The 71,081-nt window shown below is 33.8% G+C and overlaps 6 protein-coding genes, 1 long non-coding RNA gene and 3 pseudogenes across 14 annotated transcripts in view; 4 read left to right on the forward strand and 6 right to left on the reverse strand.

Moving 5' to 3' along the window:
* The first annotated feature begins 7,791 nt into the window (after positions 1–7,791).
* On the forward strand, positions 7,792–10,081 carry LOC148203429 (uncharacterized). Of its 3 annotated transcripts, none has more exons than XM_088106196.1 (5): positions 7,792–7,938; positions 8,976–9,146; positions 9,231–9,340; positions 9,596–9,738; positions 9,841–10,081. In XM_088106196.1, exons 2-5 carry the CDS (start codon positions 9,002–9,004, stop codon positions 9,881–9,883), a joined length of 441 nt encoding a protein of 146 aa, XP_087962322.1. In that variant the 5' UTR covers positions 7,792–7,938; positions 8,976–9,001; the 3' UTR covers positions 9,884–10,081. The 3 variants fall into 3 exon arrangements, with proteins under 3 accessions (XP_087962322.1, XP_087962324.1, XP_087962323.1); XM_088106198.1 differs by having other exon boundaries at positions 7,819–7,938; positions 8,991–9,146; XM_088106197.1 differs by lacking the exon at positions 7,792–7,938 and adding an exon at positions 8,299–8,317.
* A 2,680-nt stretch (positions 10,082–12,761) lies between these two features.
* Positions 12,762–15,510, reverse strand: LOC124820600 (galactoside 2-alpha-L-fucosyltransferase-like). The gene is made up of 2 exons (XM_047292339.2): positions 15,173–15,510; positions 12,762–14,348 (listed from the first exon to the last, which is right to left on the reverse strand). Exons 1-2 carry the CDS (start codon positions 15,390–15,392, stop codon positions 12,904–12,906), a joined length of 1,665 nt encoding a protein of 554 aa, XP_047148295.2. The 5' UTR covers positions 15,393–15,510; the 3' UTR covers positions 12,762–12,903.
* A 3,285-nt stretch (positions 15,511–18,795) lies between these two features.
* On the reverse strand, positions 18,796–20,492 carry LOC124820613 (putative pentatricopeptide repeat-containing protein At1g74400 pseudogene; annotated as a pseudogene).
* Positions 20,493–23,893: 3,401 nt separating this feature from the next.
* On the reverse strand, positions 23,894–24,829 carry LOC124820640 (uncharacterized). Its single transcript, XM_088107602.1, has 2 exons — positions 24,151–24,829; positions 23,894–24,075 (listed from the first exon to the last, which is right to left on the reverse strand). The coding sequence occupies exons 1-2, from the start codon at positions 24,827–24,829 to the stop codon at positions 23,894–23,896; spliced, it is 861 nt and encodes a 286-aa protein (XP_087963728.1).
* A 2,701-nt stretch (positions 24,830–27,530) lies between these two features.
* LOC148203430 (uncharacterized) lies at positions 27,531–29,957 on the reverse strand (annotated as a pseudogene).
* LOC124821005 (two-component response regulator-like APRR1) lies at positions 29,888–34,759 on the forward strand. The gene is made up of 6 exons (XM_088106165.1): positions 29,888–30,503; positions 30,885–31,046; positions 31,149–31,282; positions 32,112–32,279; positions 33,008–33,104; positions 33,392–34,759. Exons 1-6 carry the CDS (start codon positions 30,335–30,337, stop codon positions 34,342–34,344), a joined length of 1,683 nt encoding a protein of 560 aa, XP_087962291.1. The 5' UTR covers positions 29,888–30,334; the 3' UTR covers positions 34,345–34,759.
* Positions 34,760–35,569: 810 nt separating this feature from the next.
* On the reverse strand, positions 35,570–41,701 carry LOC148203431 (vesicle transport v-SNARE 11-like). 5 transcript variants are annotated; one of them, XM_088106167.1, is made up of 10 exons: positions 41,555–41,701; positions 40,099–41,313; positions 39,388–39,421; positions 39,104–39,313; positions 38,506–38,755; positions 38,136–38,248; positions 36,876–36,934; positions 36,617–36,805; positions 36,024–36,194; positions 35,570–35,836 (listed from the first exon to the last, which is right to left on the reverse strand). In XM_088106167.1, the coding sequence occupies exons 4-10, from the start codon at positions 39,138–39,140 to the stop codon at positions 35,684–35,686; spliced, it is 972 nt and encodes a 323-aa protein (XP_087962293.1). In that variant the 5' UTR covers positions 39,141–39,313; positions 39,388–39,421; positions 40,099–41,313; positions 41,555–41,701; the 3' UTR covers positions 35,570–35,683. The 5 variants fall into 5 exon arrangements, with proteins under 5 accessions (XP_087962293.1, XP_087962292.1, XP_087962295.1 ...); XM_088106166.1 differs by having other exon boundaries at positions 40,099–41,319; XM_088106169.1 differs by lacking the exon at positions 38,506–38,755 and having other exon boundaries at positions 40,099–41,319.
* A 4,728-nt stretch (positions 41,702–46,429) lies between these two features.
* On the forward strand, positions 46,430–58,900 carry LOC148203432 (uncharacterized). Its single transcript, XR_015784123.1, has 3 exons — positions 46,430–46,865; positions 48,054–48,446; positions 58,656–58,900. It is a non-coding gene; the product is annotated as an uncharacterized LOC148203432 (long non-coding RNA).
* LOC148203433 (uncharacterized) lies at positions 55,180–56,308 on the forward strand. The gene is made up of 2 exons (XM_088106880.1): positions 55,180–55,568; positions 55,978–56,308. Exons 1-2 carry the CDS (start codon positions 55,211–55,213, stop codon positions 56,145–56,147), a joined length of 528 nt encoding a protein of 175 aa, XP_087963006.1. The 5' UTR covers positions 55,180–55,210; the 3' UTR covers positions 56,148–56,308.
* A 2,630-nt stretch (positions 58,901–61,530) lies between the features above and the next one.
* LOC124829090 (putative phospholipid-transporting ATPase 9) overlaps positions 61,531–71,081 on the reverse strand; it is a 12,066-nt pseudogene continuing 2,515 nt past the window's right edge. The window contains exons 2-11 of the transcript XR_015784131.1: positions 70,171–71,081; positions 65,605–65,715; positions 65,239–65,515; positions 65,064–65,152; positions 64,888–64,996; positions 63,680–63,892; positions 63,438–63,563; positions 63,238–63,336; positions 62,940–63,130; positions 61,531–62,379 (exon numbers count right to left, since the gene is read on the reverse strand). The exon at positions 70,171–71,081 is cut by the window's right edge and continues 453 nt beyond it. The product of XR_015784131.1 is annotated as a putative phospholipid-transporting ATPase 9 (transcript). The remainder of the gene's footprint in view (positions 62,380–62,939; positions 63,131–63,237; positions 63,337–63,437; positions 63,564–63,679; positions 63,893–64,887; positions 64,997–65,063; positions 65,153–65,238; positions 65,516–65,604; positions 65,716–70,170) is intronic.

Here is a 71,081-nt window from a genome sequence, read left to right on the forward strand (position 1 = left end):
CACTCAAAATTTGAAGAGAACAAATCTCAATCCCAACCATTCACTTTATAATAACTAGTAGAAATATGAGTATCCGTTTTATTGTTATAATAATAAAATATAATTTTTATCATAATTAGTAAAAGATATAATATAAAATAAATGTTTTTTATCATTTTATTTTATATAATTACTTAAATTTTAAATAATTATACAATTTAAAAAATTAAATAATTGATAAACAATTACCAAAAGGAAAATTTGATACAAAATTTTGAGTACATCAAAACAGAATCTTAATAATATATTAGTTTGGCTTTATATTTCTTTTTATCCTTAAATGAACGCGTTTGTTAAAATTTTAATTTTATGATATTCTTTTAAATCTTCTACATGATTTGTAATATCCTTTTCAATATAAAGAAAGATTTATGAACATATTAGAAAAAATTATCTATAAATATATTAAAATTGGAATCACAAAATATATGATATATATATATATATATATATATATATATATATATATATATATATATATACAATTTTATTAAATCTTTAACTTTAGAATTAATCAATCTCTCCCATAAAAAAATTATTGACTAATCCAAACTTATTGTATTTGATTTGTGTTTTCTATAGCCATAGATATTAGTTTGGTGTTATTTTCTATAAGAAAACTGCATCTGTAGGTTTCCTGTCAATTTTAAAATATTATGATGTTTATTTGCCAATTTCTTTTCCAACCAAATACGCATGAAAAACTTAAAAAAATCTTCAATTTCTTTTTAATTTTGCAGATAAAATGAAATAAATAAATAAATAAATAATGAGCAAAACTACAGTAAATTTGGCAAAAATTTATGTAAAATATATTTTTTAAAAATTGGTAATAATGTTTTGCAAATTAATATTCATAGCAATAGGTATTTTCTTGTAAAAATTTTCTAAGAAGAATTGGCAGGAAATATGCAATTCTAAGTAGTGCTTGCTTAGTAACTTGCAGTAGCTGTCATTATGTTAGACCAGAGCTCTCTACCCATGTACTTGTTGATGTGTCAATCCTTTGGTAAGCAAATATGCAGTATTTATTTCTGACATAACAAAGTAAAGAGAAACAATACCATAAATAATTAAGGTTGTAATAGGTCTCACTCTCATGCTTTTTTTTTATTAAATTTTTTGCTAGACACTATAGATATACAAACTTGATTATTGAAAATAATATAGAAAGTTTTTAAGAAATTTTGTCTCAATAATACCAATATCTAGAGCAATAATCTCTTGTCCCATTATAGATTGTGAAATAATAAATTGTTTAGTATATTTTCATGATATCACACCTCTACCTAAAATAAAAACATAACCAATAATTGATTTTAGGTCATCGAAATTAGAAATTCAATTTGCATCAGTATAACATTCAATAACAATAGAAAGTTTGGCATAATGAATTCCGTAATTAATGGTTCCTTTCAAATACTTAAACACCCTAATGTAGTCCAATGAAAATGATCAGGACTATGTATATATTTTCCTAATCTACCAATTACATATGCCATATTAAGTCTAAATAAATTTGTCAAATGTAATAAGGAATCAATAATTTGAGAATAAATGCCTTCACCTAAAATTTTCTTTAATTTAATAGATCGGTTAAACCGATGTCACATCAAAATAATTGAATTTTTTCAACAACTTTCCTGCATTAACGAGATTTTTTTAAAATAATGTTATAATCTTTCTTTATAAGCTTAACACCTAAAATAGTACATTTACATAACCAAAGTATTTCACATCCTTTATAATATCTCTATTGCTACAAAATATTATTGTCATCTATATATAGACATAAAATAGCATAAACACCACCATTATATTCTTTTACATATACACATTTATCACTATTATTAATATGAAAACCATATGAAAGAATAATTTGATCAAATTTTCCATGTCATTACTTAAGTGTTTGTTTTAAATCATATATAAAGACTTAATAAGTTTACATACTTTATTTTCTTTCTCTGGTTCAATAAAGCCCTTAAGTTGTTTCATATATATTTTTTCTTCTAAATCACCGTTTAAAAAAATAGTTTTAATGTCCTTTTGATGAATTTGTAAATTAAAAATACAAGCAAGAACAATCAAAACTCTAATGATAGTGACTTTTGAAACAGGTGAATATGTATCAAAGAAATCTATACATTTTACTTGTTAACAACCATTAACAAAAAGTTTTACCTTAAATTCATCTATAGACCCATGAGTCATTAATTTTTACCTAAAAATCCATTTAGATCCAATACTTTTACAACCAAGAGAAATATATGTTAAAAACAAAATTTTATTTTAAGAGAATTCATTTCATTATTAATAGCTTCTTTAAAAAAAAAAGAGCATTAATATATCTCATTGCTTCCCCATAAGTTTTAAGATCATCCTTTTAAGCCGAAAAGAATAAAAGTCAAGACTTAAATCTTTAACCTTTCTTTTTCTTTCACTCCTCCTAGGTTCATTTTGAATATTTTTATTAGCATTTTCACTTGAAGAAAAAACATAACTAGAAGCAACAAAAATAACATTATCACCAAAAGACAAACAAATATTAGAGGTATCACAAACAATTTAGTCAATTTATATTTTAAAGGAAAAATATTTCCAATGAAAATAACATATCTATATTACATAAGAGTATTGTTTGAAATTTCATTCACTTGAATAACTAAGAATTTATAAGTAGTTTTATGCAAAAAGAGTAACTAATAAAAACACATATGTTCCTACTTTTCTATTGAGAATATGAAAAACATAATATAAAGATTCACCCCACATATTTTTAAACAAACCAGAACTTCTAAACATAATCATCACAAAAGTTCTATTTTTCCTTTCAGTTACACCAGTAAATTGAGGACTGTATGAAGGTGAAGTTTCACAAAAATTACTCATTTCTAAAGACATATATTCACCCCCTTTATCGAAATGGAAAATCTTAATTTTTCTTTCTAATTTGTTTTCTACCTTAGACTTATATATTTTGATTTTTTTTCAAAAAAAAAATCACGATTGTGATTTACTAAATACACATAAAAATATTTAAATAAATTACCAATAAAAGTAATAAAATATCTTCATCGCCTGTTAAAACATCATTACTATCACATACATCACTATCTATAAATTAGTTTTTTTTCATACATGAGTAGAAAGACTTTCTTGGTTACTTTGATTGAACACATGTTTCACATTTTTCTTCAAATCAATAGAAGATTTAGAAATAACATCAGGAGACATCAATATTCTAATATAATTTAAATTTATATCCCCTAGTCTAACATGCTACATATCACAACTTTCAACATTTGTAATAATAAAAGAAGAGGTACCAGAAATTTTATTAGAAGAAAAAGACATAAGACTTAACTTAAATCATTACAAATATATCATTTACCTACAAAAACTCTATGTTTAGTAATAATAACTATATTGGACTAAAAACAACTTTGTAACCTTGTTATATTCCAGGTCTTTGTTAATAAGGACTATCGCCTCGGGTCCCAAGCTGACCGAAGCAGTAGAGCAATTTTATACTCCAGGTCTTTATTAACCGATGTCGTATCATCTGCACAGATGTCCGGATGTGTCAGATGCTCAGAAGTGGCAACACCTATTGCTTCGGGTCCCCAGTTGACCGAGGTAGTAGAGCAGAATTCAAATTGTTAGCATCGATTCGCTGTGATCCGAGTCATAAAAGTTCACCTTATTTACAATTTTGCCACCGTATTTTAATAGGTTTCGGTTTCACTAAAACCGAGACCTATTGATCGATTTTAAATCCAGTTTTTTTACTAGTGTAAGCAAATCATAACCTTTCATGTATTGTTTTGTTTATCATTTATATAATATTGTGTTAATATACTATAATAATAGACGAGTAAGAAAGCAATAAGATGCATTTATATATTATATATGAATATTTTATTAGATCTTTTATAGACATCTTCAATTAACTTTATTATTATTTATGAGAATAATTCTCACATAAAACATTTGTATCATATCACAAAGAATTAGAACTTATGAAGGAGTTAATGCTACCTAGAATACATTCTTATAAAAGGTGATAAGCTATACGAAGAAGAAAATTTTGTAGCTTGATTGCCTACATGACCTTATGGACTTTGTGAGAAACATATTCAAATATTTTCACTTATTGATGTTGGATTCTCGTAAAGAATGTTTGTTTGAATAAAATATAAACATATCTTTATTAGCTTTCATGTTTCGGTTAAATTGGTCTCAGGGCGGGTCGTCCTTCATTGCTCTGCTCTCTTTTGATCTTCAATCCTCTCCGAGAATGCAATCCACTTTGATGAGTTGTTGACCTGCAAAAGACACTCCGACGCTTAAGTCAGATATGTTTCATAAAGAGGTCTATATTTTATTGGGTATAATACCTATTTTGGTCCTAATTTTAGTTGGAAATATTCGAAATGGTCCCAATTTTTTTTACTGTTTAATGTTGTCCTAAAGAATGTAATTTGTGTTCAATTTGGTCCTTTTTGCAAACGCCGTTTAAATCATTAATGGCCAGATGTCCAGATGTGCAATTACAGAGTGAAATGTCATGTATTGGCTTACGTGGAGTCCTTTATGGCATTGTGAGTTGGATTTATTCTTTTTTAAATTCTATTTCTTTTACGTGGAGTCCTTTGCTGCTCTTCTTCCTTGGTGTTGCGCGATCAGAGACGAAGAAAGAGTTTTTTTGTTGCAGATCTGTGCTTGTGATTGTAGGATTTCTGATGCAAAAGAGGTGTAAGGGAAAGCTTGCTTATGTGCATCAAGAAGAAACGAAGATAGGATTTTGCCCCTTTTATTTGCGGTGGCTCATGGCGGCGCGATGGTGCTTGCAAGAATTGCCGCTTCAATCTGATTTCTGGGAATGATTTGTTGGGGGTGAATGGAGACAGTGCACGCGAGTGGAGGAGACTGATAGAGAACACACGATTCTATTTAACGTTTTTGCGTTATAGGTTTGTGCGTCAATGGAGGATTCGCGGTGGTTGTTGGGTTTGTTGTTTTTCCGATTGTAGGTTCGGTGATTTTGGATGGAGAAGATGAAATTGCTATCTGGTGGAGGATCTCGCGGCTGACGGTAAGGTTGATGGTGGTGGAGAATGGCGGCCTGATAAGGGTTTCATGGTGGAGATGGAAGTCGAGGAAGACGCTGAAGATGATGATGGAGGACTCGCGACTTTGGCGTTGCTGGTGAGGATGATGGGTGGTGGTCCGTTGCTGGGGTTTGGTGGTCGTCTAGTGACGACACAGTTTCATGGTGGCGGCACAACGTGGCTGACAGCGGCATTGGCTAGGTTAGGGAACTAGGGTTTCTGTGGAGAAGATGATGATGTGTCAAGGGGGGTGACATCTGGACATCTGGTCGTTAACGATTTAAACGACGTTTGCAAAAAGGACCAAATTGAACACAAATTACATTCTTTAGAACAACATTAAACAGCAAAAAAAAAAAATTGGGACCATTTCAAACATTCCCAACCAAAATTGGACCAAAATAGGTATCATACCTATTTTATTGTAATAAATTCAGATGTCTTTACCTGGACATTAACCCTATATTTACAGGGCATATGGCAATCAAGCTCATTAATTCATATTGGATATGACAATAATGTCGTATATTCATATTTGATATGACAATCAAACCATTAATATTTAATAATATACCTCCTAACTGCCCATAAATACCGTATATTTCCCACTGATATGGTCAACAAATGTATTAATTGGTCATTAACGACATTCATCTTACCCGGTTCAGAATCATTGAATTATCGGTCGGTATAGATGGTCCTCTTATAGGACGGTCAACTACCCTAAATATTACAAAATGTTTTTACACTAAAATACAGAACATAAATGTGTTTCATTTGATAAATGAAAGCTTTCTAAAACTACAAATTTCCTAAGACACAGTAACATCCTGTCATCTTTGCTTCATCTAATAAGCATAATGGTATCTTATGATAAGTGAAGTCTTCGATCAGACGATAAGAAGATGATATTAAACTAACATACAATCATGTGAAGATTAATTTAGTAAAATTTTAGTTAAGGTTCTTACACTATCTAATATCGTGACTATCTGATAAGTTCAAAAGTGTTTAGTAATACAAAATTATTTGTCTATTCTAAATTTCTCAATTAAAAAAAAAGAGAGATTAAGTAATCCTTTTGAAAAGTTTGAGATTGAGCAATGTAAAAGTATATGTTTGTGCGATCCAAAATGCATTTCCAGATTCAAAATCACATTTTAGATTACATATTCTGAAATATATGTTTACTTTTCCGACACATTATAAATTATACACTCCATAATCACTCTAGTAAACATATTTTGTAATGTGTAATCCAAAACATTTTTCCAAGTCTGGTAACATATCACGGATTACAATCTAGAACGTACTAAAAAAACACAGCCAAATTCATTCCATCCTGAGACACCACACACAATCCCAACAACATAATGAAAAAATAACTACATCTACATTTATTCAGTTGATGAAGAAGGTGATGTAGGATGGAGCAAACCTTCAAACACTTCAATAGGAAGAATTGTGAAGCAATAATGAACTCAGTCTGTAAAAGTGAATGTGAGTGAAGGTGAAGGAAGAGTTAACCTTTTCATATTTTATTAAAAATATATTAGGTATCTCATTTTATGCAAGTGTAAGAATAAAAAAAAGGAATAAAGGTAAAAATGACCTTGGTTGTAGGAAGTAGTCCATGTGGGTTTTTAGGTCACTTCTTCCAACACTCTTTTTTTTTCTTAATTTTGTTTTTTATTTAAAATTTAATAAATATTAAACTTAAATAAAAATTATAATATTATTTATTATATTTTGATATTTTAATAATTAATAAAATATGATTTATATTTTTAAAATAACTCTATTAAGAAAATTAAAAAATAATAACTAAAATAAGAATAAAAATGAAAATAAAAATAATACTTAAAATCATATTTAATATATTTAAATATATTAAATTATATTAAAATATTAAATTAAATTTAGTAATTATTAAAATTTAAAAAAAACAAAATTTTGAAAAATTTGTTAATGGGATATAGATCCGATAAGTTATCAATCAGATATCCATCCGATAAAGAATGGTTTTTAAAATTTTATTTTATATATAAATTTTAATAATTATTTAATTTAATTTAATATTTTAATATAATTTAATATATTTAAATATTTTATTTAATATCATTTTATTTTTTATTTGATAAATAATTGTTTTAAAATTTTGTTTTTTATTTAAATTTTAATAATTATTTAATTTAATTTAATATTTTAATATAATTTAATATATTTAAATATATTAAGTATTTTATTTAATATAATTTTATTTTTATTGTTATTATTTTTATTTTAATTATTTTATTTTTATATTTTTAATATAACTACTATTATAACATAAATCATATTTTAATAATTATTAAAATATAAAATTATATTAAATAATATTTGAGTTTTAAATTTAGTTATTATTAAGATGATGTAGAATCTTTTTAACAAAAAAAGAAAACAAAAATATATTTATTAAAGTTAAAAATAAAATTTTCTGTAAAGTTATAGGTTTAGTATAATGATGAGATGTCAGGAAGTTAAAATTAGAATTTTTTGAGGTGCAGATGAGATGTTAGAGGTGTAGAATGAAACACTCATTTGATTTTAGTGGTGGAAGAAAAAGAAGTGGGGGTGAAGGAAGAAGCGGCCTAGTTTTTAACTTTGGGTCTGGCCCAATTCGTTCAATTGAATGCTTAAAAACGAAAAAAGCGAAACGGAAAGAGATTCTTATTTCTCCAGTACCAGTGTGGTGACTCGTTACTATCCTTCATCGCTCTTCATAACTTCTCAGTCTCCGACTCGGGTATTTTTCTATTTCATTTGTTCTTTTAGCTGAAAAGGTCCCAGATATTTATATACTTGTTTGTTCCAATTCTCTACTTTCTCTTTGTTTGTGCATATGTTTTCTATTGCTTATGCTGTGCGCTTCGACACATCTGTGCTGTAACACTTTCACGAAACCCGACATCAATCTCCATTTCCATATTGCCCTTGATTTAATCACATGGCTTATGCTCATGGTTTGGTTCGGATTGTGTTTTTGTATGTATTAATTGTTTCATACATCTCAATCCCTTATGTTTTCTTTTTAACTTTAATTGTGTCTTTCTTTTTCCTTTTACCAGAAGTCTCGAGAGCCTTTAGCGAACCTCTGTTGAACGATTTTAACTGGAATTAAGAAGGTCTGAAGTATAGAGTTAGATAGATTGATTGCCTCTGTTCGTTATTTTGATAGATATAGAAGCATAGATTCATTTTTGTTAAGCCTGTTGTTAGGAGCAATGGGTTTGTCTTGGGCTTTTGAATTGATTTCTGTACGTTAGAAAAAAGGATGAAAATTTGTGGATATGAGCTCATTTTATTGGGTTTAGTTATGGCCTTCATGGACAGACGAAGGTCAATTCCAGTGATTTTATTCAGAATACCCCACCCGTGCATTTCTGTCAGACAGATTGGAGTTGTTTCCTAGGAGTTCAATGTTGGATGGAGTAGATAAATTCTCTTTTTTATTTTTTTCTTTTTCTTTTTACTTGGGAGATTGAGGGCGGTTGCTTGTTTTTTGGCCACCCATTCTTCTCCTTTTGTATCGTTTCATCTTTTGTGGATGGTTTAAATTTTCTATGCTCTCCTCTTGATATTTTCATTACTTTTATCTCCAACAGGGAAATCCATTAAGGATATGGTACATTCTGTATTTTTGTTGAAGTTGCTATGCATTATTGCATTTTATTTGCTCTTGCATTATCGTTGTGTGAATCTGTTAATAGTCAGTGTCCCTTTGTTATTTGACTCTTACTGGTTTACATTTGCAATCTTCAAATGTTTGGTCTGCTTATACAGTGGAAATTATTTAAGTTGTGATAAACATGGGAAAAGACTCTAAGCCAAAGGAGTCAGGAGGGAAGGGGAAGGGGAAGCAGGCTGCAAGTGGAAGTGATGAGAATGCTTCTAAGGGAAAAGGAAAAGGTGGGAAAGGTGGAGATGGGCTCGGTACTTGCACTTACGTAAAAGGTAAACAAAATTCCAAGATACAATTGTATGCATCATTAGTTCTTTTCAACAATGATTTATTTTTTGGCTTTTTATTTCGTTCAGCTAGGCATATTTTATGTGAGAAACAAGGTAAGATCAATGAAGCCTACAAGAAGCTGCAAGATGGTTGGCTCGGCAACGGAGATAAGGTCCCGCCAGCTGAGTTTGCAAAGGTATTTTTCTTTTGGAGGTCATACAATGAATTTTATTTTTGTTTCATTTTTCAAATCCTTATTTTGGTTTTCTGTTCATAAGGGAGCTTAGTTAAATACAGAATATTTTTCTTCCCCCGCAATCTGTTCTAAGTAATGTGAAGTTTGATGAATGTCTGTACATTGAAAAGTATAAATACGAATATGTTCATTTGCAATTTAGTCTAGAGCAAATATTTTGGTCAATTATTATAAAAAATATTTCGCTTACCACAGATAGCTCAAGAGTATTCTGAATGTCCTTCGGGAAAGAAGGGTGGAGACCTTGGATGGTTTCCCCGAGGAAAGATGGCCGGGCCATTTCAGGACGTTGCCTTCGGCACACCTGTTGGCGCAACTAGTGCTCCTTTCAAATCAACGTATTCTCTTGCCCTTAACTTTAATTATTCTGATTATCAACTGTGCTCCTTCACTTCATCATTTAGGAAGACTTGCTAATGTTTACTTGGATGATGTTGCAGGCATGGCTACCATATTATCTTAAGTGAAGGAAGAAAGAACTGATCCCTGATTAAGAACGAAGCTGAACAAGGACATCAGAGTACTTAATTTTCTGATATAATTATCTGCTTTCTCTCCTTTTGTGATTGTGGTTGAGAATAGAAACCGACAGTTTCTAGTATGTGTATTGATTTTGCTTTCTAATACTTTGATAATTCAGAGAATATATGTGAATGTGGATGGCTTTACCTCTTTTTGTGACGTATTACTGCTTTAATACCAATCATGTAGACCCCCAATTTCATCTTCGAGAAAGCTTTATATGACCGCTATTAGGATATCACTGTTAACCATATATGTCTGCATTTAAAACATACCATTCACAAACATTGTCAGCATACTGCAATAGGTATGTGACTTTTACAATCAAATCCAACTTATCATCCATGAATTCAATCAAATGTATGATATACATCACTATATATGCATAGCCTGTGATATACATTAATATTTAAACCATTTAGTGTTTATATAGTCTGATAAAAAATATATTTTATGCAAGAGACGCCAATTGCTGAGCAAATTCAATTAAAAAATTATTCTAATTGCTTTCTGGTTGAGGTTTGCTTGGTAAATGTAATTCTATTGTGTAACTTCATCTAATTTACTGTAACATTCATCTGATTCATTGGGTGAATTTGAATTTGCTTAGCAAATTTAGGCCTAGAATTGGCCTTAACTTTGGAGTTGAAATTCATTAACTAAGTCCCAATTTTCTCAGTGAATTGTAAAACCAGTAGTTTTACATCTACAGAATCAATTTTAAGACCAGTGAGAATCATTCTCTCCATTCCAACCAATTCATGATATTTAAATACACTCATATCACACACATTTCACGTTCCAACAAGCATTTCAATCCAAAATGATCTTTAAAACTCAATATTCTATTCAATTAGATTGCATCGTCATTCCAAACCTAAGTCAATTCAATACAACTAAATCTAATTTGTCGTACCAAGTTTCAAACCTCAAATTAAAGTAGTTTTCCACTGTAACATGCACCATGTCTCCGGAAATCCCAAAATGACCATCCAATATTCCAATGATCCTTAATTGTCATAATATTTCATAAATTTCAGAGGCAGAAACGTAGGCGCCCATTTTAATTTCTATTAAACATAAATCAATATGCCATATTTGATCAAAGAATAACTTCTTACTTGGAAATTATTCGTATTCCAAGTATTTGAAAGAGTTGAAAATTCTTTAAAATTCAAAAAACTCCGGAGCAACAGAATCAAACAATATAATATATTAGTTAAGAGTTAAACTACTTGAGAGAGTAATTTTTTCATTCAATCGAACAAATAATGAACTCTTATATAAATAAGAATTGACAGATTTTCTTTTAGAAAAATCATTATTCCAAAAATACGATTTTGGAAAAAAATAAGAAATAAGGGAAAGGGCGGATTACGACTCACGAGTCTTATAAAAGTTGATAATTAGTTAAATGGAACAAAAACACGATAATCTTACCCATGAAGATATCAAGAGATCGAAGAGGATATAGAAATAACCACACTGAAAAAAAAAATAATTACATCAAAAGATAAAGATATCGAAGGAAAAATTAAGAAATGAATAGCTACAAATAAAATCGAAAAAAGGGAACTGAAATAAAGCTAGAATGAAGTGAACATTAAAGAATGATTGACAAAGCAAGAAATGCATTCAAAAAAGGCGTTCGTTAGATAAAATTGAAAAATAGATTACTCGAAACCGAAAGAGAAGTGGATACAGTAACTACCGTAAAACATGGACGTAGTATAACTGACACAACATGATGTTTTTAAACAGTTATTATAAATTATGTAATTTTTCATTTATTTTACATAAAATAGGAAAAATATAAATCAGTTGTTCATATTTAAAAAATGAGGTGACAAATTATACATATATTATGAGATTGTCGTGAAGAGAATAATGGCTAATTTAGTAATAATGTTTGTTTTATCATTGTTAATTTGTTTTCCTGTATTTACATTTTTAGCGCTTGACATTTTCAGTTTCTCAAATACTTTCACATTAATCTATCTTCATTTTCTTTAATTTTCTTTACTACATTTTGTTTCTATTCTCGTCATTCTATTTTTATCTTAAAAAAAAATACGATTATTGAAAAGAAATACATTGTAATTGGTATTCACATAAAAGTAACTTAGTGAATTAACTTTATTTGTGAAATTGATCTACAATGTAAATTGTTTATATCAATTTTGTGTTAATTTTAGAATTCTGAATTAAAACACTCTAATTTATATTAAAAAATAATTATTTAGAAGTCTTATGGACAGAATTTACATTAAGTTAATTTAGTTCACTTAAAAAAAAGTTAAATAAATATCAAATCAAAAGTTAAATATGAAAACAAAGGTTTTTTTAAATTTAATCACAGTTTATATGTCAAGAAAAAATAATTAACTTCATAGTTAATCTGATATATGTTGAGTTTGTGTCTAAGTCCGACTTTTTAAAACCGTGATTGAGAATATGATTAGTTTTTACCACTTAAGGTGATTCCATTGATATTTTAACAATTTTTTTAACCATTTTTTATAATGAATTATGTGTTTTATTAGTTCGTATATTTAAAACAGATCGATCACGGTCAAAAAGTTATAAAAAAATTGTTAAAAGAACATTTTTCGATTCTAATGCCATTAGATGTAAAGAAATATAATTAAAAGAAGAAAATTTGTTAAAAATAGGCAGTTACATTCTCGAAGAAAAACCAGTCATGGAGGAAGTTACTATTTCAAACCTAAATCAGTACTACTCTACGCAAGTGCATCCAAATATACACAAGTCACATGTTACCTGTTATCCTAGTCATTCCAATAGATGCTAATAGATTATACACTCAACCGAAACATAGTAATGACGAAGAAAATTTTCTATTTCATGATTTCTATAGGAAACAATAAAAAATTCAAACCAATAACCAATTCTATAGTACAACAAAATTTGCAAAACTTATGAGCTATGACAGTCATGAAGGCATTCATGACCGTAGCAACTTATTTCGAACTAAAGCTGTCTACAAGCTTAAGACCCCAGCTCATATCCTCACAGTGCCGTACATGTGGAACAAGTGCACCAGTATCAGTTCCTCTCTTAGCCTTACAATCATAGAAGGGAGGAGCATGGAAGCATGGCTCCATTGACATGGCACGTTGACAAGCAGGATCAGGGGCTGTTCCATTCTCTGGCTTGTACAGTATCCATGGTTTCAAACCTCCAAGCCCCTGTGCCACATAGCCGAAAGTAGACCACGAGCTCGTGACCAACGCGTCGGTCAAGCTCAATAAGTACATTTCTGCCCAAGCTTTTTGGTTGTGCCTCTTCTTCTCTGTTTGTTGATAACCTTCATGGCTTGGCTGGTAAATGCCAATAATTTCTCCTGTCGCAGTAGGATGTTCCCAATACATGTCTCTCACTTTCTCAAAATAACCAGAGCTCAACGATGTCATCAGTACAGCTTTTGACTTCGGCTTTCCTGATGAGTTAACAAAATCACCCTTTCGATTAACATCAGGCAAAAGATTCTCCTTCAAGGTGCAAGCTAAGATCTGATCCAACACATGTTGAAATGGACCAGTTCCAGTTTCAAACACTCTTATCTGGATGCCTAATTTTTCATCAGCATTAGCTAAATAAGCTTGATAGTATCTACTAACAAGTCCCCAAACTTTGTTGGAGGGGTGGAAAAGATATCGACCCAAGAAATGAAAAATTGTTTCCTTGTTCGGAAAAAGATCATTCAGTTGCTGCTCAAACGACGGCATCAAGAATAGAGATGGGATAAAGTAATTATCTGTTCTCACCGCTAACCATGGTATTTTCTGAAGAAAAGTTTGGTCTTCATCACAGAAGAAAAGTTTGTCTTGATCATCATAGTCATGTGCTAGATGAAGATAGACAAAAGAGGGCACCACGGGTTTTGTAGTTGCTTTATTTTTCACCATTTTCCCGTAACATTGATCAGACTTCTGATCAAATTTGGAAAAGTGACTGTTGAGAGGGAAATCAGGAGGGAGAAACCAGGAAACATGTGGAAACGGTTCACAAAAAAGATCTACCATATCAACTCCAGGATCAACCAATAGAACACGATTCGTGAGGAGGGCGTATAGAAATGCAGAAGCTAAGGTCAATATCCTATTCCCTAGCCCACTATATGAAATCCATACCACATATTTACAAGCAGGGGAATCACTTACATGACCAGACCTGAGATCTTTCACCGTTTTATTATAGGATTCAGTGTAAGGTCCACATTCCTTGTGAAGAGCTTCATATTTTCTCAATCTAGAAATAAGGTAAGGTGAAGGATTTCCTGATAGTCCTTTCCCATACGAGGCAGAATGGTACCTGCTGAAGCAAGATCTTTCATCGAAACCACCTGCTAAAAGGCCACCAAGTAGTTTGTCTTTTTGCAACTCAACAGAATCAGATAAGTCACCTACAAGCCAAAGAAGCATTGTTAAACCACAATATTCATCCATGCACATAAGAAGAAAATCAAATATTTAAAACATCTGGAAATGGGAAAATCAGGTCACTACAATAATAGCAACATCAGAAGTCATATTCATCTAGGTTAAATCAGGTACATGAATCACAAAGTGCTTTTGAACTCATCTAAAACCTAAGTTCTCAGGGAAAATCAGTTTATTCATTTACAAAACTACAAAAACACACACGGAAAACATCAAGTTCTCTCTCGGATTGAATTCATGTCTGCTTCCTTCAAATTTTGAGTTTGATTCTGACTCAATCGAATAAGTTTTCTCGTGTAACCCCCACTTATGTATATTACTTTGATTTTGATTATATCATTAGTCAATATAAGATCAGCAATACTACTTCATGTCAATGTCAAAAACGAAACATCAATAGAACGAAATTCGCAAGACTAAATATTTAAAGATATGGATCAGACTTATATGTCATCTCAAATTTTTTAGTTTGTACCTAACTCAATTCCAAAAGTTAAGTCACAAGTCGACATTCACATACAGTATTGTAGCCTTGTCAACAGTCACGGTGGGATCTCCAATTATTATTAGCTTTTGCACCGCATACATTTGAAGAAGCAAAAATGTAAGCAAAAATGTAGAGAAAACCAGAAAAGACTTAGGTTGTGATTCATCAGAAACAAATCCAACACAGCAGACACATTACACAAAACAAAAACAACCCACATAATTGAACAAGATCTAAAGTCTATCAAGTTGAAATAGAAATGAAGACCAAATCATAAACTAAAGAAGAAGAGGAAGAAACCTTGTTGAGTTTGTTTGAGTTGGAGCAGAGCTTTTATTGTTGGAGATGATTCCATGGGAGGGTGTGGGAAAAGGAAGGTGAGGGAGAAAACGAATAGAGAAAAAAAGAGAGAGAACGCCATGAGACGCGTGAGAGGGAATTTCCTGGTGGAGCGCGTGGCGGAATCGGAATCTGGGAGGCTTTCTTCGTCGTGACTGATGTTGCGCCAGTGCCTCTTCATGTGCACTGTGGGTTGAATTCGACCTCAGTTATGAGCTGCTTCTTCCCAAACACTGTCCTGTGTTAGTTACTCTTACATCACTTTGGAGTTGGAGATCTCTTTCATAACCATAACACCACTCATCATGCCACAACTCAAGTTTTGACTAAACCAGTTTTACTCTTATTTTACAAAACTTAATTATTTATTTAGAGAAAAATTACATTGTAAATTTATGGAGGAGACACTACTCAAACATTATGGTAAGTTAATTTTATATATTTTTAAAATGAAACATGCTTACTATTATGAGATATATAGTAAAATATTGAATTACTTTTACTGAATATGTGGTTGTTTGTCTTCTTCAAATACATGTACTGAATAATATGTCTCTTTTTCTGTTCATTTATTTATTTATTTATTATTTGTCCAATGGTAGAAATATTAAGGTTGGAAAATTTTACTTATAGCAAAAATATTATAAAGGTTAGTTAAATAATATATATATATATATATATATATATATATATATATATATATATATATATATATATATATTCTATTTTACTCCACTTTATAACTATAGTTAAATAAAAAATTTATATAATCATAATTATAATAAATGTTGTTATTTTTTTTTCTAATTTATTACTTTTTATGATAAATTTTTTCTTATACTTAATGAAACACATACGAAGAATGTTTACATTTTTTTATAACAATTAAAAATAAAATTATTGTTATTATCATAAAATTAAAATAATTCTTGTAATTTTATTGCAATTAGTTTTTCTTTATTTTGTAAGTAGTTTTATAATTAAAAAAATATTAAGTTAAAGAAATGGTCAAATAAAAAAAATTAAAAATAAGATTGATAAAATATTTATTTAAATTTAAAAAAAATATTAGTTTAAAGAGTAAAATTAAAAAAAAATATATGAAAAAAATATTCATTATATAAGTATAGATTTTGACCATTTTGTTTTGTTTTTAAAAAGAATAACGGATGGATTTTAGTATTTTGTCCATAATTAACAAAAACATGTTTGACACTGTCAACTCATGATAACAACATGGATTGATGTGTTAATAACATGTTACTAAAAAAATAAAATGTACAGCGTTGTAAAAAGATCAATACAGATGTGCAACATTGTAAATATATAAGGACAAAATCTACATTATAAAAATATGAAGGGAAATGTGCTTGAGAAAATATGAGGAAAAAAATACAAATAGGAATAAAAGTTGATGAAAGTGTTGATATTTAATGTATTTGAATCTTATACTTAATATTTTTAATTTTAGAAATATCAGTAAGTTTTAACTTTTATGAACTATAAATATTCATTCTTATATTAGAAGATATTAAGAGTTGGATTGTTCATATCCACTCAACTATCTTTTATTTTCTTACATATTATAATTTTTTATTGTTTATCTCTTTCATCTGCGAAAGATTTTATATATTTCAATAATAATTACAATTTGTCATAGATATTGATATTAATGTTATTGATATAAGATTGGAAAAAATTCAAAATAATTTACAGTACAAGAATGCATAAAATTTTAAATGATTCTTAAAGTATCAATAAATGCATTTAATTTAACATAGGTGTTTGGTAATTGTTTTGTATTGATGGGAAACCATTAAGTATTTAAGGTATATATCTCTATTTTTGCATCATATATCGATTTGGGTGCACAGCCTGACTGGTTGGGTGCAGGGCGTGTGCCCGGAAGGCAGGGTTTGATACCTGTTTACTGCTTTAAGTTGATGCCTTTTTTCAATTTGATGGTGGTGGTGGGAATGATGGTGGAATTTAGGTTATGGATATTTGGTGAATATTAAGTTATTCAAATATATAATTTGGTAATCTATCCCATAATATTTCCTAAAATCTCAAAATCCTATGTATGTGTATATTAGCAAGTGTATATTAGCAAGTGATCAATGTATCTTTTGAATTAAAGTTAACTAGTTATTGGATTCTATGATTTTTATTTTACAATAATTTATTGGTTTAGAAGAATTATACTATAATAATTAAATCATATATTAACAATAATCTATTAGTATATTAGAAAGCAATGAAAATTACAAAACAATAAAATTATTGATAAAATGGACATGTTCCTCTATGATGACCTTCATTGTGACAATAAAACATTTTTTCGATTCATCCAAAATTGGTCGATTCATTTTGTTATGGATTTGAATAGTAGTTGGTCTTTCAGATGCCTCACTCCACATTTTAAGGCATGATATGAAATTCATACTAGTATAACCGGATTAATAATCTTCATTTATTAGTGGATAAAATTGGACTTGATAAACCTTATTTACGATGTCGAAGCTATAAACAATATTGATAAATTTCATTAACAATACATGAGAATATGCACAAACAACTATGATGTGACTACAAGAAAATAAATTTGTTTGAAAGTGGTTACAATCACACCACCATTCTTTTAATTTGACACTACGAAATTGGTGGGGGTTTGATATCTCTTACACCTCAAGTTTTGAATTTTCTCTGTCGTGGACATGACAAAATGTCATTATTGTTGATTTTTTTTAAGAAAAGAAGTAATGTCTTACGGATATTGATGAGTAATAAGAAAGTTTGGGAAGAGATTTCAATACAGTAAATAATGAGACTGCCAAAGTCACATTGAGATGAAGTTATAAAAGTAGTAGTTGATTGATCATCTAAATATGTCCATTTTATTTCTTTTAAACATAGATCAATCCAAAATTGTCTCCACGCTATTTTGTTCTTTCTAAATTGTAGCCCACCTAAGGGAGGTAGCGTATAATAAGCTACAATTTCCAGAAGCATCCAACGTTCATCCTGTATTCCAAGTATTATAGTCCAAGAAATCTCATCAAGGTATATTAGTAGAAATCACAATGCTCCCTGAGATAGAGGTTTAAGATATAAATCCAGTTGTTCCAAAGGCAATTCTAGCATCCAGAGAGAGTAAGCATGATAGCAAGTAGTCATGAATGGCTTATCCTTTGGACTACTCAAACAGTCGGAGAGGCTACTTGGAAAGAAGCAAAGAGAATCAAGGAGAAGTTTCTTACCTTTCTCTTGAGGACAAGGCAAAATTTATATGGGGTGAGATTGATAGGAACCCAATTCCAAAAGATCCCAAACCCCTTGTATACCCGTATGCCAATGATTAGTCAGATTCATTATTACAAAACAAAACAACCCATAGGTAAGGTGGGGGTGAGTCAGTTAAAGGAAAAAAAAAACTCTATTATTTTCCTTTATTCGATCAATCAATCATACATACCGATAGCATTCGGTATAAAAAACACTCATGGATCGCGGGGCAATATCATTGGCAAAACTCATTCGTGAATTCTTGACTCTCATTTTTATCCCTATACTAAACTTCACTGTTGAATCTTGAATTGGCTATACTTGTCATATATAAGTTATTACCACTTCTACTGTTCGAATGTGTAGTTTGTCTCTAGCCTGTTTTTACCTACAATAACAATGGTTGAACTGGGAGCAGAAAAGAAAAGAAACTAAACAACTTTGCGGGATTAGCTTGTACATAAGTAAGCTACCTCTCATTGGTGCTTAATAGGATAGAACGAACTTGGCAATCAACCATAAGCTTCAATGGAACATCATCGCTTATCTGTCATAAAGGATGATCGCCATCAACGATCAGAAATTCACCAACCCCACTTTCCACCTCAATTGAGCTACTACCAGGAGCTCTTGAGTGTTTTATCTGATTCCTCACAAGTATCTTGTTGTTCCACAAGCCTTTATTTGCATAAATATTAGACATAGCAACGCTGTCACCTACAGAGCCAGGATCCAACTTGAGTAGTTTGTGCCTAACTTCGACAGCTAACTCTAATTCACCGTGAACACAGCAAGCTCCCAACAAGGTTCGCCAGACAATCACACTTGGTGGAATTGTCATCTCCATAATGAAGTCATGGGCATCTCTCAGATGCCCACCTCTGCATAAGAGATCCACCATACAGCCAAAGTGAGCCTCTTTAGGCTCTATACCATAAACTTCACTCATGCTTCTGAAATGCCACTTTCCTTCCTCAACCAACCCTGCATGGCTGCAAGCCATTAAAACTCCAATGAACGTTACGTCATTTGGGGTCATGACACAATCTCCCTTGTCTCTACCTGAGCTCATTTCTGAAAAAAGTTGAAGAGCGTCACTTGCTTGCCCATGGACTGCATGCCCCACGATCATGGAAGTCCAAGTTGTGACATCTTTCTTTTTCATGCCATCAAACACCTTCCTAGCCGTCACAACATCCCCACATTTCGCATACATGTTTATAAGAGCATTATCCAAACACAAATCTCTGTTCAGCCCTGTTTTACACCTGACCAAGGCATGAATCCATTCACCCATTTCCAGTGCCCCGGTCTCAGCACAGGCAGAGAGGGCAACGGTCACAGTGACTTCATCAGGTTCCACATTGTTCCTTTGCATCTCTTTGAACAGTTGCAAAGCTGTCCCAGGCTTGTGGTTGTCAACATAGGCGGATATCAAAGAGGTCCAGCATATGGTATTCTTAGAGGGTATTTGAACGAACACTTGGTGTGCATCACGTAGGTTGCCACTCTGGGCGTAGACTTTTAAAAGGGATGTCTGGAGTTGAACTATGGCTTGGTACCCAAGTTTTACGATGAGGGTATGCAGTTGTTTTCCTTGGGTGGAGGAGTGTTTATTGTTGCAGGCTTTGAGGGCATAAAGCAGAGAAAAGCTGTCAATGGCGTTGAAAGTTGGTCTTTTTCTTAACAAGGATCTGAAGAGGAGAAGCACTTTGGTGTGCCTATTGCATTCAAGGTGATTCCTAAGGGTTTGGTTGGGTTTTGGTGGTTTGAGGCCAATGGGGAACTCAGCTTTGTGATTGCACGTGGACATGGAAACATGAACCAACCGGTTCGCACAGCTTCCAAGCAAAGAGTTGAACCATTTTAAGTGTGTCATGAATATCACACGTTCAGTTCTGCGATGTTATGCACTTATGTATACAACTCACTACCCTTACAACACTCATTTGATCTCAATGAACTTGCTTAAATTGGTTTTTTAAACAAAGTGGGTTAATTTCTTTTTTTCAAAATTATGGATATGGTTATGGGAATTAAAGTTTTGAAGTGAAATGGTCGTTGTGACGATTTTATTAAAATTGAATTCAAACTTTTATTGATGAATTTAGTATTATTGAAACAGAGAAGTAGATACAGAAAGAGAGCAAACAACAAAAGTGAATGAATGAAAAATATTGATTATTGCAACGGATAAAAGCAAAGCTATATATACAAAGTTTAGTTACTGATAAAACAGTAACTGAAAGTAACAGAAAACGAATTGAATATTGTTTGGATTACACCACAATACTCTTCCTTAATTTAAACTTCATTGAAAGAAACAACACCAATTCTTCTTTTCAGAAAATCAAATCTTTCACCAGCCAATGCTTTAGTAAACACGTCTGCCAACTGCTCCTCAGTTTTGCAAATTGAGAGCTCAATTCTCTCTTTATTCACCATGTCTCTCAAGAAGTGATACTTCACTTCTATATGTTTGCTTCTCCCATGCTTTACAGGATTATTTGCCAGATTGATAGCAAAGGTATTGTCCATCATTAATTTCACAGCATTCTCCCTCGTAACCTTTAGTTCTGACAGTAATTCTTTAAGCCAAATACCTTGGCAAGCTCCACAGCATCCTGCTATATATTCAGCCTCGCAACTGGACAATGCAACTATAGACTGCTTCTTTGAACACCGCGAGATAGGTGCCTCGTTCAGGAAGAAGATGTATCCTGAAGTGCTCTTCCTTTCTACCATATCTCCTCCATAATCTGAGTCACAAAAACCTATCAACTCCAGCTCACGTTTCTTTCTTCCATAAGAAAATAAGATTCCAGTATTCAAAGTGCCCTTTATGTACCTGATTATGCGTTTTACAACAAGTAAATGACTTCTCCTGGGCTGATTCATGAATCTGCTCGTTACACCAACACATAATGCTAGATCAGGTCTGTTATTGCACAAAAATCTCAGTGATCCAATCATTTGTTTATACAACGTTTCATTTACCGTTTCCTCTGCATCATCATTCATCAACTTGACATTCACCTCCAACGGACTTTTCACAGGCACTGATTCGTTTTAAATCTCTCAAGCAAATCTTTCACATACTTACGCTGATGCATAATCATCCCAGCCTCGGTATGCATGAATTCCATGCCAAGAAAGTAATTGAGTTTGCCAAGATCTGTCATCTCAAACTCAGTCTGCATCTTCTTCTTAAATTCTTCAATATCTTCTATGTTTGAACCTGTTATCAAAAGATCATCTACATACAAACAGATGATTACCAATTCTCCACCCGAGGCTTTAACATATACTCCATGTTCAACAATACACTTGTTGAAACCCAGATCAAGCAAATACGAATCAATCCTTTTATTCCAGACCCTGGGTGCCTGTCTTAGACCATATAGAGCTTTGTGCAGTCTATACACCCTGTGCTCTTTACCCTTTTCACTAAATCTGGGAGGTTGATGAACAAACACTTCTTCCTCCAATGCTCCATGCAAAAATGCCGACTTAACATCCAATTGAAACAACTGCCAATTTCTTTCACATGCAATTGCAACAACCAAGCGAATGGTCTCCAATCTGGCTACAGGGGCAAAGACTTCAGTAAAATCCACACCTTGTTTGCAGAAACCCTCTGGCTACCAACCATGCTTTATGCTTTGACATTGTGCCGTCTGGGTTTAGTTTTCGTTTGAAGACCCACTTCACACCGATACACCGCTTTCTAGGTGGCAAATCAACAAGTTGCCATGTTTTGTTTTTCTCGATTGACCGAAGCTCATCAATCATTGCTTCCTTCCACACGGGTTGCTTTAAAGCTTCATCCACTTCCACGGGTTCTTCCCCAGCCATAAGTGTTATATGTAGCACATCTCCTTCTTCATTTATCTATGCATCTGAATATAGCTCATAGTCAGAAAATCGTGACGGTCTTACTGTTTGTCTCCTTGGTCTCTGCAATGTTTCATTAAAACCAAGACTGCTGCTTTCAATGGTTGGTTCGTTTCTCTGTTGTGTAAACTCATCTATTAGTCCATGCACCAGTGTCTTCTTCAAGCTTGAATGCATGTGTTTCCAGTCCCATTGTTCATTCTCCAACACGATGACATCTCTACTAATCACCATCTTCTTGTTGACTGGATCATACAATTTATACGCTCCAGTCACATGATATCCTACAAACACCATCGGCTCTCCCTTATCTTCGAGTTTGGATCGTTTCTGGTCTGCAACATGCACGAATGATAACGATCCGAACACTTTAAAGTGCGTTACAGATGGCTTCTCCCCAGTCCAGACTTCAAGTGTTTACCCTCTACTTTCTTTGTAGGACACCTGTTTAGTATGTACACAGTTGTCGACACAGCTTCTGCCCAAAAATTTCGTGGCAACCCTTTTTCTTTGATGAGGCATCTTGCCATATTCATGATGGTGCGGTTTCTCCTTTCCACCACGCCATTGTGCTACGATGTATAAGGTGTGATAACTTCATGCGTGATTCCATTATTCTGACAGAAGCTTTCAAAGTCAAGTGGGGTGTATTCTCCCCCTCCATCCGTTCTGAGAATTTTCAACACCTTACTACTCTCCTTTTCTACACGAGCCTTATACCTTTTGAACAATTCCAGGACTTCACTTCTTGCTTTGATCAAGTACACCTACATCATTTTGCTATGCTCATCAACAAATGCAAGGAAGTATCTGTTGCCTGCCAAAGAGGATACCTCAATCGGACCACAGACATCAGAATATACTATTTCAAGACACTCCTTTGATCTCTTCTTTAACTGAGTTTGGAAAGGCTTTCTGGTTTGCTTTCCTGTCAAACACGACTCGCATGCATTTACTGGTACAGATATATTTGGCATACATGACACCATACCATTCTCACCAAGCCTCTGCAAATCTCTGAAGTTCAAATGACCAAAGCGTAAGTGCCACAACCAACTATCTTCTTCTTTTACAGTAGCCAAACACTGTAGATTCTCAAACGCCTCCAAACTGACTTGAAAGGTTCTGTTCTTTGAGATTTTGCTTCTCAGAATTAGCTTCTTATGATTGTCAAAAAGCTCCACCCTATTATTGTTTTCCATGATCACAGTATATCCCTTCTCGACTAGCTGCCCAATGCTAAGAAGGTTACACTTCATTGCCGGAACAAGCAAAACATTGGAAATAATTGCCTGTGAACCATTTCTTCGTTTGATGATTATATCGCCCATACCTTCAACCATCACGTACTATTATCTGCAAATTTGACTCTGCTTTTCTTGGTGCTGTCAAAATTAACCAGCCATTCCCGGTTATAAGTCATATGATTTGAGCAGCCCGAATCAAGATACCAATTATTGGTCAACGGTTCCATGCAATTAGTAGTCGTCATTACCATCAAGGTCAATGGCTCTGAGTTTGATTCTTCTTGCGCAAGGTGAGCTTCTTTACCTTGAAATCTTTTCTTCTGTTTGCCTTTTCTGAGAAACATTCGTATGCAAAGTGCCCGAGTTTGTGGCAGTTGAAGCATTCAATGTTTCGTTTATCTTTCTTTTTCCAACCCTTCTCAAATTTGTTCTTCTTTTCTACAGAATCAGATTTTTCATCTGATTCATCCGCACCACTACTTTCTTTCCTCTATTTTTCTTTTCTTGACTTACCTTTCCACTTCTTGAGATTCTTTTTCTCATCATTCTTGATATGGTGAACTTTTAGAGCCTGCTCATCAATCTGGACAAAATTCCTCTCACACATTCTCATCTCGTGAGCCTCCAAAGCACCTTGGAGTTCTTCTATTTTTAACCTTTCAAGATCCCTTGATTCCTCGATTGCCACCACAATGTGATCAAACTTCTGGGGCAACGATCTCATTATCTTCTCTATTACCATGAGATCAATAATCGTTTCACTGCATCTTTTCATTTGATTTGAAGTTGTCAGCACTTTGTTGAAGTACTCGCTCACCTTTTCTCCTTCATCCATTTGCAGATGCTCATACTGCCTCCTTAACGTTTGTAACTTCACTTTTCTTATTTTATCTCCTCCGGCATGGCGTCTCACCAGTATACTCCAAGCCTCTCTTGCTGTGGCTGCATTCTGAATCATCTCAAAATGCACATCATCCACGCATTGATGGATGATAAACAGGGCCTTATCATCTTTCCTCTTAAGCTCCTCCTTCTGCTCCTCCGTGTCATCTCCAAGACCAGACTCATACCCCCTTTCTTCCATAATTGCACTGACGCCTTGGTAACGAAACAAGACTTTCATTTGTGTACTCCACCTGCTCCAGTTTTTGTCTGTGAGAAAAGGGAAACTCGCAGCAGGAATATCGGCCATGACACCTTCTCTTTTCTTGCCCAAGAACTATCTTCTTGATTTCCTTCAACCGTCTCAACCACGCCCTTCAGCCACCGCAATATCACCGTGAAGAAAGTTGAAGACGTACACTCCCAGGTTTCTACAACCTACGCTTTGGATACCACTATTGAAACAGAGAAGTGGGATACAGAAAGAGAGCAAACAACAAAAGTGAGTGAATGAATAATATTGATTATTGCAACAGATAAAAGCAAAGCTATATATACAAAGTTAAGTTACTGATAAAACAGTAACTGAAAGTAACAGAAAACGAATTGAATATTGTTTGAATTACACCACAATAAGTATAATTGATTTTGAATGAAAATCCTCACGATTTCAATATAATTGAATTTGAATTGAAATTGTCATTCTCATTGACAATTTATTGATTACTTCTTGATTTTGAATTGAAGTCCCTGTTCTCATTGTTAACTTCAGTGTCATTGATATCAAATATAACGAAGTTGGCAATAAGGATGATAATAAAATCAATTACATTGGGGTCAGTAATGGGATGACAACAAAATCAATTATACTAAAATTGTTAATGAAGATGATGACTTCCGTTCAAATTCAATTACACTAAAATCGTCATAGGACATGATGACATCAATTCAAAACTTTAATTTGTACAAAAAGTATTATTTGTTTTGACGACTTTACTTTCATAGAATAAAGTTGTCTATGCACATGACAATTTCTTCACAAATAAAATTGTGTTTGGATATTAAAACTTGACTTTATTAATAATATTTTTAAAGGAAACCCATATTGATAATTTTTTTTAAAAATTATCCCTCTTTTGGTTAAAAAACCGTTTAAATTCCATGAAATGATTTTTTTTTTACTTCCAATGCACATAGAAGAAGGAAACAATAATTTTTTTTTCCCACCTTACAATACAAAAACTACAAAGAAAATAAGAAATTGGATTGAAATTCACTTGAACCGTAACATACTCGGACATGTTTTATAGAAGGAAAAATTAACTTTTTCAAAATTTATACAGAAGCATGTTTTCTACTTTTTTTTAGAAGGAAGATTTAACTTTTTCAAAATTTTAAATTTGAAAAGTATGTTTTTTACTTTTAGTTTATTTTTCATCTTCAACAATTGAAAGTTCCTCTTTAGAAAATTCAAACTACTACACCTTTATGTTGTGTTTGTTTCAATTGAAGTATTATTTAAGGGAGAGAAAAAGACATAGATTTAACATGTTTGTTTCTATTCAATATTCAAGAAGAGTGATTTATGAAGATGCTATGAATAAAAATGCTATGATTGAAAAAAATGAGATAGACACATAAAAATATTTTATACTTTTCCACATGTTTTATCTTTACTTTTCCACATGTTTTATCTTCTTCAAGTGAAAGTTTCTCTTTGAAAAAGCTAAATCTATTATAAAAATGCCATGATTGAAAAAATATGGGATAGATATAGCAAAATAATTTACACTTTTCCACATGCTTCATCTTTAACAATTGAATTGAAAGTTCTTATTTGGAAAATCCAAATCTACTATGAAAATGCTATGATTGAAAAAAAAATATGGAAAAGATACATCAAAACATTTTATACTTCTCCACATGTTTCATCTTCAACAATTGAAAGTTCTTTGAAAAATCAATATCTGTCACACCTTGTGTTTGTTTCAATTAAAGTACAAGGAAAAGAAAAGACACATATTTAATATGTTTGTTTTTATTGGTGAGGAGTGATTAGAGATGATGGGTTGAGAAGCACCGAAAGTGATATTGTATGTTTGTCCTTCTTTTAGTTCACTTTAAAAATGTACAATTTCTTAGTGGTAGAGAAAATGAGTTATAACTTGTTGGTAGGGGTGGGCAAACTGCCCTATAGTGTACTGCACTATTAAAATCTATAGATAACTATAAACTATTTCAACAGAACTGCACTAAACTAAAAAATAGTTCAGAAACTGAACTATTTTTTAGTTCACTCATACTGCAGTACAATTCAGTTTGCATCAAAAACACTCTTCTTCATATGTTTCCCTTTCACGCTCAGTAATGGAAACACATAAATGCAGTGGCCGATTTATGCGACTTCGAGCTAACGGTGCAGAAACAACTCACAAAACTCTTCAATCTAATAATTCATCAAATCAAATTACCCATTGTCTTCTTTTAATCTTCTCGATTCTCTTTCCGCCACAACATATGTATGTGCATGTCAATACTCTATTTAATGTAAATGATTCACCATCAAAATACAAAAAAAAAATATTTCTTACCAAGGGAACAACAACATTATGCAATGAGCATTCCATAAAGAATCTGTCCTTGTTTCTTCAGTCATTTGTAAAGGATAGCAATTGACTACATCACTACTGTAATGTAAGAATATATGATAAATAAACAACAATTTCAACCTGGTAAAATGGAACATCTTAGTTAAATCAATTGCTACTTCGACAAGATTAACAAAAGTACTTGGATGAGATGATAACAACATGGTTAAATTTGTTCTCTTAAGTAATCCACTTGCTAACTAGCAGATTCTACATCGTCCTCCCTATTTTCTTGGAAACATTTTTTGCTCTGATAAAGCTTTAACAGTTGAGACGATTCCTCCTTAAAACGCATCACAAAAATTTTAAGAAACAACTCTTCAGAAACACCAAACGAGGTATACAACTTGGCACTCTTCTCTCTCAAACCTTTATCTTGGAAGGGTCGAACCCCATTTCCTTAACTTCATCAATAGTCTCCTCAAGTTAGTAGACAAGAATATAAAGGGTCTCCCTTTGAACAAATAGCCGATGTCGGAATCCTTGACTCCAACATAAAACAACATGTCCACATTTTGCACTCCAACGTTATATCGAAAGAAAGGTCTACTATAGAAAACACAATCAATGGTTTTCTGGTCAGATTGGAGGAACCTTCTCACCAATTCGAAGGAGGGGATCATGTTGTTCTTGAGGCTGGATACGAGGATTCTGGGGCACCTATTAACGAGGCGAACGATATCAGAAGCAGAAGCACCTTTTAAGCGTAAAAATTGGAACTTTGGCGAAAGCCTCTCGTCAGCGTTGCATATGAGTATGTTGGGTATGCTTTTGACGATGTTGTTGATGTGAGCGTGGGTGAATCCATTTCTGTTGAAGAAAGCGATGACTGAGTCGGGCTTTTGAGGGGGTATCGAAGCTAACGTGCTTGGAAACCTTGAGAGCGGTTTGTGGTAAGAAGCCAAAGGTGTCTATTTAATGTAAATTGACGCTCGGATGGGCGACAGCGGGATGAGCAACGATAGGATGGGCGACGATAGAAAGGAAGAGGACAACAACAAAATCTGTGTGAAGCGCAGTAGTGATAAAGAGAGAGATTCTGATGGAGAAAGGATGAAGAGATGCATGCCTTAACTAGTTAACTAGTTAACCATACTAAAATTATTAAGTTTCAGTTTTTTTAATCTAAATTGTAAAATAATTTAATTAGTTTTTAGTAAAAACAGTTTAGTCTTTTTTATAAAATAATACAGTTAACTGCAGTTCAAGTTCAGTTTGATAACTATGCCTACCCCTAGTTAACTATAATTCAAGTTGCCCACCCTATGGTGCCTTAAACATGTTTTGAGTTTAATAATAATAAAAAAGTTAATCACCTACAATTTATAACAACTTATTTTTTATGAATTACATTTCATTTTAATATAATTTTATCAATTTTAACTTTTTCTATTTTAAATAATAACCTTTGTTTCCTTTTAACTTAACTTACATTAATTATATTTTATTTTAAATTACTTTTATAATAAAAAGTAACATGATAACTATTCAATTTTATTAACTAAAATATTTTTTTAATTTATTAATTCCATCACATCATTCACTAATTTTTATAAATTTTTCTTTTAGGTCTCTTTTTTCTTATCATTTTCCCCTTAATCCAAACAACCTTACTTTTATCTTTGTTTTTTCCTTGAAATCCACTCTTCCAAAATTTATATTAGAAAATAAAACAGCCTTATGAAAATACAATTAAAGACACAAATTTAACTTATGTGCAAATATTATTGCAAGCATAAGGGAAGACTCAAATAAACATTTATACAGATATGAAAGATTTATTATCCACTTTAAGAAAAAAAAATCTCAAAGAATATATAAACTTTATTTTTATTTTAATTGTGTTAATAGAATACTTTTTAGTTGATTAATTATTTCAGCTGTGTTCTAAATGTTTGAAAGAAAGTTTTTATATTTGAACAAGTATTTTGGTTATTGAAAGTCGATAAGTTATATATATATATATATATATATATATATATTAAAAAGTATTCATGTAGTGTAATTGATTTAATGACAAACATTTCATGTTAGAAAGTTAACAAAAACAACAATAAATAACGACAAATCTACTATAATATACATGTGATAATAATTTGTTATGAACTAAGGAGTGTATAACTAATTGTAATTAACGAAATAATAATTGCAAAGAATTAGTTACACATTTGCGAGCCAATAATTATTAGTTACATTGAAAGGGATGAACTATAGATAATGAAACCAACATTGAGAGAATAATTACGGATTTGTGGCAAAAGCACACTGGTGAATAGAATGAGAGGTATAAAACTTTCTCATTTCAATTAAAAAGAAATTTAACCATGAATTAATTACAATTTTCTACATAATAAAAAAGAATACACATCTTGCTAATTAACTAATTAGGTTTATTAATGACACACTCCTTGAGTATCTATAACTATTTTTTCTATTTTTGTACCCAATATTTAATAAATGTTAATTTAGTTATATGAATATTTTTATAGTAAGAGTGTTAAGATATAATTATTAGAATACAGTATTTAGAAATTTATTAAGATATGAAAATATGTAATTTGAGTGTGAATAGATTTGGTTGATAGGTGTGATGGGATATTTTGGGGACAGGCATTGGTCATTGTTGAATTTGGTTGAATGAGAAAGATCTGAGGGTGACGTGGCCTTCTCTCTATCTCTACCCAACTATCCACTCTCTCTTTCTATGCTCTTGCGCTTTTCCTCTTCCCTTTCCACGTCCCTTTCTCCGCTATGCCACGCCCCGTGCGCACTGCCCAATCCGGCGCACATTAGTCACCCTTTTTTTAATCGCTTTTCTCCACATAAACAAAGCTGAGGTTACCATGCTACGTTTCGCCGACTCCTCTCACCCAATTATAACCAACAATCGTTTCCTTCCACTCTTTTGCGCCTTTTGCTAACGTGCGCCGTCTGAACGGTGCCCCTTGATCTTCCTTGGTTTTGTTGGATTGAGGGAGTTCCAGATTCGCTGGGTGAGCGAGTGAGCTTTTGATTTGATGATGGTTTTGGTTGGCAAGTTGCGTTGCGGAAATGGAGGGGTCTGGTTGTCAGAGTTCTCTAGCGTCGTCGATTTTATGTCAGGGTAGTGGGTGAGTGAGTGTGTGATTTTGTTTTTTTTAAAAAAAAGTTGATTTTTTTAGTTGGATATGGAGTCTGGTGAGGAGATTAATTTGAATATAGAAAGTGGTGGTGGAAATAATGGGAAGAGTGGTGATGGGTTCATTGATAGAAGTAAGGTGCGGATTTTGTTGTGCGATAACGATTCCAGGAGTTCTCAAGAGGTTTTCACGCTTCTTTTGAGGTGTTCTTATCAGGGTATGTACGGAGACTCACCTCAACTCAATCCCTTTTATAATTTCTTTGTTTTTTTCTTTTGCTCCTTTTTTTTCTACTTAGTTGTTATTTGTGTGCTATCATTGCTTGCTGTGATTATGTTTATGTCATCTTTCAAATTCCGAAGGAAAAAAGTGTTGTTTTTGGAGTTTCTTGTGAAAAGTATTAATTTGAATATGTTGCTAGAAAAAAGAGTACTTTGGAATCGGATTTTGTTGGCGAGTCGGCAGCACTTTGAAATAATCATTTTTTGTATTTCTTTTTTGACACTCATTTGTTGAAGATGTATATATGTCAAAGATAAGGGCAATTTCAGCCTGAGATTTTATATATATAAACCTCTTGATTCTCTGTGCTACACAGTGACTTTAGTAAAGTCGCCGAGACAGGTAATTGACGCGCTGAATGCAGAGGGGCAACATATAGATATCATACTGGCTGAACTTGACCTTCCAACAAAGAAGGGCATGAAGATGTTGAAGTACATAGCACGGGATAAAGAGTTTCGCAGAATCCCTGTTATAAGTAAGCTCTGGTTCTTTATATTGCTAAGAAACCAATGAAACTCTTGAATTTAAGCCAATTATGTTGCGCTCATCAATGTTTTGAATATTTTGTTTTTATAAGTGATGTCCGCACAAGATGAGGTATCCGTTGTTGTTAAGTGCTTGAGACTTGGAGCAGCTGACTATCTAGTAAAGCCCTTACGTACTAATGAACTATTAAATTTGTGGACGCACATGTGGAGACGGAGGCGCATGGTTCGTATTGGTCAACTTCATATTTTGGATGTTCCCCAGTTTTTGTATTTTTTTCAACCTGTTGTCTGTAAAATCTGGGCACTATAAAATTGATGCAGATTAGACTCACCACTGTTTTGTGCTGTCAACTTTTACCATCATATCATAGTCACTAGTTTTGGAAAGTTAGGTTGTCAAGATTTAAGCCTCACATGAACCACGGTTTGAATAATGCGATATAATACGTAATTTTTTGATATATTAGATGAGTTAGATATATTAGTAGTTTTGACTTTTTTTTCTTGTTAAGTTTTGAGGTTGATCTTGCCAATCTAAGTTCTACCAAAAGCTTTTCTAAGTTTTATCTAGTTAGTTTGCATTATTTTGAAAACAAAACCATTTGCCTAATTTTGCATGGAACTATTAGAGGATATGCTTAAGCTTTATAGAAGCCACATTGCATGCCAATTATCGGGCTACCTCGTCTGTGCAGCAGTTTATGGGTAAAGCCAAATTACTTCATGTCTGTTACCATCACACAGATATCAATTTTAGTTGATAATTTCGTTTTTGCATTGCATTAAGTTATATACATTGAATTTGTCAGATAATTTAGGTTTTGGAAAGAAGTAAGGGACCTTGAGTTAACAGGAGGCTTGATGTAGAAACAATTTGCATTGATGATGAATTAACCATAAAATTTTGCATGAGATATAGAATGTTAGGGCTGCTCCTCCACTTTACCTAGCATGATTCTGCTCTTTGCATGCATGAACTTTTCTCTTGATTTTCCAATTCATTTTTAGACCTACCCAATTTTAAATTGAAATTTTTATATCTTTGCTTGCAGCTTGGACTTGTAGAGAAGAACATCTTGAATTATGAGTTTGATCTTGTAGCATCAGATCCCAGTGATGCCAATACAAACAGTACCACCTTGTTCTCTGATGACACAGATGACAAGTCCAAGAGAAGCAACAATCCAGAGGTGGGATTGTCAGTCCAACAAGAGCTAGAGGTGAGTGGTGAAGTATTTAAATAATGCAACAATTCAACCAACATTGTCTCCAATCAATAAATTTGTACATCATGGTAAACTTTGAAATTAAGTTTATCCACGAAGGGGTAATTTTTATTCGACTTTGACAACGTATTCATATCACCATTCAATGTTAAGGTAACATCAAGTCTGATGCCACTATAGAGATTGAATTATAAACCGGGAAGCATAGGTAAAATAAATTGTTGATTGTGGAGCAAAGGCAATGACTATGTTCATAGGAATTCAAACAAAGAATCAGATTCAAGTTATAAATAAATTAATTGTTATAAATAAATTAATTCCCTAAAACCAATTTTAAGTAGCATGGTCATGGAAATCATAAGCAAAACCTGGAAGTTTATGAAGTGATACTTTGAAAAGTATTATTTTCATATAAATTTAGATGTAATGTAAAATCCAGTCTTTACCAAATTATCTAATTTTTTTCAGTAGTTATTCCTTGACATTAGTATTTGTGTGTCTTCTCCACACAGATCGAAAGTTACTCCTGTAGTGCAGAAAAGGGATATCAGTTATCTGCAAGTGTAAATGGGTTTAGATGTAACATTTCTCTATTACCTTTTATCGGTCAGACATTGAAGGGTGTTTAAGCCATGAGTAGACATTATTATGTAGCTACTAATAACTTCAAATCGCAAGTGTTCTAGTATGTGGTCATTTATGCATATAATTTACTTTTTCAGTCTACTATTGCAATTGCGGTTGCTGTTGAGAAACCTCTAGATGCTCATGCATCAGAACACGGGCCTGAAGTCGATGGATTTAATGATCATCGAACAGGTGTGCTTCTTTTCGTCGTTTGACCTTTTTTCAATAGCCATAAGTTATTTATTGATTATTTTCTATAAAAATAAAGTTATATATTGTAGCACCAACTACTTCTAAGTATGATTCTAGGAACTTGTTTTGAAATCACTTGTTCTTTACTTGCCTTTTATAGCTCCGTACTTTTTAATATCTTAATGGTTTAATCTGAATTGGAATTTGAGCTCCTGTGGTTGAAATTTTTTGTAGCACATACCCATTTCAGTTTATCGTTTTATCTCCGATTTGTTGTAATTTTGTAGCACCTTTTTCATCTGGTCCGAAGAAGAGTGAACTAAGGATAGGGGAGTCATCGGCCTTTTTCACGTATGTCAAAGCATCTATACTGAAGAGCAACTTTGAAGGGGTTGTTAACGTTGACAACCATGGTGCTGCTCATGTGAGGATGGAAGTTATGCATCAAGCATGTGCTCAACAAGGGGTTAATGACCTTCAAACACGTGAAAATGGAGAGACCTGTGAAAGTCAATCGCAAGATGACTTACCCAGCAGCAGTAGTATACCTGATTCTCTCTCTATGGAAAGGTCTTGTACTCCACCTGCATCAATGGAAGTTTCCCCGCAAAAGCACAAAGAAGAAAATTTCCATCACGGTGTGATGCATCCAAGAAATGGGACTCATTGTTCTGAGCATGAAGTATCTGGCATGTCTTCCCAACATACTTATCCATATTATATTTCAGGAGTTGTTAATCATGTCATGATGCCTTCATCTGCACAGATGTATCACCAGAAGAATATGCAGGACCTACAGAATCATCCTAGTGCAGCTATGATTGCTCAATACAGTCATCTTCCCCAAGGTGGTCCTCACGGACCAGGGATGACATCTTTCCCATACTACCCAATGAGTATATGCTTACAACCTGGTCAGGTCCCTCAACCCCATTCATGGCCATCATTTGGCAGCTCGAGTTCATCAGAAGCAAAATTAAGTAAAGTTGACAGGAGAGAAGCAGCACTGATGAAGTTCAGACAGAAAAGGAAAGAGCGCTGCTTTGATAAGAAAATTAGGTATGTTAACAGGAAACGACTTGCTGAAAGACGGCCTCGAGTGAGGGGACAGTTTGTCAGAAAATTAAACAGTGCCAATGTTGATCTCAATGGCCAGCCTGCATCAATTGACTATGATGAAGATGATGAAGAGGATGAAGATGATCAGGGAGCAAGAGATTCTTCTCCTGAGGATGCTTGAGCATGTCAAAATTGCTACTCTTAACAAAATGAAGGGTTAAATCCATTTCTTCCTTCACTGATATTGCATTGTGAAAAGGATTCCTTACTTTTTTGGAAAGTTCTGACTAAAGCATCAAATTATTAGCATGAGCATGTGCACGTGCACTCATGTATCTGGGGTGTTCATCCAATATGTACCCTGATCTTTTACAGTTGAAACAAGCTCTTGCCTTTGCATTAGCAGCTCACTGAATGATCCATCCTTCTGAGCTATTTCTGAAGGTATTACCTCCTGCTGGTAATGTCCACTGCGGCTGAGAGTATCATGCTTACTTTTTATTGAAACAGTTACAAGCAGCTTGTTCCTGCTTATTTTATGGAGAAATGTCATGACATTTTAAAAAGTTGACCTGATAAATGAGTTATTTGTTTAACATTTTACTTTTATAATTTCACAAGCATACAAAACACTTCACCCCCTAAACATTAATTAATGAGTTTGAACATGACAACTCTAAGCAATCGCAGGGCTCCAGCAAGAAGACAATAAGACCACAGAACCCATCACTTTCTCTTGGATAATATGAATGACTTATTGAAACAAGCTTTATGAAAGGTTTTAAAAAACATTCTGAATAAAATATTTTAAAAAGTTCTAACTTTTAGACATATTTTAAATGATTAAATTGAATTAGTTAAAAGTTAATTTCATATACTATCCAGAGAAATACTTTTCCAAAATATTTTGGGAATCTGTAATCCATTTTTTTTAATATATTCCAAGTTGTATCAGTCTCAATTAAAAAATACATATATTAAAAAGCAATTAAAAATAGTTCAAAAACTAAATAAGAAAATGTCAAATACTTCATATAACTAAATATTTAACCAAAGCTATATTAGAGAATATTGATTCCTCCAAAAAGTTTGAGCCGTTCATCCTTATCTTGAATCGGTAGCATGCAATGAAAATGTTTGGTAGGATGGAACTGAGATATAATAAAAAAAAAAGGATTTGGCTATAAAGAACATTTGCCCTCTACAGGAGTCAAATCCAAAAATAAAAAATAAAACTGTTTGCAACTTTAAAATGTCATGTAAAATCTTTCTGTAACGTTAGCGACAGTAATTTGCTATGCCATTTCTGTTCTCTTTATCTTTGGCATAGTGAAGATACTATTATTTTCTTTGCATACGCCAATCTAAAGTATCATAGAACGAAAAGAATAATGATGCCTCACAGGAATGTGTAATGGTACTATTGTCATTATCTCAAATGAAAGAATTTTTCATGTAATAAGAAATTTTAATGAGAACCGTTGCTCAAACAGCTCTTGATAAGAAGCCAAGATAGCAGGCTAATGAGTCAGCTTGAAATATAAAATGATTATAACTACAACGACCATAGCTGTCAATAAGGAGCCTACAATCCATCTGTTCCTGCTCATCCTTCTTGACATGGCGGACAAAATCTTCTTGCTTTTGCTGATGTTATCATCCACCCCATTGAGCTGAAACGAGAAACGATTAATATTCTACTCTTCAGAACTTATCAGAAGTAAGGTTTTGGGAAACAAGATCTGACTGGCCTGAGGTCAGATGGATTCTATATAGGGAAAACATTTTTAAAAAGTGAAGTGCTTATAAGTGCATTCGCTAGTTGACCTTGACCATCAAATGCTAAGTGGTGGAACTTACTGTCTTATGGGCATGGAGTAGGGATTGTCGCTGTAGATGCAAGTCTTGGAGGATAGAGACACCAAGCTCCTCAGTCTCCAGCATTGTTTTTCTGCTATCCTTTATTCTATCAGTAGACTGATTAAGTCTTTCAGTAGACATCAGAAGTCTTCCCTTTTGATCATTTGATACCTGTCCTAGCATCCATAAGTAGCTATTAGAATGCAAAATAAATGAAAAGAAGGTAATGTATCATATATCGAAACACTATAGTACATAAGAAACGTTGTACTGAGATGGAGGTGAAAGAAATTGCAGATGTCAAAGAATCCAAAGTTGAGATTCATAATATCTAAACATCATGCAACGTTTCTGGCTCTTTCCAACCCTAGAATATCCACAAGACTTCAGTAATTTAGTGCTATATAAATGTACGGCTTGGAGGCCCAAATACTTGGCCAACTTTGGCTTGAAGGCAATTCACAACGTTAACTTCCAAAAAGCCTTTTCTAACAACGAAAATTACCAGCCAAATCCAGTCTCAAATCTCCCAGTTCAAAATTAATTACATGACACGTATCAATATCTGAGGAAGGGATGTATAAGAGAGATACCGCCAGTGTATCAGCACTTCCTGATTCCAACAAGTCATCTCTAGCAGCGAAACTGACATTAGATGTTGTAACTCTCTTAACTTCGGTCTTCAAATTGGTTAAATCAGTTTTGTATTCCCTTAACTTGGCAAGAAGAGTTGCCTTCATACTAGGCTGCAAACTCCTAGCCTCAAGGTCCATTTTCCGAATCTGAAAATATTCGAGGAAGAATTATAATTGAGCAAAACATCAGGAGGAGGAAGAGAAGATAAGTCAATACCAATGTTTCAGCATCATCTAATCCAGCTTTTATATCAGAAATTTTCTGCTTCTTTTGTTCTGCGGCACACAAGGTAACCAGCAAACATTAGTCAGAGAAAGCTACGTCCTTATCCATTTTTTTTTTGCGTGCGTGTATGTTGTGGGATGGGAGTTGATAAAAGATTACATCCTTAACAAAAAGCTTAAGCCTCTTCAGCAGAAATTATACGAATAAAATAATTTATCAGAAGGAAGGTCTCTTCATCATGCATTCCCCATAGCAAGCCTTTGATGCAAGTTTAAGTTTCACACAGCACGCTTATAGTTGCGTCTGCTAAAATTAGCAAAACGGAAATTTTAAAGGACAAAACATAGGAAGCGTTTTTCAGATGTTTTTTGGCGTTGTTCTCTAAAAAAAATGGAGCCCAACTCGTTGTTCAATGCCAACTTTAAATGTCCACTTTTATTGTGCGAGTTACCAGTGTGAAACTCCAATTTTAATTAGAAAACAGAACTAAAAAGCATCTAAAGAACTTCATTTAAGTTTTTTTCCAATTTTAAAATCATATAAAAACATTACATCCAATAGTTCCAGTATTCATGAAATCAACTTTCAAAGAGAAGCATTTAATAATCTTATAGTAATTTTATAGTAATGCAGTGATCATGAAAATTAAAACTCCATCATCCTATTCGATAAGTAATAACAGAAGGTTTAGTTACTCAAATGTAGAGGTTTTAATCATGTTCATGGAGACCTAAAGCACAGAACAATATAAATATATTTTGTATAATGGTTGGAACACCCAAGTGCTCCAATATATAAAGATATATATATTTTTCTGATGAAAAAAAAAACTCATTTAATCTCAATACTTGTACTATCATTACAATTTAGTCCCTACACACAAGCTACTACTTTTAGTCCCCGAGCATACATTTTTTTTGACTCATTTAGTTCATATAAACCTTTTAATCTGTAATCTGTTTTAATCCTTACAATTTTATATGTTAGGAACTAAAACGGATTAAAAAGTGTATGTGTAAAACTAAAATAAGTAGTCTTTAGGTATAGATTCTAAAATGTAAAAATTGCCTATGTACGTAAAGGACAAAATAAGTAATTAACCATTGTATAGTATCCTTTCAGCTCAACTTGATCATTAGATGTTACAATGTTCTTTCCGTTCCTTTATACGGCCTAAAAATCATTAGCCTCAACAATATTATAAGGGTGGAACTGAAGAGCTTGTGTGAAGATAGAGTTTGATTGCATTACCTCCATCAAGAGAGGAAGCCCCAGTGCATTGCCGCGAAAGATTCGCTGATAGTTCACAGTATTGTCGCTCGTACCCGTCAAATACCTGACTCATTGTTCCCAATTTCTCTACCCTACCTTCCCAATTCGAATCAATCAGATCCAATACAAGAATTAGAAACAACAACAGCAACAATAACTTAAACGTTAATTTCAAACACACGCACACATATATCTATGAAGAAACTTTTGTATATTTCCCCCCACAATTCCCATAAATATGTTTATAACTTTTAAATTTTGCAAATAGAATCTCAGAAAACAACGAGCAATATGACGATACAAAGGAGATGAACTTGAAGTGTCGACGGAGGTTGACAAAAAAGCGTACCGAAGAACGATCAGAGGTTTTGAGGATGTTGACCGGAGAGTTGCCGGATATTGACCGGAAGATAGCCGGAGATTGATCAGAGGAGAGGAGGCGGAGAAAGCAGCGGAGCTTGCGCAAATAAACCAACCAACCGAAGAAGAAGGATCAACGAGAGTTCGTTGGGCTTCACCGAACTTGTGAGTATTTACGCATTTGCCATGAATTACTGGATTGACATTTCTGACGTGTTCTTTGAAGCCTATATTTTTTTCTAATATGTTTTTGTGCATGAAGTATTACATAAAATTAGAAAAACTTTGATTCCTGTATTTTTAAAATGATCGATTTTAGTCCTTATTTTTTAACAGTTTTAAAATAGTAGTAAAAGTTGACTTGATAATTATACAACTTGGTAAATCGTGAGCTTGGATTTTACATAGAACGTTACTCTATTCCAATGACCTCTCTGCTAAAACGGCTCGAAGAACTCATAAACCTAGAACCAACAAATTAAATACTTTGCATACAATTCATAGCAACTTCAAACAGAAGCACACATAATTTGGGCATTATATATTTTAGAATTTGAGAAACAAACTAAGCAAAAAAACAGCTTTACCAGGAAAATTGCGTGCAACTTGAGCGACAAGATTCATAGCTGATTTTCCATAGCACTGCACAAGAAAAGATGCTTTAACCTCAAAGGTCCAATGCTAACAACGACAACCTCGAAGGCCAAAGCAGATTCTCTAATGTGAAGGGCCTCTTCTAGGGCGATCTTGCAGAAGGGGTTCATCGACATTTTTACATTGCAGGTCCCCACCCCAATCTGCAAAGCGGCATCGTGTTGAGGCGAATTGAGAGCGGAGAACAAAAAGGTGAGCTTGTGAAAGAGTTTCTTACCTTGTGGAGGTTGACCCTGATTTTAACGGTGACCCTGAGAAAAAAAAATGCTAAATTGAAGACACTAGAGAGCATTTAATGTGTGTTATTTTAGCTTTTTAAGATGAGTTTCAGAATCGACGTCTTTGTGGGTGACATTAATCAAACGTCGGACACAAAACAGGTATGACGTCTATAAAGACGTTGGTTACTGCATGACCCGACGTCTAAAGGGCTTCATAGACGTTGGTTACTACATGACCCCGACGTCTAAAGAGCTCCATGGACGTCGTACATTGCATTAACCGACGTCTACTGCAACTCTTGTCTTTGGGTAGCGTAGTAGTACCTTCTTCCCTTTGCTAATTTCGTCATAGAAAAGATTGCGTCTTTGGATCTCTTATGACATTTCAACCGAAAACTGAATCTGGGTCCTTGCCTAGTTCCATTAAAACCGACAATGAAAACGAATGGTGACAATAGAACTAGGCAAGGACCGAAGTTCGGTTTTAGGTTGAAACGCTATAAGACATCCAAAAGACGCAAGCTTTTCTTACGAGGAAACTAGCAAAGGGAGAATGCGGTACAACGCTACCCAAAGACACGAGAAAAACTGCACCAAAACACAACAAAAACTCATTTTAATCGGTTCAAATGAAAGATAATCAACCAAAGACTAATATAATCGGAATAAAAGTACGTTTAAACAGTTCAAAAGAGACAAAAACGCACCTGGAAAAGCAATGCCGCAGAGAGAAAAGGCGAGAGAAGGAAGAGGAGAGAGAGTGCTCGTAACAGCGGGTTTCATGTCTCATTTAACAGCAAACTAGACGTCGGCTCCCCAGGTGAACCGACGTCTATTCTAAACTAGAGGTCGGGGTCCTCACTAATATGACGTCCAAAACAACTTTCATCAGGCCATTTAGACGTCGGTTGACGTGATCCGACGTCTGTACGGCGGAAAAAAATAACTTTTCATCTACTTGTCAGACATATACACGTCCCTTAAGAGGGACACCGACGTCTATAATCGAATATAGACGTCGGAGTGGCGGGATCGGACGTCTCTAAGGCGGAAAAAAAATGACTTTTCACCTACCTGTCAAGCATTAAGACGTATGTTAGGAGGGGCCCCTCCTAACAGACGTTTTAATGCCTACTTATTTACGAAAATGCCACCGGTCAATAATTTACGTTGGTTATTTGTGAGTTGCTCCCTACACCACCACAGACTACTCTCTCCACCTCCCCATTCCTCTTTTGCCCTTCAGTAATTATTTCTGAGGTTAATTTTCACCAACATCCATTCACTTTATTAATAAAATATTAATGGTTGCCTGTATGAATGCACCCCCGCACTCTTCCACTTCCACACGAAACGCATCTCCACATCCGGGGATGAATGTTTAGATTTTCCATATCCGTTCAGCTTTCCAATCTTTCTTTCCACCATTAACACAGTATAAAAACACATATGCATATACCAATTCTCTTTTTTCCACCTATGAGACCCCCTTTTACCTACCACTACAATTTATATACTAATAAGGCCTCTGTAGAGACATCATACATCCTAACAAAATAAAAAGGCAACCTTCTTAAACACACACACTCTCTTGCACCTCAAGTAGACTTTCCATGCACTCTCATCTTCTTTCTTCTCCCAATTAATGTTCACGTAACAATAACTCCCTCACCAACCACAACATAACATCATCCAATTATCCAACTTTCTTCTTTTCTCACTCTTCCCTTTGCATATGCTATACTACATGACCCAATAAACTCTCCCCCATCCTTCTTCTCTTCAACCATTCAAATTTCTAAACCTACTAAAATCTAACCTATGCATTTTATGAACCCTTCTTCCATTCTCTCGACGCACACTCATACATATCTACACAACCACACTTTCTTTTCTATAGCCGTGGACCCCAACTCCATCACCTGCAACTAATAAATGTACAAAAATTAACCAACTAAATATAATTAAATTAATAACCTAAAAAAACAAGAAAACGAAAAGCGAAGCAAGGAGATCCGTTGGCCCTTCTCCTTCATCTGATGTCGACCTCCGTTAACGGATATCGACATCCGTAAAAATCACAGAGCACATATCATAGAATGCAGAACACAAACAACACATATCATACAATCAATTACAACAGAAGAGCAAAGAAATACTAACCTCTTAGAGACCAAACGAGAATGAGAGAAATGGAGAGTGGGGGTGGGACTGTAGAGAAATAACGAAAGGGAGAAAAAGAAAGGGAGAGTGGGGGGTTGTAGAAAAAGAAAGTGATAGAAACAAAGAAAGGGAAGGGGAGGGGAGGTGGGGGTGGGGTGGGTTGCAGAGAAAGAGAGAAAGAAAAGGAAAGTGGGGGTGGGGTTGGAGAGAAAAAGAGAAAGAAAGCGAGGGTATTAGTGGTGTTGAAAGTGAAAATGAGAAGTGGGAGAAGAGATTAGGATTTTAACATTAAAAGTTAAAAAAGTAAATAATAAATGTAAGAAAGGGTAATTTTGAAATAAAATAAAAAATTGGAGAGATGGAGGGAGTCGTTTGGGGTGGTGGAGGAAGCAATTGTCTGATTATTTTATTGTTCGACGTCTACGGGATAATGTTAAAGCCCAATTCTGTACTAGTGTGACTCACTTGACAGCTACCATTATCTTCATTGTAATTAGAGAAATCGAAAACGAAAAGAAAAATTAAAGTGAAAATGGAAACTTTAATGGAAACAGGGAAAGTGTTACAATATAGTTTGATTCTAATAAATTTTAAAAATATTATTATAAATACAAAAATGATAATTTAATATAAAAAATTAACATACTATTCAAATTTTTAAAATTGATGTTTCATGTTCGTATCCTATTTTAGTAAAAGTTTTTTATTTGTATCCTTTCTCTCCTAGGCCGTCAAGTCTAGTGATATTGCAATTGCACAGTTCCATAATTTGGAAAAAGTACTTCTTGTACATGAACATTGGTGTTACCACTAAAACTTGATCTCAGCATTCAATAGATATAGGCCCTGATGGATGTTATGATATGAAAGCTTCAAGGTTTAATACACTTGGTTCCTATAATTTTGGGTTTTTTTTTCAAATGTTGTCGTACCTTTTAAAAAAGTTCCATATTTCGTTAAAAACGGTTTAAAATGGTTCTTTTGACTTACGAAGTTAAAAATATAATTGTGCAATTGCCTCCATGACCAAAACTGAATGATGTGTATAGTTTTTACAATACGTGACACATATGATATATTTGAAGGCGTAACTTAAAAAAAATAAAATGATGTGAGCAAGGTTTAACTAAGAGTTAAATCAAATTATCCTTGTCTAAGAATCTTATGACGATTTCTAGGTTGAACAACATGGTGAAAGTGATCTTCAATTGAAAGTGACTTGATAATTCCTTAAAAACGCAACATAGGTCAGGTTATTGTTGTGAAAATCTCCAACTTGAAGACGCAACATAGGGTTTCTCCTCCCTTTTCGTTCTGGTTTGAGAGTGTTCCACAAGAAGGGGATTTTAGATTGCAGCGTTTTGGGGTTTCCTTTTCTTGTACTTCAATCTTGCAAATTTTAAGAATTTCATATTAGGGTTTTGAATCAGGGTTGATTTTTATGTTTTTTTTTTTACTTTGTTTGCGAATTGGTTTTCCTTTTCTTGAGTTGATTTTGCGTTTTAGGTTTTGGTCTTGCAATTTGGGATTTCTCGTTCCTGTTTTTAATTACTTTGTGTTAGGTGATGGTGGAATGGTGACTCCCCTTTGTTTTTTGTATTCTTAATGCGCGAATGGACAGAGGAGAAAGGGAAATAAAATGGAGATTTTGGATGGTTACCGTGTGGATTTCGATAGTGTTATTGTGTAAGCATTGAACTTGAAAAATGATGGTGTTGGAATAATGTGTTGATTGTGGGTTTAGGATGAAGAAATGGGTAATGGGTTGTTGTTTTTCTATTTGTACAGGTGAGATGTGATAATATTTGTGTTAAAAGAATGGAGATTTACGGTGATGACGAACTTGAAGAAAAGGTAGATGATGGGCACACATCATTAAGTCATGGAACACAACAACAACATCATCTCATTTAACCCTATATTAAACTTTTTCCAAGTCATTAATTTTTGTTTTTAAAATTTACATCTTAATTGACCTACTGAACACTTAATTCAATTTTGATCATATAGACAACTGCACCATTATGTTTTTAATATCGTAAGTCAAAAAGATCATTTTGAATAATTTTTAACGAAATATAAATGAACATTTTTTATAAGGTATGACGACTTTGAAAAAAACCCACTAGGAACCAAATATTAAGCCTTAATATTAACCTTGTTTATTCATCTCTTAGATATATATTATATTGCCTCATTCGGAGTACACTCCTGAATTTGGTACTGCATTCTAGAGTGCCCTATTTGATACTATCTTAACTTCATGCTTCCGCTCAATTCGGTATACACTCTAAGATCCGATACTACATTTTCTATTACCAAATTCGAAACTAAATTAAAATTACCCAAACACAAAGCACCTACCATTGTCACACCTGTACCAAAACCCTACTGCATAACTACAAAAGCCACAAAACACAGTCTTGCCTCTTTTGAAGCTTAACAAAATCTTGGATTTTGGATCTTGGTTGTTGGATTTTCTTCTACACACGAGAAAGAAAAAAAAGGAAAAAAATAAGAATAAAGAACAGAAAAGAGACGAAGCAAGTGACGAGGTGAGGGGTGAAAGGTAGTGTTGGAAGGAAGGAGAAGAATACCATTTTAATTCTTCTTTATTTTAATAACATTTCTTAAGAACAAGAACAAAATTGAGATTACGAAAATTAGGGGTGCAAGAAAGCAAAATTAGGAATGCAAAAAGAAATTACCTTAAAACACTCGTGCAATCCAAACTAGGTTACCAAAATAGTATTAGTTCTAGAATTTTTGTTGGAGTGATGTTCCCTCCACCACCCCATCTTCTCCCTACACCTCTCCAATCTTTTTTAAATTCAAAATTTATCTTTCTTACTTTTTACTTTTACCAATTTTACTTTTTATTTTTTAAAACCCTAATCCTAATCCCCTCTCACTTTCACTTTCTTTTTCACTCTCAAGAGCAAGCTCCTCACCCCCACTGTCACTTTCTCTCTTCCACTTCCGTTAACACAATATTTTCTTCTTCTTTCTTTCTTCTCCCCACATAACTTATTATTTCTTTTTCAAAACATCTCAATAATAAACAATTTGCACTTAATTAAGCTATAAAATAAATATCTTCTTAATTGAGTTTTCATTAGTTGTGTTTGCTAAAGTTTAAATTCCTCCCCCACATAGACCTCCATGTGATCCCTTAAAATGAGGAATTCAACAATGCTGTTACTACCTAGTTTCTTGTAATAACTTATGTTAATATTATTATTATAACAGGTTTTGATTATAGAAACTATTGCACTACCTGAAAGCTCCTTGTTATAAATGACTGCAACTACAGAACATTGTTTCAATGTCTCGGCTCTGATGATGACTGATGTTATAAATAAAATAAACATTATTATTAATATTTTGTGATAATAATTAAATTATCACTTTCGTATTTGTAATGATATTTAAAAATTTATTAGAATCAAACTATAATATAACAAATAACATGTTAATTAAAATGATAAAATTATGTAAGAGAAAATATTTCTTAATTAGGAATTTCTCATTAATATTATAAAATAATATTAACATTATAAATTAATAAATGATATTTATTAGTATTTATTTAATAAAAATTATTACATATATTAATTAATTTATATTATTTATAATAATTTTATGACTAAGAATATTTAAATTTAAATTATAAAAGTTATATTTTATTCTTATAATTTTATTACTATTATTATTAATATAAATCTTAAATTATAATAAGAACTAGAAATGATACAAATAGAATAAAGAAAAACATTTTATTATAAAATTTAGAAGTAGTGAAGTGTTCAACACACTTGTTTCCAAATATTTAGCAAGTGTCGTCCGTGACTATGCATAAGACATTCATATAATTTATTCATTTTTATATTTTTAGATATCTATTAATATCTATAAATATTTTTTTAATTTTTAATTTAATCTTTTAAAAAAATAAATTTAAATGATTTACATCAATATATAAAATTAAGAAAATAATTAAGTTTGTGTGAGATAAGACGTGATTGCACTAGTAAAAAAACCTTCTAAGTGTCTAAATTTAAATTTGTTTATAAAAAGTTGCAGAGAAAAACCTAAAAGTCGAACTTAGAGAACATGGCAGTTTCGTAAACAAAAAAGTTGCAGAGAAAACCCTAAAAATCGAACTTAGAGAACATGATGTGAGTTTTAAAAATAAAAATTAGCTGTGGCAGTTTCGTAAATAAAAAGGTTAAAGGGAAGGCCAGAGAAGTGCAAAACAACATGAGAGAGTGAAGTGCGTCTTCCGTTTCTCTCTTCTCTCAGTGCATGATTTTTCATTTCCCTTCTATTTTCACTTGGCATCTCAATTTCTCTCTCTTCCTTCTCTCTGCATTATTCATTTGTTCCTTCGATTTTCATCTCACTTCTTGTCCTCTGTTTTATAAACACTATGAAGAACAAAGGTTATACAATTCTAATGGCGTTGGAATGACTTCAATAGGTATTAAGTATGGACACATCAGCATGTTCTCACGTACTTGCTTCCACAGCTCTAACCAACTGGCCAACTATTTTCATATTCAACGTCTCTGGTGTAGTCGGATGTGAAGCACTTATGTGGATTCTCATTGCTCCTGAGTTTGAAAATATTTTCGGAAGTGCAAAAAGCTTCGAACAACACGTCAGAAATGTCAATCCAGTAATTCGTGGCAAATGCGTAAATATTTTGTAAGTGCAAAAAGCTGGTGGGTCCAGGGAATATTTATATCACAAATGTTTAAAAAAAAAAATTTAAGGATGATGTATAAAAGAAATCTGAACGGACTCAGGAGAATAAATGGAATATCTCCCACGTAAAAAAAGGGTTATTTTTTTTAAAAAAGATAAGAAGTAAAAGGGTTTTATATATTTTTGGAGAAGAATTAGGTTATAAAGAAGAGGAGGCCAGAACCGGGCGAGGGATGAGAGACAACAGAAAAGAAAGTGGAGAGTGGAGCTTGAAGAAAAAAGCATTGGAAGTTAGTAAGGGAGGAGGATTGGTCAGTGGGTGAACCAAAAAAGGAGAAAGAGGACTAGTTTAGAGTAAAGGTAAGGAAGGAGAACTAAGTTTTTCTCTTTTTTTTTTTCTTTAAAAAGATAAGCAAAAGGGTTTATCTTTTTGGGAGGTGAGTTAGATTATAAATAAGAAGAGACAAGAACGGGGAAGGATGAGAGACAACATAAAAGAAAGCCGTGAGTGGAGATTGAAGGAAAAAGCATTGGAAGTTAACAAGGGAAGAGGATTGGCCAGTGGTGGAAAAAAAAGGTGGAAGAGTACTAACTTAGAGTAAAGGTAAGAAGAGCTAACTTTTTCTCTTATAATGTGTGTGATTTGGTGTTCAAGTTCCTAATGTAACTGTATAATGCTCCTCAAGGATAGGTAAAAAATGCTTGGGGATTCTTTGTCTTAATTGGAAAAGTACGAGCCATCAAACATAAAGAAGCGACAAAGAACTGATTTAAAGAACTGATTTATCTAGTGATAGGGAGTAATTCATAAAAAAAAATGCTTAATATGACTGAAAATGTAAAACACACAGTCCAGAAATATTTAACACATTTCATACTTTTATTTCTATAATTTTTTTATACAGTTTATGTTTGTAAAAATATCATTTTTCTTACATGAATATAAGCGTTCGCAATTAAGGGCGGTAGAAAGTGTTGTACGGTCAGAACATGATACACAAATTACCCTACATTTTTATGTATAATTTCACGTTGCAGAACTTGATCTTTTGTTTACTTGTGCATGAAGCTTTTCCTATGCATATGGTACATATGTTTCTTACTTTATTGTTTCCTCAATTTATTTCTATTTTATTTTCATTTTCTCAAATTTTCTATTTAAAATAATAATTTTAATTAAAAGAATAAAATTATAATCTTATATTTTAATTTATTAAAATAGTTTTTATATAGTAAATGCAATTCAGCGTATAATATTTTGGATTGCCTGATATGAGGAAGATCAGAGATAGAGTATTTGAGCAGGAATGGACTAAAGATGTTTTCATTTTAAAACATTTCGCTTTTATTTCCAAATTCATTAAACAAACGTCACAAATACATTAATCTTCTCTGAGTGTGTGAGATTTTGCTTTTCCATTTACTTTTTTTCTCTCCTGTTTTAGTGGGCACATTTGTTGACTTTCACATAATCGCTTTGTAACTAGGAGTGCACAACCCTAATTTGAATATGTAGCAGAGACAGTGCATATGCATATGCATATGTTTCTTACTTTATTGCTTTGATTGACAACACTAGGCATTATTCACTTTTCCCTTTTCCTGCTTCTCTTTTACCACCACTATAAATACCCCCATTCTTTCCCTTGGCCAGAAACACACTCTTCTCTTCGCTTTTCCTTCTCTCAGGCATTATTTTCCTTCCACATTTGTTTCTTCTATTCCATTTTCTTAAACACCATGAAGAACAAAGGTTATACAATTCTGATGGCGTTGGAATTGACTTCAATAGGTATTAAGTATGGAGGTTTAAACAACAACCCCTTCCAACATTCAACTCCAACTGTTTTGCTCTTCTTCACAGCAGCATGTTCTCACGTACTTGCTTCCAGAGCTCAAACGAACTGGCCAACTATTTTCATATTCAACGTCTCTGGTGTAGTTGGATGTGAAGCACTTATGTGGATTCTCATTGCTCCTGAGGTTTTATGGTGGTATATCATCAACGTGCCTCTTTTACTTCTCTCCTTCTACTTCAACTACAACCACATCAATGAACTCATCCGTAACAGGACTCTTTTACTTGTCACCTTGTGGTTCAACTACTATCAGATCAATGAACTCATTCGTGGTAGGACTCACGACCCAAATTGGATCTGCAAGTCTATGTGTGTAAGATAGGCAGGTGAGCTCCTTTGTACCATGTTGAATCTGTGTTTCTGGGCAACTTTTGTTATTTTGTTCTGCTATGTTTATACTTTTCTAAGTTTTAAGTTTAGTTATGTTTGTTAGTATTAAAGTGTAATGCAAATTCTAGAAGAATGTAGAAGCTCCTTAAATAGAAGAATTGAAATGTAATACAAGTTCTAGAATATTCTAGAAAAACCTAAGATAGGAAGAAAAATCAAGAATATTCTACATAGGTAAAAATCTAGAACATTCCACATAAGGTATGGCTAGTATGTTCTAGAATAATCTATGGGTCTATAAATACCCATGAACTCTACCATTTGATGTATGAAGCCAACATCTACCATTTGTATGAGCTAACATTTACTACAACTAAAGACAACTACAACACTTCTTTCAACTACTACTTCTACATTCTACTATCTCTACATTTTCTCTACCACATCAACTACTCCTTTCACAACCTTCAAAATACATTGGTACCAGAGCTACGTTCGGTCATCTACTGGGCGTAGATAAAATTTTTCAACTACCTCAAACAAAACTATAACTCATTCTACTACTTCCAAATATATTCTCAACACATGGCTACTACTAATCAAACATCATCAATTCCAGTACCTATTTTCAAAGGAGAAAATTATGATTTTTGGAGTGTCAAAATGAAGACATTCTTCCGCTCTCAAGATTTATGGGATATCATAGAAGAGGGATTCAATATTCCAGAAGACACCTCTACTCTTACTGTAGCTCAAAAGAAGGAGTTGAAAGAAAACAAGCAGAAGGATTCAAGGGCTTTATTTGTTCTTCAACAAGCAGTTGATGAGACAATTTTTCCAAGGATAATTGGTGCCACAAGTGCAAAACAAGCTTGGAATACAATACAAGAGGAGTTTCAAGGAAGTGACGAGGTACGCAATATTAAACTTCATTCTCTAAGACGAGAGTTTGAATTATTAAGAATGAAAGAATCTGAGACCATTAAAGACTACTATTCTAGAATAAAAGAAATAGTTAGTCAGATGAGAGCCTATGGGGAAAATATTCTTGACAAAAAGATCGTTGAGAAAATTTTAATTTCTATTCCCCAAAAGTATGATGCAATCGCAACCGCGATTGAACAAACAAAAGATTTGGCTACATTGTCAGTCACACAACTAATGGGCTCTCTTGAAGCTATGAACAAAGATTGAAAAGGCATGAAGAAGACTCGGTTGAAAATGCCTTTCAATCAAAACTAAAATTACGGTCTCAGAATAAAGAATATGAAGGAAATAAAAGTAGAGAAGAAATTTCTAGAAATAAAGAAAATCCTAGAAGCTTCTCGAAGACTCGTCAAGAAAAATATCCTCCATGTGGCATATGTAAAAAGACAAGTCACTTGGAAAAAGATTGTTGGCATCATGGAAAACCTCAATGCCACTATTGCAAGAAATTTGGTCACGTAGAAAAGTATTGTCGTAATAAAAATAAGTATCAAGCAAACTTTGCGGAAGAAGATAATCAAGAGAAACTCTTATTCTACGCCAATCAAGAATCTTCTGGTAGAGAAGGAAGTTGGTACTTGGATAGTGGATGCAGCAATCACATGGCGAAAGATCAAAGCATCTTCAAAGACATTGATAAATCTGTCAATGTCAAAGTTCGGCTAGGAAATGGCACCACAGTGGAGTCTCGAGGCAAAGGAACTGTCATGGTGGAGACAAAGAAAGGTACGAAATTCATCAAGGATGTTTTACTAGTTCCAAATCTTAAAGAAAATCTTTTAAGTATTGGCCAAATGATGGAGAATGGATATTCTCTTCATTTTGAGAAAGATACATGCAAAATTTATGACAATAAAATGATAGAAATTGGCCAAGTAAAAATGGAGAAGAGAAATAGAAGCTTTCCTATAAGCTTCAAACCTGGAACTAATATTGCCATGAAGGTAGAAGTTGATGACTCATGGCTTTGGCATAGGAGATTTGGCCACTTCAACACACATGCCTTAAAACTTCTATATACGAAAAACATGATGAGAGATCTTCCATGCTTGAAGGAGAATAATGAATCATGTAAGGATGTCTCCTCGGAAAACAACATCGATTACCATTCTCGACAGACAAAGCATGGAGAGCAAAAGACTTATTGGAGTTGATTCATACCGATGTTTGCGGACCGATGAGAACACCTTCACATCATAACAACAGGTATTTCATCCTCTTCATTGATGACTTCTCTAGAATGACATGGGTCTATTTCTTAAAGGCAAAGTCAGAAGTTTTTGGAGTATTCAAGAAATTCAAGGCCCTTGTTGAGAAGCAAAGTGGAAAACAGCTAAAAGTACTTAGAAGTGATCGTGGCAAGGAGTACACATCTCACGAGTTTGACAAATTCTGTGAAGATGAAGGCATAGAGCGACAACTTACAGTCGCATATACTCCACAACAAAATGACGTGTCAGAGAGAAAGAATCGCACAGTTATGGAGATGGCAAGATCAATGCTGAAAGAGAAAAGTATGCCTAATACTTTTTGGGCTGAAGCAGTTTACACTGCAGTTTATATTCTAAACAGATGTCCAACTAAAGCAGTCCAAGACAAGACTCCTATTGAAGCTTGGAGTGGGAGAAAGCCATCGGCTAAACACCTACGAGTATTTGGATCTATCTGCTACATACATGTTCCTGATCAAAGGAGGCACAAGCTTGAAGACAAAACTATACGAGGAATATTTTTGGGATATAGCACACAGTCAAAAGGCTATCGAGTTTACAACCTACAAACTAAAAAGCTCATCATCAGTCGAGATGTTGAAGTTGATGAAAATGCTTCTTGGAATTGGGAAGAAGAAAAAGTTGTTAAAAGCAACATTCTACTTCCAGTGCAACAATCTCAAGAAAAAACTCAAGAAGAGGAAGAAAATTTAGGTACGCTTTCTCCACCTCCACAACAAGATTCTTCACCTGAATCTAGTCCAAGAAGAGTAAGATCTTTGGTAGACATATATGAAACTTGCAATATGGTCGTGATTGAGCCTAACTGTTATGAAGAAGCATCAAAGCAAGAAGTATGGGTCAAGGCTATGGAAGAAGAGATTAAAATGATTGAGAAGAATAACACTTGGGAACTCGTAAATTGCCCTCATGGAAAAGACATCATTGGAGTCAAATGGATATATAAAACAAAGCTCAATCCTGATGGAACTATACAAAAGCATAAAGCAAGATTGGCTGCCAAAGGCTACTCACAGCAACCAGGAATAGACTACAATGAGACATTTGCTCCAGTTGCTCGCTTAGATACAATTAGAGTTTTAATAGCTCTTGCAGCACAAAAAGGATGGAACATCTATCAATTGGATGTCAAGTCAGCCTTTCTAAATGGGGTGCTCGAAGAAGAGATTTATGTTGAACAACCACAGGGCTTCATCAACGAAGGCAATGAAGGCAAAGTACTAAGATTTAAAAAAGCATTATATGGCCTGAAGCAAGCTCCTCGAGCATGGTATAGCAAGATTGATAAATACTTCATCGATCAAGGATTCAGGAGGAGCAAGAGTGAGCCAACACTATATATTAAGGCACAAGGTCAGTACCATCTCATTGTCTCTATATATGTCGATGATCTTATCTATACAGGAAACAATATAGAGATGATGATAGAATTTAAAGAAGACATGATGAAGACATTTGAAATGACTGACCTTGGCTTGATGAACTATTTCCTCGGTATAGAGGTGAAACAAGAAAAGGAAGGTATATTTATCTCTCAAAAGAAATATATTGAAGCTCTATTAAAGAAGTTCAAGATGAATGGTTGTAAACCTGTCACTACTCCACTGGTGGTAAATGAGAAGCTACAGAAAGATGATGGAGCACAAGAGGCAGATGCATCATGCTACAGGAGTTTAATTGGAAGTCTCCTGTATCTCACAGCCACACGACCAGACATTATGTATGCTACAAGTCTTCTATCAAGATTCATGCAAAAGCCAAGTCAGATTCATTATGGAGTAGGAAAAAGAATTTTAAGATATCTACAAGGCACAAAGGAGTTTGGTATATGGTACAAAACCATGACTAACTCAAGGATGATTGGCTACATAGATAGTGATTGGGCAGGATCAGTGGACGACATGAAAAGTACGTCAGGATATGCTTTCTCACTAGGTTCGGGTATTTTATCTTGGGCATCAAAGAAACAAGCAACCGTGGCACAATCAACAGCAGAAGCAGAGTATGTAGCAGCTACTGAAACCACAAGTCAAGCAATATGGCTAAGAAGAATACTTGAAGAAATGGGTGAACCACAAGATGGACCGACTATTATCTATTGCGATAACAAATCGGCAATAGCAATAGCAAAAAAATCCAGTCCATCATCAAAGAACAAAACATATAGCCATTAAATATCACTTCATTCGAGATGAAGAGACAACTAAACAAATTCGACTCGAGTACTGTCCAACAGAAGACCAAATTGCAGATATATTTACGAAGGCATTACCAAGACCAAGATTTGAACTACTGCGCACAATGCTTGGAGTTACCGAATTTGCATTAAGGAGGAGTATTAAAGTGTAATGCAAATTCTAGAAGAATGTAGAAGCTCCTTAAATAGAAGAATTGAAATGTAATACAAGTTCTAGAATATTCTAGAAAAACCTAAGATAGGAAGAAAAATCAAGAATATTCTACATAGGTAAAAATCTAGAACATTCCACATAAGGTATGGCTAGTATGTTCTAGAATAATCTATGGGTCTATAAATACCCATGAACTCTACCATTTGATGTATGAAGCCAACATCTACCATTTGTATGAGCTAACATCTACTACAACTAAAGACAACTACAACACTTCTTTCAACTACTACTTCTACATTCTACTATCTCTACATTTTCTCTACCACATCAACTACTCCTTTCACAACCTTCAAAATACTAACATCCATAAATTAAGGAAGTATCAGTGTGGAGGACACATAATTTTGTGTTAAATTTCAAAATAATTATTGATTATTAATTAATGAGTGTTATGAGTGTGGAGGACACACCCTTAGGAACGTATCAGTGTGGAGGACACACGCTGTAGGAACGTACGAGAGGATACACAATTTTTTTGTTAAATTTCAAAATAATTATTAATTTTCGGAGATGAAATGAGGAGTGCACCACGGTGTACTTGTTTTTGGACATCTGATTGGAGGAGGATGGATAAGAGTGCAACGGGAAGGGAAGTGTTTAACCAAATTACCCTACATTCCTACATTCTCATGTAGTAATTCTTCTCTTGTTGAATGTTTTTAGGTTCGGAGCCATGCTTCTTTCAGTATGTCCTTCTTTTTGACCGTAAATGCTGTCATGTGGTTCTTCTAATGGCCTTCTTCTCAACGACTACTATATCGCTCAATGTACAATTCAATACTGCTACGTTATCCTATGACCGTAAAAAGTGGTGCGAACTAGCAACCTGTGATAAACTAAGCGTCTTTTTGTAATTGATATAGATGCAGAAACGTGTGATAAAGACCAAGAGTGTTATGAGAAAAGAAAGGATAGGAATTGTATTTCTTATTCCATGAGAAGAGAGTACAATTTTACATATATATAATTGTTTGAAACAATATATAAACGGAATATAAATATAAAAATAGAATATAAATATATGAAGATAAATGCACAGATATGAACGGAAAATAAATTAAATCCAATATCCCCCTCAAGCTGCAGCATATATATCCTTAATGCTCAGCTTGGACAACAAAGATTGAAATTGTGCTGGATGCAAAGCTTTAGTATGAATGTCTGCAAGTTGTGCTGAAGTAGGAATGGACAGGAGCTTAATTACACCAGCTTGAACTTTATCTCTTATGAGATGACAATCAATTTCAATATGCTTTGTTCTTTCATGCATGGTTGGATTTTGTGCAATTTGTATAGCAGATTGATTGTCACAAAACAGAGAAACTGGTTGTGGTAGAGGTTGTTTCAAATCATGGAGCAAATACAGAAGCCATTGAATTTCACATGTTGTGGAAGCTAAAGCTCTATATTCTGCTTCGGTGGATGATCTAGATATAGTACCTTGCTTCTTGGATTTCCAGCTAATTAATGATGCACCATAGAACACATTAAAACCAATCACAGACCTTCTAGTGTCAGGGCAAGCAGCCCAATCAGAATCACTAAAAGCCTTGAGAGTATGTTCTGTGTTGGAGGGAAAGAATAATCCTTGTCCTGGATTGTTCTTGATATATCTCAGGATTCTTATTGCTGCTGCATAGTGATCTTCCAAAGGATTGGAAAGAAATTGACTGAGAGTACTAACAGCGAAACATAAATCTGGTCTTGTGTTGGTTAGATATAGTAACCTGCCAAGAAGTCGTCTATAGGCCTGCACATCTGAATAGGGTTTCCCTTCTGTCTTGGAAAATTTTGTGCCTGGCTGTATAGGAGTAGAAACAGGTTGACACCCCAACAATCCTGCATCTTCTAGTAACTCTAAAGCATACTTCCTTTGTGACAAATTAATGCCCTGTTGAGATCTTGCAATTTCTAAGCCCAGAAAATACTTGAGTTGGCCTAAGTCTTTAATCTTGAACTTTGCATTCAATAGAGCCTTCACAGTTTGGATTTCCTGGATGTCATCACCTGATCTCAAATCCAAAAGAGTCCACAATGTTATCACGTTCTTCCGCAACCAATTCTTTTCCTGTCCAGATCTTCATTTTCTACCTTTCGTTCTTGGCTTTTCTGCCTTTTTCTTCTCCTTTTATGGCTACTCCCTCTGTTACTCTCGCATCGTTGCAAGATACAACACATGACTATTACATTCATCCTAATGAGAATCCTTCATTGGTGCTTGTTTCCCCGATTCTTGAAGGTCACAATTATCATGGATGGGCTCGCTCGATGTCTATGGCACTACAAATGAAGAATAAATTTGGCTTTGTTGATGGTTCCATTCCTTGCCCAGCTGGTACAGATCCAATGGTTCAAGCATGGAAGCGTTGCAATAATCTAGTTTTATCTTGGATCAATCATTCTGTTTCTCATGAGATTGCTACAAGTATTATTTGGATTGACTCTGCTGCTACGGCATGGAAGGATCTCAAAGATCGTTTCTCCCAAGGTGATTCTGTTCGAATTTCACAATTGCATCAAGATCTTTATTCAATGCATCAGTCTGATTTAAGTGTTACTGCATATTACACTAAAATGAAGATTCTCTGGGATGAACTTTGCAATTTTCGCCCTATTCCTGAATGCCAATCTTCTGCTTCTTGTTGTGTTGTTTCTAAGACAATGAAGGAATATCGTGAAAATGATTGTGTTCTTTGTTTTCTTAGAGGCTTGAATGATAATTACTCTGTTGTTCGCTCTCAGATCCTTCTCATGGATCCCTTGCCTTCTTTACCCAAAATTTTTTCGATGATAATTCAACATGAGCGACAATTACAATCCGGAATTCTTTCTCAACCTCCAGTCATGGCGTCACAAGTTTCTCAATCTAAACCTTCTTTTTCTACCTTCAATGGCAGAGGTAAACCCTCTCTTGCCAATGATTATGGCCGGGAAAGATCTTCATATCAAGGTTCTCAGGCTCGTTATCAAGGTTCTCAGGCTCGTTCCTCAAGGGGAAGGTTTGGTGCACCTCGACAATGCACTCACTGTGGCAGGACAAACCACACCATTGATACTTGCTTTCTAATACATGGATTACCACCTGATCTCAAATCCAAAAGAGTCCACAATGTTACAACAGATTCTTCTACAGTAGTTCCTTCTTATAATAATTCTCCGGCACAGTCACATTCCGCAATTTTGGGACTTTCTCAAGAGCAAATTCATGGTTTATTGGCACTTCTTCCTCAATCTAATCCCACAATCCCACATTCAACTAGATGTAACTAATGCCTTTTTACATGGGGATCTAGATGAAGAAGTATACATGTCTCTTCCTCTTGGTTATAAATCTGAAAAACCAGGACAAGTTTGCAAGTTGTTGAAGTCTTTATATGGACTCAAACAAGCCTCTAGACAATGGAATTACAAGTTGACAACTACTTTACTTTCTTTGGGCTACACACAATCAAAATCAAATTATTCACTTTTTGTCAAAAGTGATTCTGCTCATATTACCATCTTACTTGTTTATGTAGATGATATAGTTTTGGCAGGTGATGACATCCAGGAAATCCAAACTGTGAAGGCTCTGATACCATGTTATGAGAAAAGAAAGGATAGGAATTGTATTTCTTATTCCATGAGAAGAGAGTACAATTTTACATATATATAATTGTTTGAAACAATATATAAACGGAATATAAATATAAAAATAGAATATAAATATATGAAGATAAATGCACAGATATGAACGGAAAATAAATTAAATCCAATAAAGAGCGTGGAATTCATGCCTTTGAGTGTATGTCCTTCTTTTTTATGCTGTCATGTGGTTCTTCTATGGCCTTCTTCTCAACGACTACTACATCTAAGCAATGAACAAGGGAACGAAAAGAACAACAATATGTGTAGTTTAGTGTTTAGGGTTCTTCTTTTGTTAGGTGGTGAATTATGTTAGCAAGCATGAACATCTCTTTCGCTTCTTTTTCCATCACTCTCACTGTAGTAAAATGTGTAGCCTAGTAGTGTGCTGTCTTCTTTCGGTGTGTACCTCACTCAAACTCGTCAAATTCTCTCTTTCCTTGTACGCGTAATCTATGTTCATGTTATGGGAATTAATTATTTAACGGGTTATGAAATCTATGACTACACTTTTTATTTATTTTCTTATATGCAAGAATCATCGTTGTTGGTTATTTGTAAATCATCGCTATGCTTCAAAGCAATGTAGGTAGTGGAAATTGAGGGGTCTTATCTTGTTTTACGATGTCATGGTGAAGGAGAAAGATAGAAAAAGATGACCTAAAAGTAAAAAAACTTAAATCTTTGGGACGGAAGATAAGAAACAATAATCAGAAAAACCCTAATATAAGAATATACATTTATTTGATACATATTATGAAAATAAAATAATTATAAAAAAATAAATTTTTGTATTTTTTTTAAAAAGAAAAAGTAAAATGTAAAAAAATAATATCAAATAAATATAAAAAAATTATATATTAAAATAATATTTTTCTTGATAAAAATATACACGTCCAACATGAAGGGGTTATTTTTTTGAAAAGATAAGAAGCAAAAGGGTTTTATTTTTTGAGGAGAATTAGGTTAGAAAGAAGAGGCAAGAACCGGGCGAGGGATGAGAGAAAACAGAAAAGAAAGTGGTGAGTGAAGATGGAAGGAAAAAGCATAGAAAGTTAACAAGGATGAACCAAAAAATGGAGGAAGAGTGTTAGTTTAGAGTAAAGTAAAGACAAAAAAGGAGGAAGAGTGCTAGCCTAGAGTAAAGGTAAGGAAGAAGAGGTAACTTTTTCTCTTTTTGGGAGGAGAATTAGGTTATAAAAAAGGAGAGACAAGAACGGGAAAGAATGAGAGGCAACAGAAAAGAAAGAAAACCGTGAGTGGAGACTGAAGGAAAAAGCATTAGAAGTTAATAAGGGAGGAGGATCGGCCAGAGGGTGAACAAAAAATAGGAAGAGAGGTGACTTAAAGTAAAGGTAAGGAGGAAAAGAGGTAAGGAGAATTAGCTTTTTCTCTTATGTATTGTGTGTGATTTGGTGTGATTATTCACTCTTCATGCATTATGGGTACATGGTAGGATTTAAAGTTAGTTTGACACGAATTAAAAAAAAAAACATTACTACTTTTAATAATATAATAATATATATTATGATTTTAAATTAAAAAAATAATATAATAATCAAAATATTATTATTTAACCGTGTCAAATTAACGTAATTTGTATATGTGAAAGTATCACTGCTATTTAAGGAAAGGGAGAGGGTGAAGGGACAAACCCATTTTTTCTAAATTCTCGTGCAATCCCATGCATCTCATTCCCTGTACTAATTTGAAAAATGATTCTTTGACACACCTAAATTTTTTATATTAATTTGATACTATCCTTACTTACTTTTTACTCTTTTCTTTCTTGAAAAAATATAAAATTTTACACTTTTAAGACTATTTTACCTTTATATTCTGTGTCAAATGAATGTAAAAGTGTGTCATGGTATCATTTCTCTACTAATTTCACGCATTTATAACCACTTCTCTCTTCCACGTACTCATGTACTCTTTCTTCCTTTTTCAGTGCATGAGATCACCCATCAACAGACACGGGTCCCACATAGCTAACAACCTAAGACTTCTACCAATACACAGTTCATCATTACGTGGCCCTACACTCCAAGAAAAAACTGGAAACCCATTCTATGGGATCATCTGCACACATTCAATGATTAAGATCTTAATAGAAACATTTCTTTCTCTATTTTGGGGAGAGAGAGAAAGGAAGAGTATAGGGGAGAGGGGACAACACCTGTAAAGGGGATTGGGAATTTTGGGAAATTTGGAAATGAGGTCAGGTTATATGACCACTTGAGGTTTTTTGTGTTCCTCTCCTCTTTCGCCCTTTTGAGAGAAATTGTGCAGCATTGTTGGTGTGCTAATTTTGTATGGAAAGTGGTTGATTAGTAGAATTGAATCATGCAAAATTACAGTTATCAAAACCGGTAACCCGAATCGACCCACTAGAGAGATTGGTCACTTAGTAAGTTAATCCAATCCAGTTCACTTATTAGTGAGTTGAAAAAATTCGAACCTGATCCGACTTATCACGGATTGGTGAGTTAAATAGGTTGACTCACCGACTCACTTAATTATAAGTTTTTTTAAATAAAAAAATTATAATTTCTTTTAATTCAAATCTAAATAAATTTCATCCTAAAATAATGTTAAATTTCAAAGACAATTCAAAATAAATAAAAAATCATACAATCCAAGCGTAATCCAAAAACAAACACATAAGGCGAACAAATAAGTTTTTAATATTGATAATTTTTGTATCACTTGTCCATTCTATAATATTAGAATCTTGAATAAATAAATTCATAATATTTTTCTCTTTTGAGACTTTTTTTTATCTCATCTACAATATAAAAAAATGTTAATTAATAATATTGAAACTCAAAATAATAAATAATTAAATTAAATTAGGTGGGTTGGTGAACCAACCCGACTCATCAAGAGTTCAACTCTTGTGAGCGAGGTTCTAAGGAGCCGAGTTAAAAACTAACCTGTATAAAAAAATTACATTTTTTTCAAACCCAACCTGACTAAATTGGCTCACGAGTTACTATCCATTTTTAGAGTACAATGCAAAACAAAGATTACAAGAAGATAACACTTGCTGATTTGAAGAGCCAATTTTTTTAAACAGAGGTCTTGAGTGTCCTTCACTCTTACCACGCAATTTCCAACATTTCTCCTTTGTGTGTCTTGGCTTCTCACAATGGGTGCACCATATATTATCTTGTTGCCCTTCCACTGAGAATCAGTCATTGGGAAGATAGAAACAGAACGACAAGCTTGGGCGTCACTTGCACTCGCTGAGCCTAATTGTTCATGATCGAACACTGGGCGCTTTGGTATTGTCATTCATAATATCATGGTTCTGAGGATGTGAAGCACTAATGTGGATTCTCATTGTGATATATCATCAACGTCCTTCTTTTACTCGTGACCTCATTCTGCTTCAACTAAATTCAGATGAATCAACTCATTTGTGGCACGAATCGCGATCCAAATTTGGCCTCCCATGCAAGACTGTGTGTAACATATGCAGATGTGGTCCTTTGTAGCATGTTGAATCTGTCTCTCTGGGGAAACTGTTATTTTGTTTTACTATGTTTTTGTGTTTTTCTAAGTTTGAAGGGTTTTTTTATGTTTGACTGGTTATGTTTGTTGATCCATAAATTAGGCAGACTACTGCCTATAAATTAATACTCTTCAGTTCACAGAACTCATAACTCTAGAAATCATATTTAATAAACTTTACCTATGAATGGCATTTGATGCTTTTAATATATATAGTATTCAAATAAAAATAATTGATTCATTATTCCATTAAAATAGGCATTAACGCAATAAATATACTAATAAATGGTCAGAGCTTATTAAACAAGACTCATTGTTAATTTTATACATGAGAGAATCTGTGAAAACAAATTAGAATCTTCAGAGAATGCTTGGAAATGGGTTCTTTTGTTATCCTTACTTTGAACCAAATTCTTCTCGGCTAATTTGCAAGTTTCCCAGTAGTTTTCTAGAATAATAGTTTAAATAATAGGTCAATTATATTTTTTGTCCCTTGATTTTAGTTTTCTTCTTATCTTAAATATTGATCATATTAAGTCTCTATATTAAAAAAAAATGTATGAACACAATTATTTTGAATGAGGTTAATTGTTTTTAAACATGATAAAGGACAAATCATATTAGATATAGTTTCTATCAACATCTTAAAAGATTAGCGTGATTCATTGATTTTTACACCTTTAGATAAAGATAAACACATTTATGCATTTTCTAAAAGAAACTTAACCTGATCAAAGTTTAAAAAAAAAAATAAAAACCAAAATTACATAATTTTATTTAAATAACTGTAAAATCAATACAAAAGACACATTGCTAGATGACCATCTTTTGGAAAAGAAAAATTGCAAGTGATTTCGTGAAATTTGATTGCTAAATTTGAACTATGATTATATATTTATTAGTAGTTTCTAAGTATGATGTTGAAAACAAATTTTTGATTCATAATGTCCATCGATAAATGTGGATTGGTCGAAAACTGAAAACACGTAGTTCGATATACTTTTCAATTGTCTTCTTTTTACCTTCATTCTCAAAGCTCTGAGTTCTAAACAAAGAATTTTATTTCGATTTGATACTAGTTATCTGTCTTTCCAAAACATTTTTGATTTTGCGAGAAATTTTTTAATACATTGTTACATTTACCAAAAAAGTTTAATCTACCAATCATCCATGAAAACCATTTTCAAGGATCTTCCATTACTGAAGTCTCTTCTAACAATCTTTCACTTTTTTAGAATATTCCACTCATCTATTACAAAATTCATCAACAAGCACAACAGAAAGTAATCGTTCTCTACTTAAAAACATCATACTAAGAGATAACATTTTCTTAAAATAAATTAATCCAAACACAATAGATGGTATATAATAGATCACATATCTCAACCAAAATCTCACTAAATTACACTCACTTCGTGTCATTCTCAATTGTTCCGACATCCATCATTGCCATATATACTATAATAACTTCTCAGTCAAATAGTTATAACTCTTAACACCCTTTGGAATGTCACTATACATATATTATCTATGGTTAGTAATTCTGCCTATCTGTGGTTAGCATCAGCTGCAAAATGTGCTGTTGAACTCATTGTGGTCGGCCATAATGATATTTGCTCACTATATCAGTATTTTTATTCAGTGCCATTTGTCTTCCTCTCATACCTTATCCACTGTACCATTTGGTGATACATGGGGAAGAACCACATCTGTATTACTGAGAATGTGAAGTATGGTATAAGTGTTGAGATCGCCACAAAGAATGTCACAGCCCAAAAGGAAGGAGATGTGGCGAGAGTTTCAATGAAGACTTGATAAACATTTGTAGAAAATTTTGGAGGCATTGCTCCATATGCCAGGAGGAAAAGATACCAGAAAGCAATGGAACCCCAGATAAAAATATGTTGTATCAAGGTGAAATAACGTATAGCAAGTGCCATCTGCAAGTTCACCACCCAAACCACGCAGGTATACATTGTCACGCCCAGCATATCCCTTCCGGCCGTTCTTCCCTCCTCATCAAAGGCCTGAGGCTCAATTGCTTTTGTGCAGAAGAAGAATATCATTGTGGCATTAATAAATCCATTAAGCATCCAACTAAGTACTATACGCCAGCTAAAGAGGACATTTTGCACCCCTTCTTGGTATAAGATAGGAAACTGCAAAATTAAACAGAAATAACCATGAATGATCAATCACTCAGCAGATAAAACAAGTTTATGCTCGTTTAATTTACTTCAGATATAATGACCAGGGGGAATTTATCTATTACGCAACATACAAGAGACTACTGTGTTTAAACAGTATTACTAACTTTGAAATGGGATTCCTAGGTGCTGTTAATGTCAGGACAAAATTGCAACATGAAGGTGAAAGCTAAGTTGGTCTAGCAGAAATCAATGCATAGCAGTTGTACAAATTTACGCAAGAGTTTTGCTATCTTTTCTTTCCTTTTATTTGGTGAGTTTTATTGTTTTTTATTTAAATCAAAAAACAGCATTTTAACACGACAACAATGAAATATTTTGTTTCTCAAATATTAATAGAAACATGACAGCATATTAATACCTGTTTGGATCATATTTTTGTCACCGTATAAGTGACAATTAGTGTTTGAGGCAAGAAAAGAGGAAGGAGAAATGTTCTCCATTTTGGAAATGGCCATTTGAAGGGCTTGAGAATTTGAAACAAATAGTCTTAGATGTTAATCACAACTTACCTTCAGGCAGTACCTGGCAGATACATCCTGGTCAAGGACCCCAAGGGCAATTACAGGAAGTGACGAAAAGAAGACACTATAGAGAGACAAAAACCAGTCATTGTATGCAGGCTGTCCAGAGAATGATGCATACACCTCATACAAGAATAGGGTGAATCCAAATGTGATGTTCTTAAAAAAAAATAGCATATCTGCCAGAAGAATAAAAAAGTTAATACAACCATTAAAGCTTTCAGATCAGAACATCCTTCACGGCCTAAATCTATAGAATGGTGAGATCCAGTTTGAGTGGCAATACCATTGATGACATCCTCCGGTAACACCAATGTCCATGTACAAGAAGTAATCTTTCCAAATACTTGAACTGCGCAATTGCAATATCACTAGACATGACGGCCTAGGGGAAAAAGGATACAAATCAAAAACTTTTGCTAAGACAGGATATGAACGTGAAAAATCAATCTTAAATATTGAATAGTATGCCAATTTTTTGGATACCTGCATTCCTTCGACGCCACTGATTCCAATCCCTACGTCTGCTTCTTGAAGCATTCCGACATCATTAGCTCCATCACCAATAGCTAATGTTGTTTTACCAGTTCCAGATTTGACCAGTCTAGTAACCTTGAGAGGAACCAATAATAATAAAATACTTTTAAGAGCTAGCTAGAATAATCATCAGATTAACAAAAAATATATAACATGCCAAACAGAGGGATGCAGAACAGGCTTAAAAATACCAGAGCCTTCTGCTTTGGCGATGAACGGCAGCAGATAACAGATGCACAATGACTTGCAAGCTCTAGAAACATGTTTTTCATATTATCCTCTAGAGCATATGTTAGTGATTTTCCATCAATGATCAGAGCAAATGTCTGCTGGCAAGTCCCTCTGGATGCAAAAAGCAGTTGAGCACCTTCAGATAGCTGATGATGCACACTTTCCCTTGATACCTAAAAACATGAGTAAGCCTATAAATATCAGCACCGAAATTTCAAATACACAGGTTCTCTAAGATGCTTTAAGCTAAAGCCTGATGTGTTGATATTTTTTTTACTAGTCATAGGAGCTAAAGTATGAAATATTGATTTTGAGGAACACATCGCATGCTCTAGAACTCCTGTTTCCTAATATCTAAACCAGTAGCTCCAAAATCCTAGGTTGTTCACGTGACTTGTGAGCTTAAGGAAAGAATTCATGGAGAAACATGTGTATGGGTATTCCAGTATTTGAAAGAAATAACATGCATGGGAAGCTGATTCATACCGAGCAACACTTCAACAAAATGCAAATTACATAGAGCAACTTGGAACTGAACATGGAAACACGAAAGTATGTGCCTAACAGCTGTGGGAGGATAGCAATTCTAAGGCAGCTTCAAATTAAGTATGGTCTGGCTATACAGAGACGATGAGAGAATACTGCAAGTATTAGCTTAGTGGAGGTTGGCTTTGGTAGAGATCTCATGTACTCAAATTCCTAGAAAAAAGACGTGTTCATTCTTTCTCTAATTTCTAACTGGTACCTGACAGAAACTTTGACATCAAGCAACCAACCCCTTCCAAAGAGATAAAGAAAAGTTTGAGAGGGAAAGAAAGAAGAAAAGGAAAGAAACAGAATAAAAAAACCTATAATATCGATTAAGGGTTAAAAAAACTAAGCAACAGACAAGCATGCATTGTCTTTTTCTATCTTCTGGAAGGAAAAATGTAAAACTCCATATAAAAGCAGTTATTGTAAAGCCACTTTATTCCCAAAACTTGAATGTACTAATCCATGAATTATAAATTTAATTGTCAGCATTGTAAAGCACATTCACCCAAAATAAACTCGATGAAAGAAGATCTTATGAGAATTTAGAATATTTTAAGAGAACCATCTTGTTATATGTTCAATGTAATTACGTGGAGCCTTCGATATGCAAACTACATCTATACATTTATTTTACCTTCACAACAGCCATCTTGTCTCCAACCTTTTCTAACGCTTGAATTTCTGGAATATCCAAATGAATTATAATTTGTTTCATTCCTTGTCTAAGCAAGCGACAAGAGAAACTGCATTTGAAAATTATGTCAAACACAAAATCCAACATAAAAAAAAAACATAATCACAATATTGTACCCAATATTGATGGCAGTCTCCATTTTATCTCCAGTCAAAACCCAAACCTTAATCTTAGCTTGGGCTAGCTTGTCGATACAATCAGGAACCTAGCAAAACAATATTGTTAGGCTTATTATCGGAGTCGCATTCCAATGGATATATCTTCATATGTTAACATTTTTTTCTAAACTACCCCATTTTGGAGCTTGTCCTCTACAGCAGTGGCACCAAGAAGGATTAGATTCCTCTCAATCGTATCCAATAATTCTTCAATCAGTGTTTCCCGGTCTTCTGAGACTGAATTTTTTACTTCAGACAATTTACCATCAAACTCCTTGTATTCTTCTTCATCAAGTTCACGATAAGAAAGAATTAGAGTCCTTAGACCTGCATCAGCATATTGATGCACATGTTCCATTGTTTTCTCTTCAAACGTCCTCCCATTGTTGGCAAGCCTTTCAAACATGACACTGCATGAAAATATAAGGCATGTTAATAGGTTGAATGCTCAGTTAAGAACTCCAAAGTATTGAAGGCTATAAATAATTTAATCACAGACCTGTCAGCACCTTTAGAGAGTAGTAAAATTCTCCCTTCTTCATCTTTCACTATCACTGACATTCGCTTCCTTGAACTACTAAACTCTAAAACATTGAGAAGCTTGTATGTCCTGTTAATTGAAATTAATCTGACCCAGTCAAAATTAATTACTTCACATGAAGAAAGTAAACTCAAAAACACAAATAATTATAAATAATAATTGAATTAGGAATAATCTATTTTAAGTAGTAAAGAAATTGTTATTTCTCACATCCTCACTTCTGTAGCTTATAAAGACAAATTTATTAGTAATTGAGGTAGAAATTAAAACATATTAAGAACTAAGATAATTAAAAGTATATCATCTAATTGGGGATAAGTAAAAGGTAAGTTAAATTTTACTAATTGTGGTTTTATGAATCCCATATTATTGCTGGAATTTGGAATTTGGTTCATCCTTCGTTCAACTAACAGTTATCCTAAAATTCTATAACCAATCTCATCTGAATCTGTTAGAAATTTAAGTCCCTATAATTCATAGTTGTTGCTTACATTTTCCTTTTCCTTTGAGACCTTTGCCACTTTTCTAATGCATGGGCCTTAGCTTTTCCCAGACACACAGGACCCAGCTTTCCAAATGCACTGGCTTCGGTGTTTTTCCGAGATGTACTGACTCTAGCTTCTCCCGAATGCATTTGCCCCTGACTATTTTCAGATGACTGGTCCCAACTTTTTCTCAATTTTATGTTTTTTATTTTTAATTTGCGGGGAAGTTAATTATTTTCTTGTGACAAGATAAAAGCTTCGTAAACTTCAACTTATGGACAAGTGTTAGAAATATAAGAAACATTTGAAGGTATTAGATCTTATAATATTTAGAGTATCTACGAAGATCTGACACGGTTATTCTTCTTGTATGTTTTGATTTGCTTCCTTATTTAATTAGAATCTCTATTAAGAATATCTTATCAGAATCAGATTTATTAGAATAAAAAAATAATGTCTATGGGAATAAAATCTACTACAATTATTTGTATTTATTGCAATCAATTACATGAAATGGACTTTATTGTGTAGTTCATACACACGATGTTCAGCATTTCTTCCATCTATTTTTGTCTCTTTCAACAACCACAATTAAGCTAACTTTCCAACACTCTCCCTCATGCTTGTGACTATCGAACTGAAGTGTAGCAATGCAGGTGACCAACAATGGACCTTGGATAAATTCTAATATCATCTTAGAGCTTGGGCTTGAGCCTTATTTAACCTCAAAAACTTGCTCAAGTGGTCAAGGTTTCCACCACGTATACACTCTATTTTATTTAAGTCATATCTCTAGTCAATGTAAAATAATCTCCCTGGAGGCCAAAATTAAGACAACCCCCCAATTGACCACAATTAAAGCAGGCTGGGAGTGACTGCAATTAAGACAATTTTCCAACAATCCCCTCCCGCCCAAGGCTACCATCCTAGAGTGTTGCAATGAAGATGGCCTAACCATAGATCTACAATAATTCTAACACCATCTTAAAATTTGCGCTTAGGACCAGACGATAAGCGTTACATTATTTTTGGTCAACAAAAGTATCCACTCATTTTCAGCTAATTAAGTCACACACTTGGTAATTACTGTAGTTGTAATAGTAAAAGTGTACAAAGTGAAATATTCAAAGCCTGGTAAACCTTGCTAAATTTTACAATTTTTATATGATACAATTAGCCGCTCTCAAAATAATAACAAGACGGTTAGATATATTATATTTATTTTATATTTATCTTTTATTTTTAGTTTGTTTGTTATTATTTCTTATTTATATTTTGGACTTAGTCCATATTTCTTCAGAGGACCCTATGTCAACACACAAGGGAGATTAATCACTATAAAAAAAAAAAACATTGAATATAATGAAAATTATATATGGGATTAATCTTCCTTGTGTGTTGAATATATACCTAGAGTCCTCTATTTATAATAGAAAAAATATGAGCTAAGCCCAAAATACAAATAAGAAATAATAACAAACTAACTAAAGATAAAAGATAAATATAAAATAAAGATAATATATCTAACACCCCCGTCAAGTTGGAGTATACGATTGTATGAACCAAGCTTGGAATAAACTGTATTTCAAATATATGATTTGATTTAAGTGGTGTGCAGCAAACATATGTGCAATCCCAGGTCGACAAACAACTAACAACCGCTTATGGATTGGACAGTGGTGGACAACTGCGAAACTTCAACTAGTACCATAAAACTTCAAGTAGAATGACTTTGAGAAAGGAGATGTCCATAAAAGTGGATGATGACCAACAATGGTAGAGAGCGACAAACTACAATACTAAATTGCCATCACTGATTGATGGGGCCTGTAGTGGCTAAAAGCGACAAAACTACAGGGACTGAACTGCCATCAAGTAAGGATGGGGCCTACAGAGGACAAACTGCAGGGATTGCCATCTCTGACTGGTGGGACTTGCAGTGGCTAGAAACATACTCCCCCTCACCGCGAACGGCGAAAATGACGACGCGCTGATGACAATTCGTGAAAGTGGAAGATCATGATGGTCTCCATTATTCATCAAAGCACCCAAAAAAAGATCTGACAAAGGGTTGGTGAAATTGTTGACTAAGATTTTGAATCTCACCAAAAAATAGACTCCCTGAGCAACCTTCAACCCATGACTTTGGTATTGAAATTCCTTGGTGTTAACCATCGACTGTCCTTGGAGACCTTTAAATAAATGACACCCAACAGGAGCATCACAGTTGCCTAGGTCTAAGTTACAACCACCAAAATCATTGGTGGTGCAGAAAGCCCTTCAAAAGAAGCACAAACAACAACAACACGACTTGCTTGGCTATTGCCACTACTCCCTCGCCAATGCGACGAAGTGGAAACACGAGGTGCGATGGGTGGAATCTGTGGCTGGCACACCTGGAGGAGAATCTAGGGGCCGAGCTGGATCGTCATCGACCCGAGGCGAAACTTGCAGCGAATCTAGTGAGAAGGAAGAAAACGAAGATGCTGCTATGGAGGGAGCGATGGTGGTCTAGCGTGGCGCGGTGTGATTCCGACACCAAGAAAGTGGCGCGTGACAAACACGCATCCGAGGGCAGCTGGAATCGTCGAACTAAAATGTGCTGACAAAGACGACGGCGGACGGCGGTGGACGGCCAACAGTTGACGGTCGGCGGTGGATGGCCGACGGACAGCAGCACCGGACAGATGGTACGAGACAAAAGAAACTTGTTTCAAAAATACTGAAGAAGGGCCAGGTCAGGCATTACAAGCTTGATCTTGAGGCTGAGAAAGACAAGATTACTCATTAAGGTATTTCAGAAAATATGAGATTTTTAAGGTCACTGGTGGCACTGCAATAGAGTAGGAAGAGACTCAGACAACCTGCTCTGATACCAAGTTGAATATAGTGAAAATTATATATGGGATTAATCTCCCTTGTGTATTGAATATACACGGGTCCTCTATTTATAATAGAAGAAATATGGGCTAAGCCCAAAATACAAATAAAAAATAATAACAAACTAATTAAAGATAAAATATAAATTTAAAATAAAGATAATATATCTAACAGATACATTGAGAAGCATTATTTTTTCAATATACGATATTTCAAGCAAACTACCTAAATATTAGAAAAAGATTATTTCTTTTACAATACTAGTGTCCTTGAAGTTCAGTTTTAAGTGTCAAAGCTTTAGGCCAAGTGTTTAAGCCAACAATTCTTGTACAGGACAATTAGTGAGAGAGAAGTATCTAACACCAGTTGGATATTTTTAATGTCAATGACAAAAAAGTGTCAACATTCTAACAACACAAGTAGGAAGAGTTTCCATGATTTATAGCTTCTTCACTAATACCCACGTACACATTGAATTCACAACATGATCCCTAATTTCAAATACCATAATCAATAATAAATAAACATGCAGAAAGGAAAAAATTGCTTTGACCACAGTACCATATGAGGAAGGTAAGACTTTAGGATCCACATACATAATTGTAAGCCAAGGTTACAAATCACCTATGCTATACACAACTTTAGAATAGTAGGTGAATAGTAAATAGCAACACACAATAACACTTTCCTTCCAACATCTTTTTTCATATTGGATGAAATTCATGTGCATCCCAGTTGTATAATGAAAACCAGTGTCATCTCCCACTGTGAATTTGGTCTCAACAGATGGCGTCAGATAAGAGAACCACCCACATTTTGAGATTCACGTGAATTTCACCAATTAGAAAGACTGTGTCATTGTAATATTACTAATATTTCTCATGATAGGTTGGCCAATCCATGAACTGAAAAGTATCACTATCAGACTCCACATTCCTGGATAGCCAAATGATTACCGAGAAACAGAATATAGAATTGCTACCCAAAATTTTGTATTGAAAATTAACCATTAGCATCATATGACAAGTTACTAGGTACCTGCATGTGCCTTTCCCAATGAAAATTAATCCTAAAATATTTTAAGTAGATTAGGATAGGAAAAATGCAGCAGTCAAAATATCAAGATCATAAACAGACAAAGCAATTGAAAACAGCTGACCTTTCAACTTCATTACCAGAAACAGGATCCAACTCATACGTTGACAAGCAATTCTGGGTCCTTTTGTAGAATTTAAAACCAACTTCACTTGCAGCAATCACAAATGCTGCTTCATCTGGAGATTCAGCCTCATATGAGACATTTCCTGTTTCTTCATCCATTTCTGGTATGGCAGTATGACAAATTGCCAATAAGCGAAAAAACTTTTGTATAACATCAGCAAAAGGCTCATTAACCCAGTTCCCATTCATTATCCTTTCGTCTGTAAAATTAAAACCTTTGATAGGCTCTTTTCTACCTGGAGAGTCCCCCTTTTCATTAGATTTTGATTTTAGACCATTAATATGCTCATGAAGAATAGGTGAACCGTTACTTCTTCCGGTGACTTGCTCAACCTCTGTTACACCATGACCATAAGCTACCCCAGCAACAGAACATTTGATGAACTCCATTGAGTTGCAGGTCAGAGTCCCAGTTTTATCAGAAAGTATTGTGTCAACTTGGCCTAGTTCCTCATTCAAGTTTGAAGTACGAGCACGAGCTGGTTTGTCTGCTTCTTCATAGTACATGTGGATATCTTGATTGATGAAGATGCTCTGAAGGACTTTGACAATTTCTATTGAGAAATACAGAGAGATAGGAATAAAGAAGTTATATAACATTAAGGCTGTTAAAGAATGAAATATAGCAGCTGCAGCTGCTCTCTCTGGATCAAAGAAAATTGTGGAACTATCTGGTCTTAGATACCATCTTTTCATCAACCCATTTTTCAGGTCTCCTTTGGTTATGATGCCAAAGATAATAGATCCAACAAATGCAATTAGAAATAAAACACAAAACAAGAAGTAGATAATCTTATCCATCTTCTTCTCAATTTTGCTTCTTTTCGAAGGAGGATCAGTGGAGTTTTG

Source organism: Vigna umbellata, chromosome 2 (assembly GCF_029865625.1).
Source record: "Vigna umbellata cultivar VRB3 chromosome 2, Vumbellata_1.0, whole genome shotgun sequence".
Classification (NCBI taxonomy): domain Eukaryota; kingdom Viridiplantae; phylum Streptophyta; class Magnoliopsida; order Fabales; family Fabaceae; genus Vigna; species Vigna umbellata.

Coding starts and splice junctions, on each gene's coding strand:
- LOC148203429 (XM_088106196.1), top strand. CDS start 9,002: ATGGGAAAAGACTCTAAGCCAAAGGAGTCAGGAGGGAAGGGGAAGGGG. Junction 9,147..9,230: donor TACTTGCACTTACGTAAAAG/GTAAACAAAATT, acceptor TATTTCGTTCAG/CTAGGCATATTTTATGTGAG. Junction 9,341..9,595: donor CGCCAGCTGAGTTTGCAAAG/GTATTTTTCTTT, acceptor CGCTTACCACAG/ATAGCTCAAGAGTATTCTGA.
- LOC124820600 (XM_047292339.2), bottom strand. CDS start 15,392: ATGAAGAGGCACTGGCGCAACATCAGTCACGACGAAGAAAGCCTCCCA. Junction 14,349..15,172: donor ACTCAAACAAACTCAACAAG/GTTTCTTCCTCT, acceptor TTTGGCTTGTAG/GTGACTTATCTGATTCTGTT.
- LOC124820640 (XM_088107602.1), bottom strand. CDS start 24,829: ATGGCCGATATTCCTGCTGCGAGTTTCCCTTTTCTCACAGACAAAAAC. Junction 24,076..24,150: donor GAATCTCAAGAAGTGGAAAG/GTAAGTCAAGAA, acceptor CTGATTCTGTAG/AAAAGAAGAACAAATTTGAG.
- LOC124821005 (XM_088106165.1), top strand. CDS start 30,335: ATGGAGTCTGGTGAGGAGATTAATTTGAATATAGAAAGTGGTGGTGGA. Junction 30,504..30,884: donor TTTGAGGTGTTCTTATCAGG/GTATGTACGGAG, acceptor TGTGCTACACAG/TGACTTTAGTAAAGTCGCCG. Junction 31,047..31,148: donor TCGCAGAATCCCTGTTATAA/GTAAGCTCTGGT, acceptor TGTTTTTATAAG/TGATGTCCGCACAAGATGAG.
- LOC148203431 (XM_088106167.1), bottom strand. CDS start 39,140: ATGAATCTTGTCGCTCAAGTTGCACGCAATTTTCCTG. Junction 38,756..39,103: donor AGTTGCACGCAATTTTCCTG/GTAAAGCTGTTT, acceptor AAAACATATTAG/AAAAAAATATAGGCTTCAAA. Junction 36,935..38,135: donor GGCTTCCTCTCTTGATGGAG/GTAATGCAATCA, acceptor TGTGTGCCGCAG/AACAAAAGAAGCAGAAAATT.
- LOC148203433 (XM_088106880.1), top strand. CDS start 55,211: ATGGCTACTCCCTCTGTTACTCTCGCATCGTTGCAAGATACAACACAT. Junction 55,569..55,977: donor CAAAGATCGTTTCTCCCAAG/GTGATTCTGTTC, acceptor CTTCAATGGCAG/AGGTAAACCCTCTCTTGCCA.